This window comes from Ovis aries, chromosome 12 (assembly GCF_016772045.2).
Source record: "Ovis aries strain OAR_USU_Benz2616 breed Rambouillet chromosome 12, ARS-UI_Ramb_v3.0, whole genome shotgun sequence".
Taxonomy (NCBI): domain Eukaryota; kingdom Metazoa; phylum Chordata; class Mammalia; order Artiodactyla; family Bovidae; genus Ovis; species Ovis aries.
In genome coordinates this window covers 73,581,089-73,653,177 of record NC_056065.1, presented here as the reverse complement: position 1 = coordinate 73,653,177, position 72,089 = coordinate 73,581,089, and positions in this window count along the sequence as shown.

Genomic DNA, 72,089 nt, shown 5'->3' with positions numbered 1-72,089 from the left:
GCTGCCCTTAAATATCCCCCCTCTCTGATTAGGCACCTTCTTTCTCCTAAATGCCACACGCTCCCATAATCACACCCCAAAAGCTTTTTAATTAAAAGGGGGGAAAAAAAGATTTTCACAGTTTGTGATTCTGAGAAGTGCCCAAGATAAAGCATTTAATTATCTGATTAAAGAAATTCATACTAAGGTGAGAATATGAAGTTTAACTCTTATAAGGGTTTTGTCTTAAACAAGAAGCTCATTAACCATAAAGTAAGTTCCTAATGGATGTTCCAAATGCAGGGGAAAGAAATGGCCTCCTCTAAGCCTGGTTAGACTGCTGCTCTTTTTGGCTTGGTCTGTTGAAAGCTTACCATTTACATGTTGAACTGCGGTGGACACTGGCAACCCACCTGGCGGCTTCTTTAAAAATAGAAATCATTGCTGTATACAGCCAGTCACTCTGTAGAAAAACCTTCAATTTGAATCTGTTTGACATTTCCTCGTAATTATTTTCAGGTTATGTTTTTTTGTTTGTTTGTTTTTTGCAGATATTCCACAGCAGTGATATTGTGTCCCTCTCAATGAAACACAGCAGGAAACGTAATGTCTGTGTGTCCTATTACTGGTGATGTTAAAGTTTATCTCTTGATTCGAATGGAGCCTGCCAGGTGACTCCACTATAAAGTTAATTACTAAGTATGTTGTATTTATTAATTAATAAGCAGTTTGTGGGAGATGCTTTGACGATACATCAATTGCTTGTTCCTATTCAAACTTTTGGCAACCGCTCTACACGACTGAGTGACTTCACTTTCACGCACTGGAGAAGGAAATGGCGACCCACTCCAGTGTTCTTGCCTGAAGAATCCCAGGGACGGGGGAGCCTGGTGGGCCGCCGTCTATGGGGTTGCACAGAGTTGGACACGACTGAAACGGCTTAGCAGCAGCAGCTACATGTCTGTGGATGACATTTGCCTGAATTAATTACTATTATGATGGTGCTGAAATGGTGGTTTTCAAATGCTTGTACCACTTCTGCATTTACTAGTTGGCATCCTACCAGAAGATATAGCTTACCCTTCTCTTCCACTTATTCATTCATTTATATTAATATGGAAACATGGATTGTTACTTTATTTACTGTTACTATCTCTATTTATTTCGATACTCAAATTGCCATTTTTAACCAGTAGGAGTTCACATAAGCAGGCTCTTATATGCTGCTGTCATAACTTTTAACATTCTTTGAGCACTTTCTTACTTTCTGATGCACTGAGATGTGGCAGACTCAACTGGTATGTCCCCTGACCCATTCCAAGAATTGATTATTTCTTCAAGAAATCCTGGCAATGGTAATTAGAGAGCGAAATTAAGGTGTGCTCATTGTTCCTGACACATCACTGAGTCTACGTCCTCTCGATGGGCAAAGTTAGCAAATACATTGGTGTATATACACACAACATCCATATTTCCATGCATCCATTCATACAGGGCTTCCCAGGCAGCTCAGTAGTAAAGAATCCACCTGCCAATTGGGGAACTTCAGGAGACCCAAGGTCAGTCCCTGGGTTGGGAAGATTCCCTGGAGGGAGAAATGGCAACTTGCTCCAGTATTTTTGCCTGGGAAATCCCATGGACAAAGGACCTAGGCTAAATAAAGTCCTTGGGGTCGCAAGGAGTCAGACATGACTGAAGCTACTGAGCACGCACGTGTGTACCCCATTTATATGTGTATCAATAGGCAGGTGGCCAGGCAGATAGAGGTAGAGATAAAACCATGAGTTCACAGCAACACTCCAGTTCTAACCCAACACCACAGGCTTGGTATGGCCTCTTCTGTCTATATATTTGTAATTCACCTGGGTAACAGAAAACTGCCCCCAACACTCCTCAAAATGTTTGCTATTTGCCCCATCTCCCTGCGTTTATCCTTTCCTTGGCCATAGCCACACTCCTCCTGACCATAAAACATGGTTTATTGGCTTTCACCCCACTAGATCACTCCAAGTAAATTTCTTATCCATGGCCCCATAAGACATATTGGACAAGTGGTCAGTTCTTCACAATTCAGCCCATATTGTTAAAATTTTATGTTGATAGTCTTTAGTCCAACAGGGAAGCTTAAAGAAAACATAAAGATCTTTAGATTTACCCACAGTCCCACCCTTTGTGGCATTCTTTATGGAAAACTATGTGGTATCAGAAGGATATTGTTGTTCAGTCACTAAGTCATGTCCTACTCTTCGCATCCCCAAGGACTGCAGCACCCCAGGCTTCCCTGCCCTTCACTATTTCCTGGAGTTTGTTCCAACTTATATCCATTGTGTCAGTGAGACCATCCAACCATCTCATTCTATGTTGCTCTCTTCTCCTCTTGCCCTCAGTCTTTCCCAGCATCAGAGTCTTTACCAGTGAGTCGGCTCTTGGCATCAGGTGGCCACAGTATCGGAGCTTCAGCTTCAACATCAATCCTTCCAACGAATCTTCAGAGTTGATTTCCTTTAGGTTTAACTGGTTTGATCTCCTTCCTTGCTGTCAGTCATAGGGGTCTTCTCCAGACCACAGTTCAAAAGCATCAATTTGTCAGTGCTCAGCCTTCTTTATGGTCCAATTCTCATATCCATACACGACTACTGGAAAAACTGTAGCTTTGACTATATGGACCTTTGTCGGCAAAGTGATGTCTCTGATTTTTAATAACGATATCTAGGTTTGTCATACCTTTTGTTCCAAGGAGCAGCCATTTTTAATTTCATGGCTGCAGTGATTTTGGAGCCCAAGAAAATGAAATCTGTTTCCACTTTTTCCCCATCTATTCGCCATGAAGTGGTGGGACTAGATGCCATGACTTAGTTTTTTGAATGTTGAGTTTTAAGCCAGCTTTTTCACTCTCCTCTTTTACCTTCATCAAGAGGCTCTTTAATTCCTCTTCCGTTTCTGCCGTTAGGGTAGTGTCATCTGCATATCTGAGGTCATTGGTATTTCTCCCAGCAATCTTGATTTCAGCTTGTATCTAGCCTTTATTGCGGAGAAGGCGATGGCACCCCACTCCAGTACTCTTGCCTGGAAAAATCCCGTGGATGGAGGAGCCTGGTAGGCTGCAGTCCATGGGGTCGCGAAGAGTCGGATATGACTGAGTGACTTCCCTTTCACTTTTCACTTTCATGCATTGGAGAAGGAAATGGCAACCCACTCCAGCCTGATGGGCTGCTGTCTATGGGGTCACACAGAGTCGGATACGACTGAAGTGACTTAGCAGCTGCAGCCTTTATTGGGTCACTTGGTACTGGTATTTGATAAAGTTCTAGTGGAACTTAAAGGCATTTCTACCACTTCTACCTACACCTTGCTGGACCACTGCCTTGCCCTTAGAAAACACCCCTTGCACTCAAGGGTAATTGTCTCTGTTTTTCTGTCCCGCCCCAGCTTTCAGCATATGGTCCTGGTGTGGCAGGATGATACAGAAAACACCCATGAAATAGATCTGGTGGTTATATGCAGAATCACTTTGTGACTGGGGCTTTTCAAAATTCTGTCTTGTCATGCCAGTCCATATGTAGCCATGAAATGTTCATGAAGAGTTATGCTGGGAGACTTCCCTGCTGGTCCAGTGGCTAAGACTCCACACTTCCACTGCTGGGGCATGAGTTCAACCCCTGGCCAGGGTCCCACATGCTAGACGGTATGGGCAAAAAAAAAAAAGGGGGGGGTTAGGCTGACATCTTATTATACTTTCATGGTGGGTTCACTTTAAATTCTAATATGTCTTTAGCAATTAAAGCAGCCATGAGACTCTTTTCTCTTATAAACAACTCATCTCTTTCTGGACTTAATTCATTTAGAATTGTTCAAATCCTCAGTTCTCTGACAGGCATTTCAAAAAACACTATAATTTTATAGTTTATCCAGATTGTCTTCATTGTTAGGATGAAAACAACTCTCTCCTGCACCAGCCCTGCTTTTGATACTTTTTTTTCCCCTTAGTTTCTGCAACACTAGTCTTACTGACTTCTCTAGTTTTTTATTCTCTTTCTTTGTCTGAATCCTCTTCATATCAAGCCTTGGAAAAGCACAATTTGTGGGATCTATTCAAAATGCAACAATTTGAATCTTTCCTTATCCATTTATGCTTTTTCATTAGAAGGCATCTTTCCCAAGTCCCTGGGAAAGACACTGGGACAGTCATTCTCAGGAAATAAATACATCAAAGAATAAGTTAAGTCACAGAGTCTCAATTTGAAAATTAGAAATTCCTGGTTAAAAATTGTTAATTGGCATTTTAATCTTTATTCAAAGTTAAATTATCCTCTTTCTGCTCCTCATACTCCAAATAAGTCACAGTTGAAAGCAGAATGACTACCTTCAAGAAATGAGATGAGGTTCCATTTTTTCTCTTTTTCTTCAATGCCTCATGCTAGTTGCTATTTTTTAAACTTATCATAGCTGAACTGGGGATAGGATGAAAGAAAGAGGGCAGAGGAATGAGAAGGTTCTTTCTGGACTGGTGCTGTCTTCAGAAGGTTCCGTTGTCTCTGGGCTTGGCAGGAATGTCAAGCTGAGTCTCTCTCATGAGCAAAGGAGTAGGTATTTTGGAAGCTCCTCTACTAAAGCCTCCAGAACTAGAACACTCTCTGACATAAGGTCTCTTGGCCAAAATAACTATTTAAATGACATTCTATGGCATTGTATTGTGAGCTCCGCATCCCTTCTCCAGAAGCATCTGCCTCGGCCACATTATCAGAAGGAAGTGCAATCATCTCTGACATCACCACCATCAGAGGCTGCTTCCTCTGGCCTCTCCCTCACATTACGGCTCCTAGCCATGTGTTAGATGTCACATGATCCCCACCCCACAACCGAACACAAGGTTTACATACTAAGCTGTCCAAGTGATCTCCTTTGGGCTCTGCCTAACAGATCAGAATGAGAAACAATAGAAATCACAGAACAGATTCTTCCCAAAGAAGCCTCCAGCATAAGTTCCTCCATCCATCTCTACAGATCCTTTCATACTTTCCTTGTTGACATGAAAGTCAACAAAACATTTTCAGACACTTACTTTTAAATTTCTGCCTGATGACCTGATATATCACTTTGCAATTTTTATGCTTATTTTTTTTCTTAACTCAGTGAAAGCTTCCAGTTTAATATCCTGTTTCATCTTCCTTTCTCTACCACCCAAATATTGGTATTCCACAAATTTCTGTCCTTGAGCCAATTATTGCTTTACTCAATACATTTGCCTTCTTGAGCACTTTTTCCAATCTCATGGCAACAATTATGTGCGTGCAAATTATTTCAAATTCCTTGTGTCCAGTTCCATTCCCTCACAAGTCTCTGATTCTTAAATCCAACTTCTCATTGACTAATAACACTGTGGAAGCTTGTGGGAATTTTAAATTTAATAAATCCCAAAACAAACATTTTCTTTTCCTCATTCTGTTTCTCACTTGCATAATAGATGCCTTTAGTTCTGTTTTTCCATTTTGGGGAATGCTCTTACCTTCCGCACCATATTTCATTTCTATCTATGCATTAACAAAACTGCTAACCTGCTAGATTAGATGTCAGCTCTTCATATCCCACACCTAGAAGAGCGGATTGCTTCTCTTCTGGATTCCTCGGGTTTTTCTTCCCTCTGTTAGTGCCATTGTCTTCTGCGTAAATTCACACCTGTTCCTGTCTTCATACCCTGGGAGTTCCTCAGAGGCAAGGACCATGTTAAATTCATCTCTGGATCCTGCCATGCCCAGGGCAGTCCTGGTACAGAGTGGGTTCTTACCAAATGTTTATGTTAATTTTGCTTTACAGACATCATATCATCTGATGCTTATCCCATGTCATCAGAATAAAATTGCTACTATCACTAAATTTCAGACAAGAACACTATGATTCGAAAATGATAAATCACTGGAAATGATGTCCAACAGGAAGAAGCACTTTTAAGGCTCTATATTTCATCCACAGCCAAGGACTCTTCTTTTCTAGGGTGTATGTCTTCATTCCAGCCTTATAGAATCTGGCCTTTTAACCAACCCTAAAGAAATTTCAATCCTTAAGCTCCATACGTGGGCTCTGTCTCTATTCTTCGGCTTCCTCTCAGTTCTGCCTGAAATACAGAAATCAAGTCCGTTGGCTAACTGATATATCCGAGGCGTCCTACTTTGTTTCATCATGATGTCCATGTAAACGATGAATAAGACCATTAATAGTCCATGCCAGCTCTGTACTTCCCTGTGGTGTCTTCCCAAGAGTCCTTTGGTTTATTACAGGCAGCAGTCCTTGACTTGGCCTGACCTCACATCTCTTCCCCCAACTCTTTGTAAAACCTTCTTCTTGTGTTTGAACTTATGGTAGGACAAATAATGTCCCTCCCCACCAAAAATATCTGTACCTTAAATCCTGGCATCTGTGACTGTGCTGATATTCTATTAAAGAGCAAAAGGGACTTTGAAGATTTAATTGTTGGAGGCCTGAAGATAGATTATCCTGGATTATCCACTCAGGCACAGTCTAATCACTTGAGCCCTTAGAAGGTAAGAAGTCCCTCCAGCTTGAGTCAATCAGAAATGTGACAAAGAAAAAAGCAGGAAAGATGAAGCAAAAGAGGCAAGGACTTGATGCGTCGTTGCAGGACTTGCGTTGTTACAGGACTTGATGCGTCGTTGCAGGACTTGATGCGTCGTTGCAGGACTTGCGTTGTTGCAGGACTTGATGCGTCGTTGCAGGACTTGATGCGTCATTGCAGGACTTGACCGTGGAGGACCATGAATGAGGGGGAGGCAGGTAGCCTCTATGAGCTGAAAACAACCCCTGTCCAACAATCAGCAAAGAAATCGCCAAGACCTCAGTCCTACAACCTCATAGAACTGGATTCTGCCAACAGCCAGAGAGAACTGGACACAGATTCTTGCCCAGAGCCTCCAGTAAAGAACACAGCTCTGCAGACATCTTGATTTTAGTCTTGTGGGAGTTATTTCAGACCTCTGAGCTAAAGGTTCTGTAAAATATAAGCTTGTGTTACTGAAAGCAGCTTATTCACGCTAATTTGCTAAATGGTAATAGAAAACTAGTACGGAGCCTTAAGCGTTTACAAGATAATTATTCTGTTTGTCCCTGACAAGCAGATTGAATGTAAGGTGCTTTGGACTGGCTATCTTATCCTTCTCCAGAGAAAATGTCTTTTCAAACTTGGGAGCAATATGGAAAAAACGGAAGATTCTGAGACTGGGGTACCCATCACAAAAACCTGGGTACCCTTGCTCTCTATCAACAAACTTAAAATATTGGGATTAACGTTATCAACATGAAGGTACAGAGCAAAAATTGATGAGGGATCCCCAATCTGTATGGTTAGGATTGCCTCAACCGGTACCTATGCTTATCCCCATTGCTTGGAATCCTGAGAAATGTGCCATAAGGATGCTCCAGACAGTTGCACACCCTGCTTCCTAGAATCCTTTGCCATTCACTTGTCCCAGATCTCTGGACTGAGCAGATCCCCGCCTTTTGACCTCCTGATTCCCCCTTGCTCTGGCTGACTTTCTTCTGTTTTCTGTTTAACTTTTAGACCTTACTGGGCACTTCCCAAACAAAAGACAGGATCTGCTCCAGCTTCCATTCTTTCAGAGAAGTGGAAAAAGGAAGTCAAGAAACAATGAGAAATAGTAACACAATTTCTCCTTCTCCTATCAAAGCATTCTCTATCCAGAGAAGGAAGCAAAGGGGAGAATTATTCTGTGATGTCCCCTTTGGGTCATCTTGTTCCTGACCCCATTAGAGTCCCTCTCTGAGATGAGAAAGGAAAGAGAAGAAAAGGGAAGAAATAATGGATGTGTAAAGCAAAACAAGAACAATGACAATTAGGTTCCAATTATTCATCTCTTAATGGATATGACAAAGTAACCATCCTCCGTGAATAATTACAATATCTGCTTAAATCGACTGTTTCTCTGTTATTACAAAATCTCCTGTTAATTGATTACAATGCAGCTCTCCCAAAGCCCTTGTATAATCTTTCTCCTTGGCAAACATCTTTTCCCCTTTAGCACACCTTTCAGAGCACACAGGTGGTTCCAGTCACTCACCTTCTACCTCTATGTTCAAACTGAGTGGTTGCCTTTATTATTTTGCATGCCTTTAGGTTCTAAGTCTTGTCCAAGTTTCCTTTATTTCTCTGTTATTGTGACAGCCTCATCTTTACAATGCATGCCAGCCGCACCTTGGTTTCACCTGTACTTTTTATCTGTATTTCCAGATTACACCCTACTCTGACACATCACTTTTCCATAATGGTTCAAACTCATATATCAACCTTCTTCTGATCTCAACTGAAACTGGCCCATATTGTCACCTTGGTCCCTCAGGCAGAATGTGAAACTCTGATACCATTCCAGTTCCAGACAAGTGCACTCTATAAAACGTAAAATATACAGGAGGCAATCCGTGGATGCTAAAATTAGTGGGTAAAAGTTTATGGAGAAACAAGAAAAGTATCTTCCCCAAAATATATATTTATAAAAGGAAAATGATACCTTTTCAGGGAAAAGCCTGGTAGACACAACTTTAATCAAACGGTCAAAGTCAACATCCCCAGTTATAAGACATCTATCTTGTACTCCTTGGTATGATGCATAAGCTTACCTTGGGGACACTGTGTATTCAGCTCTGCTGCTGCTGCTACTGCTAAGTCGCTTCAGTCGTGTCCAACTCTGTGCGACCCCATAGAGGGCAGCCCACCAGGCTCCCTGGGATTCTCCAGGCAAGAATACTGGAGTGGGTTGCCATTTCCTTCTCCAATGCATGAAAGTGAAAATGAAGTTGCTCAGTCATGTCCGACTCCTAGCGACCCCATGGACTGCAGCTTACCAGGTTCCTCCATCCATGGGATTTTCCAGGCAAGAGTACTGGAGTGAGGTGCCATTGCCTTCTCCAATTCAGCTCTAGACCACCACAATAAAGCCAATATTGCAGTATTGCAGGGCACACAAATTTTTTGGTTTCCCAATGCATATGAAAGTTATGTCTGTCACAGATATAGAGAAAAAACTAGTGATTGACAATGAGCAGAGGAAAGGGCAAGACAGGGGTGGGGGATTAAGAGGTAAGCATAAAATAAATAAGCTAAGATGATCTATCATACAACACAGGGAATATAGCTAACATTAAAAATAATTATACAAGGAGCATAACCTTTGAAACCTGTGAATCTCTATGTTTTACACCTGTAACTGATGTGACACTGGTACATCAAGTATATCTCAATAAAAAATTATTTTTAAAAGTTGCTATATCTATACTATCTATTAAGTGTGCGATAGCATGTCTAGAAGAAAACACTGCATATGTATACCTTAATTACAAAATATTGCTAAAGAAATTCTAACCATCATCTGAGACTTCAGCAAGTCATAATAGCAACATCAGCGATCACGGATCACAGATCACCTTATCAAACACAATAATAATGAAAAAGTTAAAATATTGCAAGAATTACCAAAATGTGACACAGAGAGCAAAGTGAGGAAACGCTGCTGAAAAAAAATGGTTCCGATAGACTCGCTTGATGCAGGTTGCCACAAACCTTCAATTTGTAAAGCACACACTATCTGCGGAGAGCAATAGAGGGAGGCACAATAAGACAAGGTCTGCCTGTACTGAGGAAGGCATGTCATAGCGGAGGGGTTTTCACCCCGAATGTATCATCCCAATCAGTCATGAGAAAACATCAGACAAACACAAATTGAGGAAAATTGTACAAAATATCTGACCAGCACTCTTCAAAAATAGTCTGATCATAAAAGACAAGGGAAAACAGGAGCTGTCAAAGATTAGAGGAAACTAAAAAGACATGAAACTAAATGCAACATAGCATCCTGGGCTGGATCCCGGAACGCAAGAAGGAAATCTGTGGAAAAACTGGTGAATTCAGAATGCAGTTTTTGGCTTAACCAATAGTATTACGCCCAGTTGCTCAGTCATATCCGACTCTCTCGACCCCATGGACTGTAGCCCACCAGGCTCCTCTGTCCATGGGGTTTCCCAGGCAAGAAGAGTGGAGTGGGTTGCCATTTCCTACTCCAGGGGATCTTTCCCACCCAGGGATCTAACACGCACCTCTTGAGTCTCCTGGATTGGCAGGCAGATTCTTCATCACTAGCGCCACCTATGGTACCAACATGAATTTCTTAGTTTCAATCTCTGTTACATATCATGTGAAATATTAGCATTGGGGGAATTGGGGCTGAAAGAAACTCTCTGCACTGTTACTGCAATTTTTTGTACATCTAAACTTAACTTGTTACCTGTATGACCTCAAACAATTAAACTCGAGTCTCAGTTTATTCATCTTTGAAAACTTTTAGATCAATGACCCCCAAAGATTCAAACTGATGCAAAGAGAGAAGCCACTTAAATAAAACAAGAAAATGAAACTGAAATGTGCACATTTATGACAAAATCGTTCACATATATAGTAATCTTCAAAATAACCCAGGTAATCATATGTGACAAGTGAGTAAAAGTTTCAGCAAGATGATGAGTAAAAATACTTAGCACATATAGTAAGCACTCAATAAATACTGTTTATGACTCAACAAGGTGCTTTTGCCTAGAAAGTAGAAAGGCATTCATTTGGATCCAGGCCTTTTTGACTCCTGATGTAGTTCAGAGAGAAAGAAGAGCAAATTAGGAAACAGTCTGAAAAAATTAAAAAAAAAAAAAAAAAAGAACTGGCATTCTAAAGAGACAATGTAGGTCTTAGAAAGACGAAGAAAACTGGAAATTCAGCAATAATCCAAGAGAGAAAAATCTTCAGTGGAATAAAAGTCTGAGGGTGAAGAGGATGATTTGGTGTCTTTGAAATCTCATGCCTATAGGACCAAACATCCAACTGGACCACCCAAGTGAGGTCAGAACCCCTCCTCTCTCCCATGCTCTTCCCAGGATCAGAACTAGTCAAGTAGATCAGATCTCAGGAGTTGTATTCATCCCCTTCTCTGTATAAATGAATAAACAGCAGCAGAGACTAAACTGCCTGTCTAGACTTTGCTCTAAAGAATTCCGACTTTCAGTGGTTTTAAAAATAGGTTTTGAGGGCTGGTGGAAAACATATACTGACACACCCTTGAACCAAAGCTCAAACGAGTAACCAAGAGATAGTTTGAAAACATGCAGAGGACTTTGGTTTCTATTGAACAGTAATGACACACCAGGTTGTTTGAACTAATTCTCTAGCTAAGAAAAAAATGCTGGACAAGATATTTTTAAATGTTTTCTTAAAAGTGTTAAAGAGCTGGGGCAGTGACTTCACCAAGATGGCAGAGTAGGAGCCCCCAGCCTCCATCCCCCAACAAAGAAGTAGATAGCTTCTCCATGACTGAAAACAGCTCTGGGAGAGCTCACAAGTCCAGTTAAGAAACTTCTGCAAAAGAAATAAAAGAAAACAAGCTGCTGCAACACAGTGAAACAAACCAAAAACCTGAGAATACCACACACACCACGTATAGAAAGGATGGCTCCGCTTTGCCTGCACCATCCCAGGACCCCGGCCAACCCCGCTCAGTGCCAATAGGAAACTCCCAACTCAGAAACAGTTTCCTTGGCCGGCAGAGGGAGAGTGCGGTGAGCAACCACCATCTCCACCTTTCCAGGCACTACACAAAGAACCTGCTTTGATTTCATCCCATTCAGTTCAGTTCAGTCACTCAGTCGCATCTGACTCTTCACGACCCCATGGACTGCAGCACGCCAGGCCTCCCTGTCCATCACCAACTCCCATAGTTTACCCAAACTCATGTCCACTGAGTCGGTGATGCCATCCAACCATCTCATCCTCTGTTGTCCCCTTCCCCTCCTGCCCTCAATCTTTCCCAGGATCAGGGTTTTTTCAGATGAGTCAGCGCTTCCCATCAGGTGGCCAAAGCATTGGCGTTCCAGAGCTGAGATATCTAGAAAATGCTAGGAACAAGATGGGCAGGGGCCACCAGTATCAGCCACACAGTAGGAGCCACCGTGGCCTGCTCTTCCAGTCTCCGGTAGCCTCCACTGCTAAGGACCGCAGTGCACACACTCCCAACTTTCGTCACCAGGAACCTTGCTGCAGACCCCAGGAGAATGCTCTGCAGAGGATCCCGAGAGCTTCGCCTGTGAGGAAACCAACAGTCAGTATGGCCACCCTGGATATCCATTAGATTTCACTGCTGAAGTTGTCTCCTCACGGGTCTTCACCTTTGCAGATGCCGGCTGCCAAGAGTCACTCCTGACTCCCTCTCGTCTCCTTTCTCCAGAGCCCAGGATGCCCACAGGACAGTCAGCTCCAGCCTCCCTGGCTGTGGGCACATAAGGCACCCTTGTAAAAACTCACTGATGACTCCCAGCACCGTGTATTCTTGGCTATCCCCAGAAGCCCAGGAGTGCACACTGACAGCCAGCACCCTCCACCCCCGCAGATGTTTGGGAGCCTGGATGGATCCAACCAGGAGTCACTGGCGGGCACCTCTGGGTTCACTGGCAGCTAGCCCCTGCAGCTGTGTCCTTGCACACTGCCATCCAGACTCCCATCATGAGTCCCTGGGTGAGAAACTGCAGCGACATGAGTGTGCTGATAGCCAGGGCCCCCCAGCTGCTACTGAGCCTGCAGGCGGCCTGGCCCTCTGGTGACGGCCCCAGCCCTTGCCCCTGTGTGGGTCTGCACCTGGCCCTTGCCGCTACACAAGCATCTGAAGCCAGGCCCCAGTGATCAAGCGTGTGCACACCCCCCACTCCTGGCTGTCCTGGTCTCTGGCTCTTGAGGCGCTGCTATGGACCCCAGCACCTCTGACAGCCACGATGGACCCCTCCACGGCTCCCTTGAAAAGAATCACACGGTGCTCAGTGGGCGGCCCCCAGTTGCCTGAGCTGGTGAGACGCCACACCTTCCCTAGCTGGAACCCCTTCATGCCCCTGCTCTTGGTGCCCTGCACCCCCAGACTGGAGTCACAGTGCAGCCCCACCCCCAGTGAAGGCCTCTCCTTACTGAAATCAGTCCATAAACTCTGAAAGAATTCTTCAAAGGCACAGACACCCACACGAGGCTACAGGGATCAAGAAAAATCAGGAAAACTTGACACCACCAAAGGAACATGACAAACTCCCAGGGTAACTGTGTTAGGTGCTCAGTTGTGTCCGACTCTTTGCAACCTCATGGACTAGCCCACCAGTCTCCTCTGTCTGTGGAATTCTCCAGACAAGAACACTGGAGTGGGTAGCCATTTCCTTCTCCAGGGGAGCTTCCCAATCCAGGGATTGAACCTGGGTCTCCTGCATTGCAGGCAGATTCTTTACCATCTGAGCCACCAGAGAAGCCCCCTGGAAGAAATGGAGATCCATGAATTGCATGACAAAGAACACAAAATAATTGAAAAGGCAAACTCAGATAAACCCTGGATGTTGGTATCCTCATCCAGGGTCTCAGAAAGCCTAGCAGATAATTCTCAAAGGCCATGAGAGACAAAGAACAGCTTTCAGTTATGTAAGTAAAAAGGGTGACAGGAGTGGGGACCGACACAGAACAGACAACAGTGAGCAGAAACTGATCCTGAAAGCCGTCCAGTGCTGGAACCATTAGAAATCTATTTTAAACCACTGTACTTACTATTTAAAGAAAACGGAAGTTATATATCTGTTTCTAAAACTGATAGCATTTGAGGAAAACTGTTCTGAACTCAGTACATAAGGAGCTTGGAAGTCATCATTCCCATCCTCATGAAAAAAGCCGAACAAACTGAAAATCAGCAATTTAGATCCATCAGAGAATTGAGGTCACAGGGCACACAGATATTCTCAGAATTGGAGAGAGACACACAAGCAGATAAAAAGAAACACAAGTTAAACAAAAGCCTTCCCAGGACCCAGGACTAGAGCGGGAAAACCTGAACTCTAAATGATGAATTGCTGAAACCTCAGTGTGGACAGTTCCGAGAGTTAAAAACTCCAGAGAGGCTCAATATTTGAGAGCACACTCACATTTGTGAGTTTTCCCTCCAGAAGGTATATCAAGATCTCACAGTTAATATTAGAGAAAAATCCCCTCAAGAAACCATTTCTAAGTACACCAGAGCATTCTGTTCTTTTTAACAAGGCCTCCCTTTAAGAGAAACTATTTTAACAGAGTCTAACACACTGATTTATATAAAACCTTAACTGACCTGGAGGTAGGGAAATACCAAATTCCAGCTTATGCTAGCACTCCTGCCCCCATGTAAAGGCGGAGAAAAACAAGACGAAACAAAAAGCACTTGTGAAGGTCATAGCCCAGGAGTCCAGGCTCTCTGAAAGACTGACAGCTAATCGTAAGATTATAGAATACTTCTCTTCCCTCACACTTTACATCAGTAGGATTCCTATATAATAACAGAGGAAATAGAATTGAAAAACTGTATGCCTCAGATCTTAATATTTTCAGCAGAAGATATTAAGAAGAGGAGGCAAGAATACACAGAACTGTACAAAAAGAGCTTCATGACCCAGATAACCATGATGGTGTGATCACTCACCTAGAGCCAGACATCTCTGAACGTGAAGTCAAGTGGGCCTTAGGAAGCATCACTACGAACAAAGCTAGGGGAGTTGATGGAATTACAGTTGAGCTATTTCAGATCTTACAAGATGATGCTGCGAGGGTGCTGCGCTCAATAGGCCAGCAAATTTGGAAAACTCAGCAGTGGCCACAGGACTAGAAAAGGTCAGTTTTCATTCCATTCCCAAAGAAAAGCAGTGCCAAAGAATGCTCAGACTACAGCACAATTGCATTCATCTCTAATGCTCAAAATTCTCCAAGCCAGGCTTCAACAGTACATGAACTGTGAACTTCCAGATGTTCAAGCTGGATTTAGAAATGGCAGAGGAACCAGAGATCAAATTGCCAACATCCATTAGATCATCAAAAAACCAAGAGAGTTCCAGAAAAACGTCTGCCTCTGCTTTATTGAATACGCCAAAACATTTGACTGTGTGGATCACAAGAAACTGGAAAATTCTTCAAGAGATGGGAATACCAGACCACCTGACCTGCCTCCTGAGAAATCTGTATGCAGGTCAAGAAGCAACAGTTAGAACTAGACATGGAATGACAGGCTGGTACCAAATCAGGAAATAAGTACATGAAGGCTATATATTGTCACCCTGCTTATTTAACTTATCTGCAGAGTATATCATGCCAAATACTAGGCTGGATGAAACACAAACTGGAATCAAGATTTCTGTGACAAATATCAATAACTTCAGATATGCAGATGACACCACCCTTATGGTAGAAAGTGAAAAAGAAATAAAGAGCCTCTTGATTAAAGTGAAAGAGGAGAGTGAAAAAGGTGGCTTAAAATTCAACATTCAGAAAACGAAGATCATGGCATCTGGTTCCATCATTTCAAAGCAAGTAGATGCGGTAACAATGTAAACAGTGAGAGGCTTTATTTTGGGGGGCTCTAAAATCACTGCAGACGGTGACTGCAGCCATGAAACTAAAAGACGCTTGCTCCTTGGAAGAAAAACCATGATCAACCTAGATAGCATATTTAAAAGCAGAAACATTACTCTGCCAACAAAGGTCCAGTTAATCAAAGCTATGGTTTTTCCAATACTCATGTATGGATGTGAGATTTGGACTATAAAGAAAGCTGAGCACCAAAAAATTGATGCTTTTGAACTGTGGTTTTGGAGAAGACTCTTAAGTCCCTTGGACTGCAAGAAGATCCAACCAGTCCATCCTAAAGGAAATCAGTCCTGAGCATTCATTGGAAGGACTGATGCTGAAACTGAAACTCCAATACTTTGGCCACCTGATGTGAAGAGCTGACTCACTGGAAAAGACCCTGACGCTGGGAAAGATTGAAGGCAGGAGGAGAAGGGGATGACAGAGGATGAGATGGTTGGAAGGCATCACTGACGCAATGGACATGAGTTTGAACAAACTCCGGGAAATGGTGAAGAACAGGGAAGCCTGACGTGCTGCATGCTGTCCATGAGGTCGCAGAGTCAGACACGACCGAGCGATGGAACTGAGCTGAATATGTATTGCATGCTCCATCATGGCTGACCCTTTACGACCCCAGGCACTGTGACCCACCAGGCTCCTCTGTGCATGGGATTTTCTAGGCAAGAATACTGGAGGGGGTTGCCATGCCTTCTTCCAGGGGATCTTCCCAACCCAGGGACTGAACCCACATCTCTTGCATCTCGTGCATTGCAGGCCAATTCTTTACCACTTAGCCATGGGGGAAAGCCCAGAGAAGGTATAGAAACAAAAAGCACAAATATTAATAAGATGCTGTATTTAAACCCGAAAGCTCCAGGAACTACATTGTGTATAAGTAGACAAAATATTCTAGATTAAAAATTGACTTTCAAAAAGCATAGTTATATGTTATTTAGAAGAAACATATAAAAAAGTCAAGGGTATGAAAGACTTTTAAAAACTGAAAATTTTAAACAAAAGAAATCTCACATAGCTATATTAATATCAGTCAAAGTTGACTTTCAGATGAAAAGCATCGCTAGCAATAAAGGCAGCATTACAAGGAAAAAGCTAAATTTAAACTGTGCGTACAGAACTCAGTCACTTCAGCCATGTCCCACCCTTTGCAACTCCATGGACTATAACCCACTAGGCTCCTCTGTCCATGGAATTCTCCAGGCAAGAATACTGGAGTGGCTTGGCATGCCCTTCTCCAGGGGATCTTCCTGACCCAGGGATGGAACCTGGGTCTCCTGTATTAGCAAGCAGGTTCTTTACCACTAGCACCGCCTGGAAAGCCCAAATTTAAACTGTAAAGTATAACAATTTCACATTTTGCCTGTGCTTCATGATACAAAAGCAAAATATATAAAAGCAGAATATTGTATATCAAAATGCATAAAACAAAAATTATACCTGCACAGAATATATATAACAAGAAAAATCAATAAATTATAGCACATTTGAATAAGAAAATTAGCAAAGTTAGTTTCATAGACATACGTGGAAGACTCCATTCAAGACCGATAGAATATATATTTTGAAGCATACAAAACTGAACATTTTTTAATGTAATTATATACTGGGATATAAAGCCAAGTGAATAACTTAAAAAATAAGCTTGATAGAATCTGCTTTCTGACAACAACGCAGTCAAGGTAAAAAACAATAACAAAAGAAAACTTGAAAAAGTTGTTTGGTAAAGTTAAGAAATACACTTTAAAATCAGACAAAGAATAAAGCATAATAAAAGTTTTTCAGTATTTTAAACAAAAATATTACAAAATTATGTATATACCATGACCTGGGATGAAACTAATGGAATATATAAAATATATTAAAATGGAATAGAGGTTTATATATGTATATACTATACATATATTTAAGCATAGCCATAATTATTCATATTAGAAAAGGTTGAAAATCAATGAGCTAAGCATCTCTCAGAAGAAATTAGAAGTAAAAATACAAAAATGAACTCAATAGCAGAGAAGGAAAGAATTAATATAGGTAAGAGTTGAAATTTAATCTTAAAAAACATTTTAAAAGAATGAAGTTATTTGTGAACGCTTCAGTGATGGTGTCCAAGACATCTTGTGAAGAAAGAGTTAAAAATTAATGTATAAAATCTGCTACCATTTGTGTAAAAGGGATCTATTTAGAGTTTGAGATTTTCAGTGCTTATACTCTTCATAATTTCTGTTTTTGAAACAAAATGAAAGTTGCATTTTTTTAAAAAAGAAGTAAATAAAATTTTGAATTAAAAAAAAAAAAATGTTCAGCCAAAGTTGTCAAAAGGATCTAGAGGGAAGGGAGACTCACAGAGCCCTCATTCAAACATAGGGAGGATGCTGCCACCTGCTCATGTGCTGATGTGAAGGTGGTGGGGTGGTAGGGCTGCTGATGGTGAGGGGATGGGAGTGAGAGGATGAAGGCGATGGTCCTAGGGATCCCTGTGGCTGTGGAGGTGACACTGGCAATGGAGGAGGTGGTGGAGGTGAAGAGGTGGTGGTGATGTTGGTGCTGGAGATAGTGGTCAAGTTCTGGTTGGGGCTGTGATAGTCAAGTTCTTGGAGATGTTCCCACAGTCCATAGAGGTTCTGTCTGCCAAACTTCCTAGGCAACAGACAAGCCTTAGTCATCAATATGAGCCAAAAAAAATGAGAAATTTGATCACATCCCTCCACTTGAGATCACTCTGTGTTCTCTCTTCTTTTCTTTGTGCTCTGATTAGATCCCTAAAATTCAATCTTCGCATTAGTTGCCATCTGGTGCTGAACTGATTTTCAAAGGGAAGTTGGCCACATAACATATGGGCTCTGAGAAGAGGTGAGCTGTATTACTTCTGATTACTGATGGGGTCGTAGAATCCGGGAGCAGTTACCAGAAGAACAGTTGGTCATTTTATGCCTTGATAACATCTGCTGTGTGTTTGGACAAGGCCATGCACTTGGTGAGGAAGGGAAACCTGGGAATGGATCTTTAGAGGTGAAGGGGAGGTCCCTGGTGATTTACAGTGAGGACATGTGACCGGACTGCCACGGAGGGAAATAATTAGAAAAGCCGAAACCTTGCATAGACCACAGGCATTTCACAGTTGCTGCTCCCCTTCAGATTCACTGGCCCTAGGTCAGACGTGAGATGACGGCGTGAGTTTCCTGCCCCAGAGAAGAGACTGTCTCCTGGGGGACAGCATCTCTGTATCACCAGCAAGAAACTTCAGTTTCCCTCTAATCATGCCCCTTAATTGGTCCAAGCAGAGGGGGCTGATTGCTCAAAGGGATGAAAAGCAAAAACCCTAGAACATTTTATCCTCATTTAATCAATCATGTTTCACTCTGTACACCTCTCACAACCCCCACTTAGGCAACAACACAGGACCTCTCTGATTATCTCCCTGGGTTTCACTGCACACTCAAAAATTTCTCGAAATTAAATTATCTTAATTCACTTTTGTTTAGAGAGAAATTCTACATGATGGTTTTGAGAGGAAAAATATAGCCTTAAGCATTGGACAAAAAAAAAAAAGACAGGAAGAAAGAAGAAAAAAAGGAAGATAGAAAAAAAGAGAGAGAGAGAAAGAGAGAGGGAAGGAGGGAGGAATACAGAAGGAAGAGAAAGGATACAGAAGGTTAATGTCCCAAAAGTCTGGGACTTACTGCCTTGGGAAAGTCTTAGTCAAGAGAAATTTTCCCGCCCCTTAACTAATTTGGAGGCAAAATAAGAACCATGTGAACAAGCAAAACTGACCAGGTCCTATCTATCCAGCACTAAGTTCTCGGGGGAGGAAAGGTGAGTGACATTTACTGCTTTAAGACAATCTTGTTATCATTAACAGCACTATTGTTATTCCAGCTTCGTCCTGCCCTTGTCCCTTCTTTACCATTGAAACTGACTTCTGACTACTTTGGTCTTTTCAGCTTCCTTTGCATTACAATACACAGACTAACAATGCTCTAATTTTCCCCCATTGAAACGTACCCTCCTCCCAACCCCCAAAACAGATTGGTGTGATTATCGAGTAGTTCTGGGTGCTTCGCGCTTCATCTTTTCTTGCTCTAACTAGACAGCCCTTTCATATTCTTATGATAACTGAAACATTTGAACAATCATTGTCCTACAGAGGAGCTGATCTTTGAGCAATCGTGCTTTGTACCATCCCATCCCCTTTGGGAGCAAGATCAGTTTTAAAATAATGACTTCTCTAGCAGTTTATTACCAGCCTGGAGTCATTTTCACACCTCAGAAGTGAAGGCTTAATGAGCAGAGAAATTAAAGAGTAAAACTCTGCTAGTGTCTTCTTAAATGGTGGCATTTTGGCAGCTCAGGAGAAGCTTCCAAAGAGGAGCCGTGTCACAGTCACCTTGTTCTCCAAATGACCTTTAGGTAATGAACCTCAGAGTTTCCTCCCCACAGCTCCACCCCCTTCTTTTCCATCCTGGAGATGCCTCCCAGGAAGAGCAGACTGAATAATGGAGTCGTGTGAGCATAATGAATTCATCTGACACAATGCTGGGAAGACAGTATTGACTCAATAAAATCCTCCCGAGTAGTGATCACACACCCCCAGACCCTCCCCACCACAACAACTCCTTACCAATAGTTGCCAGTTCCTGGGCATCTTTTAGAAATACACTCAAATACCATTTATTCTTATAGATGTTGGAGGGGTGTGTAATTTCCTCGGTTCTATCTCATCACAACTAAAATTTGAAGCAACGGACCAGCGTCGCAGCCCTCAGAGAGACCACTGCTACAGCTCTCGGATGGACCAGCGTTTCAGCTCCTGTGACAGCTCAGTTTTATTTAAAAAGTAAAAGAAAACACATCCTCGAGGCATGAGGGCATGCGACCCAAAAGACGTGAAGACGAGAGAGAGAGAGAGAGAGAGAGAGAGAGAGAGAGAGAGAGAGAGAGAGAGAGAGAGAGAGAGAGAGAGAGAGAGAGAGAGAGAGAGAGAGAGACCTCTGACCCTTTGGCTCCTCCTTTTATGTTTTTTCTCCTCCCCCTGGCCGGCCCTGTGTAAACTGAGCCAGGCAGGAGGGCTGTTTGTTTTACCTGAGGCCCTCACTCCAATCTTCGGACCCTCCTTTGTTCTGTGTTCAAGGGCTTTTCCCTTCCTTGTCTTTTAGCCACCGCCATTCTGGACTCGTTTTCCTATTCTAACTACCTAACATAACCCCTTCATAACTCTCCCAGTTTGTCTTCCCTCTTCAGGTTTTTAGGGCAATTATGTACATATAGTATCGTAATTATTGTGTTATAACAGTCTATTAACGTATCTCACCTTCCCATGAGGGAAAGCAAGGGTAGTGACCAAGCAGTGTTAATTTTTACATCCCTAATGTCCATTACTTTAAGGACGTCCCTTGTAGCTTAGCTGGTAAAGAATCCACCTGCAATGCAGGAGACTCCAGTTCCGATTCCTGGGTCAGAAGATCCGCTGGAGAAGGGATAGGCTACCCACTCGAGTCTTGAATTTTCCTGGTGGCTCAGATGGTAAAGAATTTGCCTGAAATATGGGAGACCTGGGTTCAATCCCTGAGTTGGGAAGATCCCCTGGAGAAGGGAATGGCTACCCACTCCAGGATTCTGGCCTGGAGAATTCCATGGACTGTATGGTCCATGGGGTCACAAAGAGTCAGACACAACTGAGTGACTTTCATTGATATCCATTACAGTGCTTAGCAAAAGTAAATTAGTGAATATTTGGTAAAAAATGAATGATTGGATAATTCTGATGAGTCTTTTCAAATAAACAATAGTTTTTTTTTTACCAAGGCTGTTGCTCCAGAATCATATTCCTGTCTCACCTTTGAACAGAAACAAATTACTCTTAACTAAGTTTCAGGAGGGAGCTGCAAAGAGAGAAAAGCAACTGGTTGGAACAAACGAGGACCAAGATGGCAGGGGACTGATTTCCTGTAGACTTGAGCCTCACTATACGTTCACTGTAATTTATTAGCATGCTAAGTGACACGCACACCAGTGACATGACAGTTGACGATTGACGTGGTTGTTGCCATGACAACAACTGGAAAAGCCCCACAAAAGGAATACCAAGGAGCAGTGCATCAGTTCAGCTCCAAATCACACCCCTGTTCTCAGAAAGCTCATAAATATTCCTCCCACTCTTTCCAATTCCCTCCCTGGACCCTCCTGTATATTTGGTGGCTCTGCCCAAACTGGGTTGAGAAGTTGACTTGCCAACTGAGCTTCTGCTTCTCCACTTTTTGGCCATTGAATAAAGCTTGTGTTGTTCCATTTTAAGCATCAAAAGAACCTTCCTAGCCAGTAACAGGGCTCATATCAAAATTGACTCAAACTATAGGAATAAAAGGGCTTCCCCGTGGCTCAGATGGTAAAGAATCTGCCTGCAATGCAGGAGAACCAGGTTCCATCCCTGTGTTGAGAAGATCCCCAGGAGAAGGAAATGGCAATCCACTCCAGTATTTTTGTCTGGAGAATTCCATTGAGGAGCCTCACGGGGTCACAAAGAATCAGACAAAACTGAGTGACTAACACTTTCAGTTTCACAGGAATAAAAACCAGTAGACATAAGGATCAACTTCCCTGCACGTGAATGCCACGGTGGTGTCAGAGAAGAAACAAGATTTGCCAGTCCTCACCCGACCTCTTAACTGAGACTTTTCACATCGCTGCTAAATACAGATGCCCTGGGAAGCATTTATGCAAATCCATTAGCTTTCCCACCTGGGCCAGAAAGATCAAAGATCTCATGTTTGGATGGTCTTTCTCTCATAGCATCTGCAATCTTTGGGGATCTGTTTCTGGCTAAGGAATCTGCTGTGAGGGTGGAATCAAATTGCCTGGCTTAGCCAAGTCAAAGTAATGCAGTAGTAGAAATCAGTCTATCTCAGCGGCTGCCGAGCCAGCATCTGCCTGCCTAATTGCATAGTTTGCTTGGTTGGATTTGAGGCTCTTATTGATATTTGGAACAACTTTCCCTTTCTATTCATAGTGGTAGTTAGAGAGATAGATTTTGATTTCCAATACTTTGTGTTTATTTCCTCTTTGTGACAGAGAAAGCCACAGAGGGAGCCAATGAAGAGAAAATGGCTGTTTAGGGGTGCAAGGGCATCTTGGATGAGGAAGGGAAATAAACATAGGAATATGAGAGCCCTGTTCTCTAGAGAACTCAGGAAGGTTGAGGTCTCTTCCACATGACTGGCAGCCAATGCTATTAATAGGCATGGAAAGCATTTCTATGCAATCCTAGGTTCCACGCATTTGTCATGGAAGGCTCATTGTCATCAGAGGGAGGTCCACCCCTCCTCTGCAGTAGATATGAGAAACGGGGCTGATTGCTTTAGAAAAGCCAATGGAATTAGGCTGATGTTTACTGCTTCATAAAGGCATAGTGGACAAATTACCCAGCTAGACCATATTGGGTGGAATTGTTAGTTGAAAGAGACAACCAGGCCTGTAATTTACACTGCACTTTGAAAATTTAAGCTGGGAGGCTGGGAGCTCTCAATCGTGTATTGTAAAGCTTCTTTTGTACTTCTGGCTCATTTTGTGCTGGGAATCATTTAGCCATTGACTTTAACTGCTAATACAGTTCCATCAAACACCAAGAATAAATCAAAATTACTGGATCATTCAAAATCTGTCCTCAGAGTTGTTTATATGTATTTTTTTCCACCATGACTTCAGTGGAGTTAGCAGAGAAGCTGCTAAATGATGATATATTGTATATGCCTTGTTGCCATCTTCCTGGAGTCTCTTGCAAATAAGACATAATCCATGACAAATTCTTCTTCTAGTTATACAAAACATAAATAATGATAATAAAAAAGGAATCAAATTTATGAAAAATGAGGAAGAGATAGGAGAGAGATGTTTCAAATAAATAGCTCTTCTCTCAGTCTTGGCTCTTGTTGGGAAAGACAAAGAAGGAATTTTAAAACTAACTTCACCACACAAGGGCCTAAATTCCTGTCTGTCTAGTCTATTTGAGAGTGATAGAAGACTCTTATATATATAACTTTTTGTTCGAAGCTGTACATACTAAATTTTAGCCTTATATATAAAAATTCCAAGCATCAGATGTAAAAGTCACTCCATCCAAAGAAATATTTGGTGTATACAAATCATGAAGGTAACAGTGAGAGAGACCCAAATTGGTGATTCCAAGTTCACTAATATTCATTATGCATCAATAGATCTCAGATGGTAAAAACCACTGGAGTATTTAATCTGAGAAAACCTGCCACCCAGCTTGAATCTTTCTTTTATGGCTTTTTAAATTGCAGTTCAAAGGATAGATAGATAAATACATTAGCATTAGATTTGTTCACAAAGGAGTAAGAAATATTGTGGCAGGAAGAAATTGCTAATGTCTTAACATAGTCTCTCTGCCTCTTACCACTTTCACTCCTGAAATTTCTAGCAAATATGCCTGCAGAATTATAAAATCCATCCACAAATGTTAACAATGTCTTGCTAATTGAAAGCCCTGCTCCTGAAATCATTATTTTCTACTGAAATCATTATTTTCTCCCTTTGTGCCAGATGGAAGACATAAAGCAACAACAAGATCTCTTCTCAAGGCATCCTGGTCATTGATCTTACATTAACACAGCAAAATAAAAGGTTTGGGAGTGAGCATTTATCAGATTATACTTTCTCCTGACTGGTGGTAAGTCGTGTCTGACTCTTTACGACCCCATGGACTGCAGCCCACCAGGCTCCTCTGTCCGTGGAAAGCTAGGCAAGAATACTGGAGTGGGTTGCCATTTTCTTCTCCAGGGGATCTTCCTGACCCAAGGATAGAACCCTGGTCTCCCGTATTACAGGCAAATTCTTTATCATCTGAGCTACCAGGCTGGTATTATATAAACATATATAAACATAGAGCATGTTTATACATGTTTATATATAAATATGTTTATATATACAAACATATATAAACATAGAGCTGATGGATGAGACACTAACTGAACTCTCCAATAGTAGTATTTAAAAAGACCATTCAAATTATATCATAATAACAAGACTTTTTTTCCCCCCCCTGATTCCAGAACTCAGGAGCATCTGTTTGCAAGGAGGCTTCAGAAACTGCTATGAGGGCTTCCCTGGTGGCTCAGTGATGAAAAGTCTGTCTGCCAATGCAGGAGACACAGATACAATCCCTGACCCAGGAGGATCCCACGTGCCACGGAGCAGCTAAGCTCGTGCACCACAACTAACACACCCTGGAGACCGTGCTCTGCAACAAGAGAAGCCACTGCAATGAGAAGCCAGCCCACTGCAGCTAGAGGAAAGCCTGCACGGCAGTGAAGACCCAGCACAGCCAAAAATAATCAATAAATAAATAATCGTTAAAAGACCCATCTCAAAAACAAACTGACGACAGCAACACGAAGCTGTTAGGAGTCTTGTAAATGTGGACTGTCACTGCTCTATCCACCTAGCATCAATAATCAGCCAGCCTCACAGGGTGTTGGCGCTCCAGGGACCCAGACCAAATCAGCATAGCAGTTTAGAAATCTAAAGAGAGAGAAGAGCCTTTGCAATTAAGAGTGTTCTGCCCATTTATAGAATCAAATTTTCCAGGAACATAGCTTAGGATAAACCATGTTAGATGAACATTTCAACATAATATAACGAACGCAATCATTTCAGTGAAGCAGATAGCAGAGCAATTTGTTCTAGCAGATGGTTCGCCCTGGGATCAGAGCAATTATCTCCTTACTCTACACACAGGGGTAGCCAAAGATTCTACAGTTGACTGTTCAAAGCAACTTAGCAATACAAGGAAATTTCTGTTATGGTAAAACACAGGGTTTGCATCTGCCTTCTGCACAAGCAAGTCCTGGAGAATGTTCTGCAGAATAAAAGATGATTGCTTATCTGTGCATGCATGGTCATCTTGCTGAGTTATCTCAGAGAGCTGGACCCAGAAGAGGTGAGAACTCAGAAGAATGCTTGCCATCCTGCCACCCCTGGAAGACATAGGCTTTTTTCTTGACTATTGCCTAGGAAAATAACTCTTCTTGCTGTTATCTTTCCATTTTGTCATCTTGAATCTATAGACAGATTACATTGCCCTACCTAAAACAAATCAACAGTTACCAAAACAAAGTTTGTAAATCACATTTCAAGCAGTGAAGATATAAAAATTTGTGTTGTTTTCTGATATGCAGCTACAGAAATGGAGTCAGTGTGCAAAAACCAGCTTAAAAAAATGTTTACCAGGAAAAAAAAATGGTTGAATACAGAAAACAGATACATAATCTTTACATAGATCAAAACACTCGTTCAAATCACCTAAATTATAAATACTTCTATCAGTTCTCCCGAGTTACAATGCAGATGCTTCCAAATTGTAAACATATGCCTAACTTTGGCAGAATTATAATATAAATATGGAATTAAACATGTTCGGTATGGGCTCAGTCACTTTTGCCTCTGTGAGGAAAACTAAAGTTAGAAGTTAAGTTAAACAAACAAACAACAGTTGGTTGTAGAGGGCTGGATGTGGGAAAAAAAAAAATGGGAATCAGAAAGCTGTATAGACTGGGGAGTTACAGGGAGCCAGTTACCCAGGAAAGCTTGAAACAAAGAAATGGTCATAGAACGCGTGACTTGCAAAATCAAAAGAAGTTTAAGAAGATGCTTAGAGATGGTTATAGGGCAGGGACACTCAGAATACTGAAGACCAGATTGCTCATTGTCTTATACACACCAGCCAGACACTAGGTATGACAGCTGCCTCCATCCTCAAGGAAACAGAAAGAGGTGGCCTGTAGTTCGGAGTAGAGGTGAAAACCAAGGCAGAATTAGGAAACAAAATATAGAAGCTACTCTGAAATCCTGAGCATTGCCTTCAGCAGAGTCTTTTTGGATTCAATGACTCCTGAAGTCTATAAATTACTACCAGGTATGACCTTCTCCCCTTATATGACTAAAGTGGTTATACATGCCCCATGGTTGACTGAGCAGATGTGATCTTAAGTGTGTTCTCTATTTAGGAGGAAGGTTTCCCTTGGAGAGACCCATAAGCAAAAGTTTATATAAAGCGGGGGCCTGGCATGAGAACTGCCTTGGCCTTGGCAACTGAGTTAATTTTATTACCTGACAGGAGAGTTTGCTGAAGGAGGGCTTCACTGTCTGGCTTCTACTCATAACAATTTCAGACACTTTGAGATCTCTATGTCTACTTTGGTGCTAATGAGAAAAATAAGAAGAAGAATCATAAAAAAAATTTTAGTTTTATATTTTAAAATGGTTTAAAAACATTTAGATACCAAGCACCAAGCATAGTACTAATTGCTTTGAAGATATTTAGTTTAATCCTTATTACACTGTACGAGATAGGTCTTATTATTCCCATTTTCCAAGTAAGAAAACTGAGGCTATTACTTTATTTTTTAGATTCCAAACTAAAACTCTGACTATCCTTTAGAATATATTTTTACTATTTGAACCGAGGATCATTCTGTCTCTCTGAGATTCTTCAGAGAGAGTCTTTGTGCCTCTTTACAATTGCCTTTTATTTAAACTATATTGAAGCTTCCCTGGTGGCTCAGACTGTAAAGAATCTGCTTGCAATGCAGGAGACCCACGTTCAATCCCTGGTTCAGGAAGATCGCCTGGAGGAGGAAATGGCAATCCACTCCAGTATTCTTGCCTGAAGAATCTTCTGGACAGAGGAGCCTGGTGGGCTACAGTCCACGGGGTCACAAAGACGAACTAGCATTTTCACTTCCACTTTTAAGCTATAGTAATTTCACCCAAGATGATCAGGATGAGAAACCACATATTAAGATGGAGGTAATAGAATGGAGACAAAGAGAAGGAGAAAAGGGAAGAAGGTTGTCCAAGCACCTCTGTTGATTATATTTAACTGACAGTGTGGCGTTTAGGCCATGGGAATAAGCTTCTTTATCGTATCTGTCATAATGACAACAATAAGGAAAACAACACCAGCAACAACAAAATGTATTTGTGATAAAGGGGCTTGTTTTGTGCCATTCATTGTTCTAAGGGCTCAATGTAAGTCATTTAGTAAATTAACTCATTCACGAGAATTAATGAAGCACTTTCATACAATTATCCTTTCCATGTTCTTTCTCTATTCACAGCTGTGAAGAATCTGCCATACAATTAAATGCTAGTAATGTTTTTAAGAACAAACATATTAATGGTTGTAGAGATCTGAAATACAAGTTTCAAGCATTTCTTACACTAGAATTATGGGTTTTATTTTTTCAACCACTCCAATTTTAAAAAAAATAGTTTGCTCTTTATTTTTCTGTTGAGCAAGAGATATATAAGCCAATTTATTGTATAAGACTAGAAATCTTGAATTTGAACATGTCCTGTTTTCATCTTTTAAATTCTGTTTAAAGACATCCCTGTACCTAGTCTAAAAGGGCTCAGGCAGCCCTTATATGAGCTGAAGTAATGCCATCTTATTTAATGATTTCAAAAGCATCAGGCATTAGGTTTTCTTGCCAACTCACTAACTCTCTTCCTCATAATGATATCGGTGAAAAAGTACAACAGATGCGTAACAGCTGGCTCATGAACTTCAACGTCTCAGCCATTTCTTGGCACCACTATCAATGTTTTTCTCCAAATACCGGTTCTAATTGGTTAACGTTGTACAACTCTGTGGTTGGAAGTCTTTAAAATAGACTACCCAGTTATCGATTTCCAAATTATATAATTCTACACAATAAGAGGTAAATAGTGAGGCGCTTAGAGTCCAGCATTGCTTTATTTCCATGAGCATAACTTCTAGGTTATAGGACTTTCCCCTAATTAGTTAGCCTGCAAAGAGTCATTTCTTTCCTAAATTTTATCCGGCAGTATAATTTTTTTATGGTTGAGTTGTAAAACCTTTGAAAATAGGATTTTATAATAGGAAGCGACAAATCCTAGCTCAGTTCAACCATCTGCCTTTAATAAATACATGTTCCTTTCCCCCTGCAAACCCTGACATTTTCTTCCTGTGACCCAAGGTCAATCAATCAGAAAAAGAGAGGGGATGATAATTTTAAAAGTGCTAGTAAATAAGCATTATGAAAAATAGTTAGAAATGAAGTGCATATATCTTCGAGAAAGAGTACTGCCAGAACTTGACTTTCAAACATGCTTTTCTGATACCTACTACTGACTTCATTAATGGCTCTCCTACATCTGGTCACACTGAGCTTTTCAGGACCATGGACAGGGACACACAGGCAGCAAAATTCTCACTGCATATGGCAACATCGGGTATTGAGAGTTCTGAGTGACAATTACACACATTCATCTTAATTTTGGGGGGCCATCTGGTTTGCACGAGCCACTGGGATTTCAAAATTCAATGAAGATCGATATTGCCCAGGAGGCTAAAGCCTTCAAGCAGACCAAGGACAAATGTGCCAATCTAATAGACAATGTATTTTTCACAAATCATGATGTCACCTGATTTGCTAATAATTATGTTGAATTTAATCCAATAATTAGTATTTTAGAAGCAGAGTGCCAGGATACATCAGCATTAGGTTTCCACTTCATTCCCTCAAGAAGACTGAGAGGTGAGACCATCATTAAAGGTACTATTTCATAACTGGATTTTTTTGTTTCTTTCAGTAACGTGTCTTGAGTACTATGGAGACACATTTCAGAGTGCTGTGCTCTGAACTAGAAGTAGAAATAAAGGGGCAGGAACTGAAATGTGCTAAGTGGGCAAGTTAGAAAATAAAATGCAGACTCTTACTTATGAAAGAACTTAGCTTAGATATGCTGTTCTCAAAAAAAAAACACACTGAGAGATGGAAAGATTATAAATACAGATACAGATATATAGAGAAAATTATCTCTATGTCAAATAGAAAAACTTAATGGATGTGAGGATGAGTCAAGGAAACAGACTATACTTTCTGCTTCAAGATTTTATACCTTTATGTCTATCTATAAAATTTTGCCTTTAATCTTCTAAATTTGAGAAATGGATCACAATTTTATGCTTGTTGAATAGAGGTGAGGTATTGTGATTTTTAAGATATTTATTCAGAAATCACAGTTACTTGTCATCATAAAATTTAGATTTTTTTTTTCAGATCCAAAGAACATTCATTCAAATGTTCCTTCCTAGTTCCACCAAGCAAAGCAATTCAGCTGTATGCTCACGGCTGAATCTCTAACACATGAAGGAGTATCTGGCAGGTACTCAATACATATTTGTTAAATAAATGAACATTTCTGCCTTTCAAATGTGTATTCATACTTAAAAACACATCTTCACTCTTCTTTGAGTAAACTTCTGACCACCTCCATCTCTGCTGAAACTGGCATGTCTCTCCTACAAATGCCCACAGCTCCGTGTATGTTCCTTTTTTATGGCACTTGTATCATTTCGTCTCAGAAGTATTAATACGTTGTGTAGCTTTCTTATTCCCTTCACTCAGATACAATCTATAAGAAAGCAGAGAGTGTGTAACTTGAAACTAGTAGATGCTCAGTGACTATTTTCCCATGGAATTAATATTGCAGCCTCAATCTTCAGCAAAGACTACACACTGCAGAGAATTCCTAGTGCATAGCCCCCTACTTGCTTCACAACTCTCTTCTGGAAGAGTCCAAATCTTTGCTATTCACTTTTCTGAATAATAGTAATGATAGACAATATTGAACTTCCCTGATGGTGCAGTGGTTAAGTATCTACCTGCCAGTGCAGGGTCACTGGTTCAATCCGTGGTTTGGGAAGATTCCACATACCTGGGAGCAACTGAGTAACTGTGCCACAAATACTGAAGCTCTTGTGTGCCCTAGAGCTTGTGCTCTGCAACAAGAGAAGCCGTCAAATGAGAAGCCCATGAACCACAGCTGTAGAGTCGACCCCACTCGCCACAACTAGAGAAAGTCTACACACAACAATGATGACCCAGCACAGCCAAAAATAAAAAATTAATCTGTAAAAATAACCAACATGTACTATTGAACACTGAGTTAACATCTTTAATTTTATTATCAAGCCTCACCTTTGCACTAAGGATGCAAATAAGGATCCTTATTTGCAATAAGGTTGACATTATCACCCTTATTTTACAACAGCTAAACTGAGCCCAGGGGATTTCCTTGGTGCTCCAGTGGTTGAGAATCTGCCCTACAATGCAGGAGACACGGGGTTTGGTCCCTGGTCAGGGGACTAAGATCCGAAATGGAGAGGGGGCAACCAAGCCTGCACACTCTGGAACCCCTGCACCTCTACTAGAGACAGGCCCGCGGGCACCTCAACGAAAGACCCTGCATGCTGCAGCTGAGACCTGAGGCGGCCAAAAATGAGCCCAAGGAGAGACAAATAAGACTTGCCCCCGTCACACAACTTGTAAATAGCAAATCAGCCATTTACAGAGGCTGCAACCAATTCTATCTAATGGAACGCCATTGGGGAGCAGAGCGGGGGGAGGGAACCAAACAGATTTTGAAATCAATGTGCAATTTCAAAAATGAAATCCATGTCCTTAAATGAACATGTCAAAATGTTAAGTTCTCAAGGTTTTAAAGCAAATGTTTAGATTTACTCAATTTTCCAACTCGTATGTACTTAGGACACTTTTCAACACAGAAGTTTCTTTTTTTTAACCAATTTGCCTTATTCTGAGAATTTCATGCAAAACAAGAAGAGCTACTTGTATGTTTCTCAATTAAATATTAAGTTTTTTTCTTTACATTATTTTTCATTTTACTTATTTACCTACACACATGCAGGCGTTTCACCCGATCCAAATAATAATTTTGTCAATTGTCACCTGCTGTTTGGAACTATGACTTTTCAATGCGGGAAAGGACTGAGGGGTTATTAGAACGTCTTTACAGTCTTCTGAAATGAGATCTTTATTTACAAATTTATGTTAACAATGCTACATAACTGTTGCAGACTGATGTGTCAAAGTATTTGGAGTCTTACACGCACTTCTCACTCTGACTTTTGATCCCTTCTCTCCTAAAATGTTTGAACTTATTCTCAGTTTACTTTAGTATTTCAATTCTGCCTTGGAGATACTGTCTCGATAATCTGAGTCATTGGTCCTCTTCTCAATAAAGTATAGAAGAAGGATAGCTTTAGTGCTTTCCTTCTGTGCTTATAAATCTAATAAACAGCTTCATCCATATTGGTTCTTTTGGAATCCTTCACACTGCCTTGGTTGGGTTTTGTTACAAATAAGAAAGGGGAACGTTTGCCAACCTTGATACTGATGAGACTTAAACAGCTACTCTAATAATTCTACATCCATACAACTTAATTCTTGGGCTCAGTCACTAAGTCATGTCAGACTTTGCAACTCCATGGAAGGTAGCCTGCCAAACTCTTCTGTCCTTGGGATTTGGGCAACAACCCCCAAGTGGAAAAAAAAAAAAAAAAAAAGAATGTGCCAAAACAATAAAAAAATCAGATATTGCCAAATCATTTGTGTGAAATGAGACTAGGCCAGGCAACTCTTAGAGATGAGCTTCCAGCAAGTGCTACCAAAAATGGGCAGCAGTGATTCACTCCAGACATTCAGATAAGGAGATTAGACAAACCTGAATGTATCCAACTTCTTTGTTGAAAAACAGGAAAATTGCCTCATCAGAATGAAATTTCTTCCTACTGTATAGCACAGGGAATTATATTCAGTATCCTGTGATAAACCATACTGGGAAAGAATATAAAAAAGAATCTATATATGTTTCACTGAATCACTTTGCTGTACAGCAGAAATTATTGTAAATCAACTAAATATTTCAGCTTAAAGCATGAACTTTCTATGAATAATCAATTCTCTAAAATTAGGAGACACATTTGTTTCAACAGAAGAAAGAAATCACAAGAACCAGATCCTGAGCAAGAATTTTTTTTCTTTGCTTTACCTCATATCTCATCCATTAGCATATGCTTTGTAGAACTAATTTCTTCCTCCACTCTCCTCGCCAGGACCCTTATAGATGTAGAGATGATTTTTCAACCTATGAGATTGAGTTAGATAATTTTAGACCTAAAGTGTTGGGGGTTTGTTTGTTTTTTAAGGCAAGTGAGAGAAAAACCAAAAAATAAAAGGAAGTTACTTGCTCTTCTGCCCTGATTGGACTGTAATGATAATGCGATCGTTTACAAATTGAGTTATGCTAGAAAATGCAGTCTTGCCACGTGTTGAAGAGAATTCTCACCATTAATAAGATTGCTTTCTTGATACCCTTCTTGATCATGCTCTCTGAGATTTCCAAAGTTCTCAGAGATGTCTTACGTCCCTTATGTTTAAATAAAATGAAAACGAGTCTTACAAGTATCTTACCTGGCGCACTACCAGAGGCCACCTATTTGTGTTGTGCGCAGTGAATTATCAGATCATGTGACCCGTGTAAGGAAGCCCAGTATACTCACATTGCCCTTCGTTTCTCACTGGCAACAGTAGGGCAGGCCCAGCTGTTCCCAGCAGCTGTTCAGCATAGAACTGCCTGGGCTGAAATGCCTTGCAGCTGATGGTGGTCCCCAGGAGTACTAGAGAACAGTCGCTGCGTCTGGGGACAAGGGTCAGCCCCAAATGGAGATAAACACAAGGGAAGAGAAGGAAAGAAACCATCCCCCATCCTGCTTCTGCCTCTTATAGAAGAAAAAAAAAAAAAAAAAAAAAAGTCTGTAAACCTGTTCCTTCTCAGCCTGCCCTCCCGAGGGCTTCACCTTTATAATGAGCTAGCCTAGACAAGGAGATTCCATTCCGCTCCAAGTGAATTATCATTATAATAGGCATCTAGGCTGCTCATCAAAGACCCCAGAACTGGGGTAGCAGTAGAGTGGAGGGGGTGAGAAAGAGGAGGGCGCGAAATTTACATACAGAGACAAGCATGGACAGTCATTAACAGAACAGGCCTTCACTTCAAAAAGACATGAACTCGGCACAGGTCTCCTGCCTGTTAAATATGTACAGTGTGTGCTTATTTGATGATGAAAATCAGAGGATGGCTATTTGAATGGAAATGAATTTTAATAAGCTTTGGAGGCAGAAGAAGCAGAAGCCCTCCATTCTCCCTTCTATCGCCAGGCACCTTCTTGACCATCATTACCACAAAGGAAAGAATGTGGGCATGCTAATCGCCCAGTGGAGAATGCCCCCTCTCCTCCTCAGTCTTTGTGGGTGTTCATTAACCTTGTGGGCTCCTCGGCCAGCAGAGAACAGCTGTCCCGGGGACATTTCCATATCCTTTAAGAAAAGCAGAATGTCTACTTAGCCTCAGAGATCCTGCCTGTAGAAAGAAGTGGGAGAGAGCTCCCTGAGGAATAAAAGCAAAGGACTATTAGCATTTAGCATGGGCATTGCACTATTTAAAAACTTGCAAAAAAAAAAAAAATAAAAAATAAAAAAATAAAAACTTGCAAAATTTTGCACTTACTTTGCACTTTTGTCAAATTAAGTATAATATGGCTATTTATTACTCATTTTTTATCTTGACAGAGAGACAAAAGAAGCAATCTAGCATTGTAAATCCTAATCTCCACCTCCAGTCTGAGATGAGAACTAAAGCAAATACCCTTGGGTTATTTATCTCTTATGGGTGCATAGCCTGAGAAGGGGAGAAATATTCTGGTGACCTTATGAGGTTATGAAATCTATTCCCTTATTCCACCAAGCAAAACCGCACGAAAATCATTCTGGTAAAGAAAGCAGGATAATTTTAACACATGTCAAAGAACTTTGGTTTGAAAATGGCAGAGTTCATTTGGCCCAAACTTCTCCACACTAATTTGTATGGTGATTGGTCTTTCCTCTGTGGACTAAGTCCTAAGTTTGTAAGTACATTGACTTTAAAGGCAACACCATCTGTTGCAAAAATCATGCAACAAAATTTTTTTCCCCAGTGCCATTAAAGACAGTAGTTTGTTTCATACTAAACCACATAAACTGTGCATTTTTAGGATGGAAGGAAAATGCTCCCATTCCCTAGTAGTACAATATCTGCTAACTTCTTTTATATTATTTAATTCTAATATCTAGAAATAAATATTGTCATCAGCTAGATTTGTGGCCTCTATACATTCTACCTCAGGTATGCAGATGACACCACCCTGATGGCAGAAAGTGAGGAGGAACTAAAGAGCCTCTTGATGAAAGTGAAAGAGGAGAGTGAAAAAGTTGGCTTAAAGTTCAACGTTCAGAAAACAAAGATCATGGCATCCGGTCCCATCACTTCATGGCAAATAGATGGGGAAACAGTGGAAACAGCGGCAGACTTTATTTTGGGGGGCTCCAAAATCACTGCAGATGGTGACTGCAGCCATGAAATTAAAAGATTTTTACTCCTTGGAAGGAAAGTTATGGCCAACGTAGACAGCATATTAAAAAGCAGAGACATTGCTTTGTCAACAAAGGTCCGTCTAGTCAAGGCTGTGGTTTCTCCAGTGTTCATGTATGGATGTGAGAGTTGGACTATAAAGAAAGTTGAGCACTGAAGAATTGATGCTTTTGAACTGTGGTGTTGGAGAAGACTTTTGAGAGTCCCTTGGACTGCAAGGAGATCCAACCAGTCCATCCTAACATAAATCAGTCCTGAATATTCATGGGAAGGACTGATGCTGAAACTGAAACTCCAATACTTTGGCCACCTGATGCGAAGAGCTGACTCATTTGAAAAGACTCTGATGCTGGGAAAGATTGAGGGCAGGAGAAGGGGATGACAGAGGATGAGATGGTTGGATGGCATCACCAACTCAACGGACATGAGTTTGGGTAAACTCCAGGAGTTGATGTTAGACAGGGAGGCCTGGCGTGCTACAGCTCATGGGGTCGCAAAGAGTCAACACGACTGAGCGACTGAACTGAACTGAACTGAACTGAACTGATAAATTCTACATGTCAGGGAGTTAGAGATACTGTCACAAACCCCACTTGGCAACAAAACCCTCGGGAAAGAAGAAAATAGAGGATGTTCTAGCAACTGTTTCCCTCTCTAAAGCAAGTACTGCATTGTATTTATTTATTTTGCGTTGCCCCATGGTGTGTGGGATCTTAGTTCCCTGACCAGGACCAAACCTGAGACCTTTGCATAGAAGCACAAAATCTTAACCACTAGACCGCCAGGGAAGTCCTGGTATCTCATTCTTAAAAACATTCACAAATGATCGTTCACTGGCCTGTGTGTCAACCATATTATTTTATATAAAACTTACTCACTGAGATTTCACCATGCAGCCCCTAATATCCTATCTTTTTTTTCCCACTAAACCTCAATATTTGATGAAGTGAGAGAAAGCAAGCACAAAGAGATCCCCACCGAAAATAAATAAATAAATTGCCCCTCCCAACTCCAGGAAACTAAAATTAACCTTTGTTTTCTCTTTTGCTAGAGAGGTGCATTTTTAAAAAGTCAACAATAAGTTTAATGATATTGCTCTCTCTCCCCCTCCTTTTCTCTGGAGCTACTCTAACCAGCCCCACCTGGGGGTCCCAAGAGTGACTGGGTAGAATAGCAAGGAGCTGGGGCTGAGCCCCTAAAGTTCCTGGCCATTTCCTCCCCATTATCACCCTGTTAAGCTGCTCGGGGCTCTGACAGCCTAGCAAGGTGCTAATGGGCCATGCGTTCTAGCCCGGTTCACAGCAGGTTGTTTCAAATGGGTTGAGGAAGTTGATTTGCATTCAAAATCTTCTGTCTCTCTCACTTGCTTTTTTGTTTGGCCCCTTGATTTCTCCTCCCCAGACACTCTTCCAGGCTGACTTAGAATGGAACAAAATCGCATCCGCTCAGTATTTGAATTGCCTGAGTTTGGATTTTAAATGTGCCCCATTATTTCATCAAATTGTAGTGAGGGGGGAAGGAGCAAAGGGGAAGAAAAGAGAGCAAAGAGATTTTAAAATGAAAAGGGAGAGCTGATGACAGACGGATGCAAATATTCCTTTTAAGTGGCGAGGAGCAGCTGATGTCGGGGCATGAAATTAAATTAGTACATCTGTGGCTGGATGCCTGTCATTCAGTTTCATGTTTTCTACTCCAGAGGCATCGGTTACCTCATGATTAGCCGGCTTACTTTCACGGGACTATGAATACTTCCCGCAAACAAGATGGAGGGCATTGTCATAAAAGAGGGCTGCAGAAAGAAAACCATTCTCACAGCATGATGAGCTCCCACCCTGGAAGGAAGAGGCGGTTTAGTTGTAACTCCAACTCCAGTTCTTGAAGTGAAAAGGAGATGGAGGTGAGGTAGAATGAAAAGAAGTCAGCACATTTTCCAAGGAGACAGTGTTTACGAGCAGCCAGAAGTATGCTCAGCAAGTGGACGGTCTGCTTTTGAAAAGCCTGCCCACTGCATCCTGGAAATACTCAGGATTCATAAATGTTTACAGCCATTTCTACAGACTGACAGCCCAGGCTGTTTCTCCAAGACCAGGCCCCAGGGGTGCTCACCATAAATAATGGTGCTCAAGCCTCTGTGTCCCTGTTGAAAGCCGAGCAGTCCTGCAGCATCAAGGCCACTGCCAGGAAGGTTTATGGCTCAGCTCCGCTCCTCGCTGTCTAGATTTCTGTCCTTCCTCTTGCATCTTAATTTCCATTCTCCTTCACCCAAGAGCCAAAGGTCTCACCTAGTTATCTCCCAACCAGTAAGGCCTAAGTCGCTGGCCTTATTGACACAGGGCTGCTATGTAAAAACCAAATGAACAAGGCAGCCCTATGGCTCAAAACCAGTTCCCTGAAACTTAAAAAAAAAAATTTAAGCATAAGTGAATTCCTTGATATTTACAGACCCTGAATCACCCTTGCTCGCTTGTTATGGCAATACTCCAACAGTGGTTCCCAAAATGTCTCACGAATTTATGGGTAGGAATCACAGAGTTGTTTGCTTGCTTTCAAAGACGTTATCCAAAGTCAGTTTGAATCTATTTTTAAAAGTAAGAAAGGCGATGAGCTTAAAAGCGCCATCATGATAATGATCCAGGTACAAGAGCGATTGAAGTCTCTTCACCCACCAAACTATCTCATTGACTTAAAAATAAAGTTTGAAACCCTCACTATTTCACTGTTCTTCTCTCTGCAATGACAAGGTTCAGAACACGTTACCCCAAAATACAACACCTTGGCATGTTGAATATTTTAAGCTAAAGGGATTTAAGAAACCATAGATACTGGAAGGACTTCCTGAATTTCTCCAAATGCAGTTCATAAGACCCTCACGGGAGAGGCGCTCGCCCTACACCTAGAGGAGAGGAGCATCCTAGCTCCAAGTCAGAACTGCAAGAGGAGCCAGAATGAACGGACCTTGCCAAGTTCTCCCAGTTTATTCCTTTGAGCTTGTTTTCCTTTGTCTTGTCACAATTTCCCACTACTGTCCACTCTTCATCAAACCCTGTATAAAAAACTCCCAGTTTTAACTATTTCGCTAGATCTTCATTTCCTTATGAAGGCACCCATAGCATATAAAATTTAAAACTTTTTCTTAAAGAGACTTTTGTTTTGTTGGCCACACCACATGGCATGTGGGATCTTTCCACAACTAAGGCTCAAACCTACACCTCCTGAATTGGAATCACAGAATCTAAACCCTTGGATGGCCAGGGAAGTCCCTAAAATTGATATGAAATACACAGGAGAATAGATGCTACGCTCTTGTTAGTCCATCTTCTGTTACAGATCCCCTGATGAAAGCCTAGAAGGGTAGAAAGAATTTTATTTTCCTCCCCTCCAGCAAACAAAATGGAAATGGGAAAAAAAAGAGAAGAAGATGACTGCCTCAGCATTTTATGAAGAAGACGTGCTCCAAAGGGTGTCCACCTATCAAGGTGCATAAATGTGGGAGGAGATCCAGGTGTTGCTACTCACATCATCTGCTCCGTGGAGCATGCACCATGCGGTCTTTCTTCAGGCAATTTTCAAGTTGTCTTTTCACATTTCTTTACATTGGAGATGCACACGCAACAGAGTTGAGGAATGCATCAGGTCAGGGGAAGAAAAAGAAGCGGAGAGAGCACCCTGTAAAGCCACCGGTGCAGGGCGTTCTTCCCGGGTACTTCTTCCTGGGTACTCCTTCCCCGTACATTGGCTGCATCTTATGCCTCCTGCAGTGCAGGAGCCCCGGGTTCGATCCCTGGGTTGGGAAGATCCCCTGAAGAAGGAAATGGCAGTCCACTCCAATATTCTTGCCTGGAAAATCCCATGGACCACGGAGCCTGGTAGGCTACCGTCCACGGGGTCGCAAAGAGTCGGACACAACTGAGAGACTTCACTTCCTTTTCACTTTCATGCCTACAGCCCAGGCAAATTCCCCATAGCATTTTGCCCACAAGATCATCACCATAACTGCTTGGTTCCCCTTCAGAGGTGATGAGCCAGCCGGTCCATATTTAGCTCTTGTTGTTATTCCTTTCCCAGCCAACTCCGTGATTCCCTGAAGCCCTTCTAATGTGGTTCTTGGAACTGTCTCCAGTGTGCTAGGACTGATCTGCCTCGAGCAAAATGCTCTGCCCATCTGTGCCAGGAAGATGTTTGTATTGTTTCCCATCAATCTTTCTCTCTCCAAAAGAATTGGATAAGAAAGCATGTCTCATTCCATTGTTGCCACTGTCCTGTAACAAGAATCCTAAGGGAATCACTAAGGGAAAATCAAGCCTGAGTTAGAAAATCAAATAGCTTTGCTTCAGTAGCCAAGCCTACACGGATATAGGACTGTGATGTGTGTGAGCTGTACCTTGAGTGCTTTCTCTCCCCTATAGACTGCCCCTTTCTGCTCTAGCAACCCTAGTTCCTGGCACTCTTCCCACAGATCCTTACAAGCAACCCCTACTTTTTTTTTTTTTTTTTTTTTTTACTATTTCTGCCTTTTAGAACTGTTTTCCTCCCCCACCAGAATTGAACTTTCAGCTATTATTCAATGTCCATTTTTCTTAATTATGCTAAAGTAATTCACATTAACAGTTTATCTCATTGGAATTCGATTCCAAAAGAGTGACTATGACACAATTTTGAAGTCCCTGTGGGCCACTACTATCTCACATAAGGTGATAAGCCTGGCACGGGCTGTGAGCCCCTAATCTCTTGGTAAAGAAGTGCTCCGAGTCCAACCCTTTCTTTTGCAGCCACGTAGGGACCAAAAGACCACCCACATGAGGCTGTTTTTCCTAACAGGAAGCAAATATCCAAGAAAATTGAAAACATATGCTCATGGAAATACTTGTACACAAATTTTCATAGTAGCATGATTCATACTAGCCAAAAACCAGAAACAACCCAAAGCTCATCATGTGATGAATGAATAAACAAAAAAGTATATCTACAACCAAACATTATTCAGCCATAAAAGGGAAAGAAGTACTAACAGAGGCTACAACTTGGATGAACGCTTATATAGTAAAGAATTCATTTTTACCCAAACAGAGATCTGGCCTTTTCCCTTGGCTCCTGAGAATCTGGGCCCTTGGAATGTACTGACTGTTAAAAGTGGTTTTGTTTGATTTGGAGCCTTGGACCAACCAGAGTCTAACAGTGGAATTTAGGATGGGGCTTTGGGACACATATTATTGGTTGACCTCTGAGGACTGGAGACTAAAGTCAGCCACTTGGGCAGTCAAACAGGTTTACATAATCAAGCCCGAATATAGACTTTGTACACCACGGCTCTGCATACCAAGGTTCCACAGCTGGTACTTTGGTGGACTCTGCCTATGTACCTCTTCCTTTGGCTGACTTTAATGCTCTTCTTTAGCTGTAATGAACAGCAATCATGAGTATAACAGCTTTCAGTGAGTTTTGTGAGTCCTTCTAGCCAACTTTTAAATCGTTGGGTCTCCAAACTTGCAATTGATGTCAGAAGTGAGACTGATCTTGCAGACTGCTCCCTTTAACCTCTCAACTTTGAATGTATTATGCTAAGTGAATATAGCCAGACACAAAATGCCATCCATCATATTATTCCATTTTTACAAAATGCCCAGAAGAGGCAAATCCATAGAAACAGGCAGATTAGCGGCTTCCAGGGGCCGAAGACAAGAAGAATGGGGAATGAGTGCTAATGGGGATGAGCTTCTTTTTGGAGTGGTGAACATGTTACAAAATTAGACCATGGTGATGGTTGCACAATTTTGTTAATGTACAAAACTGTATACCTTAAATAGGTGAATTTTAGGGTGTATGAATTTTGTCTTTTGCAAAAAAAAAAGGTAGCTTGGCCTTGGCACCCAGTCGGTTACTCTTGACCAGGCCCAGAGATGAAGGAGAAAAGGGGGACTGACTGGAGCTGGTAATCTAGCTATCTCAAATGCAGTCATGAGCTTGAAGCCTTCCCAGGGAGTAATTCTTCAGCATCTCTCTTTGTGACTTCTCCCGAGAGGTTCCAGTGGGAGAGACTGAGAAAGCTGCGGAAACAAACAGAAGTCAACAGCCCTAGGCTCTGCTCGCCCGTCCCACCAGTACCCTTTGGATAGGCAGTCGAATTCAGTCCCAATTTCCCCATTAAAACCGCCTGTTTTAAAAAAAGCAACACCTTTTCTGCTTTCATTTCTCATTAAAATGCCGCTCTTGAGTCATTTAGAAAGGGTCAAGCTGGATGTTGGCTCTAAAACCTTTGACAGCTACTGTAATTGCCTAGAGGTCCAATAACAGTGATGTCTTTCACAAGTTTAATTTTGAAGTTTCTGCCAAGCCATTAACATGTAACCATAGCATAGAAATCAAGGGAAATTAGAGATGAGTTGAAAACCAGTCCCATCTGTCTCTGCACTGTCACCTGTTCCCTAGGCCAGGACAAGTCCTCTTGAGTCTCCTGGTGGAGGAGAGAGGAGCCCTGGGGTCTGATCTTTAGTTCTGGCTCTAATTAGTCACATGGGCTCAGAAGTTATTAAAGGTTTTTGGTATTCTTAAAAATGGGACACTGTTACCTCTCCATTTCTACTCTCTACCTGAGTGTCATCTTGACAAGACTCTTCTGTAAAAATTTTTGTGAATGAGAGACAATGAAGAGAGATGTGTACACAGAGAGATCCCAGGAACACCCTGAAAGGGCATTTAGCTTAGTGTTGAATGAGGAGGATTTCCTGCCCAGAGATTGAACTGGGTTAAAACAGAACATCGGATCACATGGAGTTGGTCACTTTTAGATAATACAAAAGAATGCATCTTAATTTTTTTTTAAATTCCTAATAGATTGTGTCTCAAGCACCATGGTGGAAATTCCACTTTTCTTGATCATTTAATCACATTTAATCCTTTCCTTAAATCCTTACAACAAACATTCCAGGGATCATTATGCTCCCTATCCTACAGATGTGAATACTGAGCCCACAGAGTTTCCATAACTTGGTTAAGCTTTACTTTACTGACTTGTGACAGAGATTGACCTCGAACCGTAGTTTTCTGGGGACAGCATCCAAGTCTGTCTCCTAGACTTGTGGTTCTCGGGTCTTTGTTTTTGTTGTTATTGTTGTTTGTTTGCTTATTTTGTTTTTTACTCAACTATGTAATGGAAATAATGCTCCTGCAAAGGATTATTGCAAAGATTAGATGGGTTAGTGGTGTAAAATGGTCAGCAAAGGGGTAGACATAGAGTTAAGTATGCGATACATTCCACCTGTATCCCACCTTCTTTAGGTAAGGAGGAAAAGAAGGGAAAAGTGCCAAAATCCAAAATGTGTAAGCAGTCTGTCCCTGGGAAGAATATGAGTCAGTGACAACTCTTCTTGTGTGACTGTCCATCTAGGACTTGAATGTTGCCTCTCAGATCCAGTTTCTTCCTGTAAATTTGTTTTTCAAATCAACTTAGAAAGTTCATGCAACGTCAAAATTAGAAATACAGGTGCTAATGAAAATTCTTATTTAATCGCTATTTAATGATTATCTACAATGTGCTAGGCAGTGGGAGATAAAGAGAGATAAGAAAGACAGAGTCCTTGCCCTTGAAGAACTCACGGTTCATTAGAGAGAGTTATACAAGACCGTAAACAACCGTAAACAAGGTGCAATAGGAGACGCCCCATAGAGAGAGAAGTGCCCTAAGCATTTCAGAGAGGGAGATGCTACTTCCATTTTGATAAAGATCTCCTGAAGGAGAGGAATTCTCCCAACTTTGAAAGGTGGGTAGAGCTTCAAGAACATTCCAGGTGGAGGGGTTAACATCAACCAAGGCAGGAGTGTGGAGAAGTGAAGTCTCAACTGGACAACATCAAGGAGTCAACTTCCCAGCAGGAAACCAAAGGTACAGTTATAAGTTGTGGGGGAAAAAATCCAGAGAGGTGGATGGTAGTCACGTCCTGGAAACTGAATTCTGGAGGTAGAGAAAGGGCAGAGCTTAACTCCATTTAAATATGAAGAGCCAATGAAGTATTTTGGTTGAGGGTGCAATCTAATTGGAGTCTTTATCAGAGCCCACTGATCCCATGGTAAGTAATAATAGGCACCTCTCCAGAGGTGATGGAGAGTCAATGAGCCCCAACACAGCGAAGCATCTAACAAATTTAATAAATACAAAATCAATCCTATTTCTCTTCTTGCGTCAATAGCACCCTGAAAATCCACTGTTTCTGAATCTTGAGGGTCTGCCCTACGTCTCTGGGATCTCGAAAGTCCCGAGGTGGAGGACAGAGGAGGCGCTGGTATGACCTTTGACTATTCATTTCTGCCTGAGGAATTTAGAATTCCACAGCTTAAACCCAGCCACCCTCGCCCTCTGTGCAAAAAGCCTGCCTATGGGAAGGCTGGCCCCGCTCATCTTTTTTAATCTCTCTCTTCAGAGGCTCGGTTTGACTGACCAGCTAACATCACTTGCATTCAGGAAGCGTGCCTCCCTTATTCTCTCCACTGCTCCTCGACGATGATTTGGGGGTTGCTAGCCTTTCATTTTTCTCCCTCCCTCTCCTTCTCCTGCTGCTTGGAAGAGTCTTTACGCCCTGATAAGAACCTTCTAGCAGCTTCATCAGAGCCATTGTTAAGAGAAGGTGCAATTCGTCCACAATGGATACCTGATGACTTCTCCTTTCTGCAGACAAATCGGTCCCTGGAGAAAGGTCTCATTATTACTCTGGTGCCGTTATTCTGAGTGTGCTGGCTCTGGGGCACCTCATTCTGTCCCAACAGGGAGGGAGGGCAGAGGGAGAGAAAATTCTGTGTCTTGCCTTTCAGCTTTTTAAAAGGTGGCTGTGAAAATACTTTCTTTCTCCGCTAATGGGATTTGCACTTCCTACCCTCCCTGCCAAGCCTTTCATAGACTTCGAGGTTAACCGCGCTTTTCTGGGGTTCCTCGTCTCTTGTCCGACTCAGGGTGTTTCATCTCCCCAGAGATCAAAATGCACTGACCTCTGCCCTCTCAAGCATTTCACAGGTTCTTAAAATCGAAAAACCATTCTTTCTGCCCTCTGCCCCTCCTATGTAATTTCCCTTGTCGTTTGTTCTCACACCTGCAGGCGAGCCTCCATCAGCGCATTCAAAAATCAGAAATTCAGTGTCCCTCATGGGTAAGCACTGTGATGGGCACAGGGGGAATAAACTGCCTCTGAACCTTCGCTGTTTCACATTCCTACATGCCAGAGAGCAAGGACAGGCACTTTCGTTGTAAAAGGCCAAATTCTTCATAAGGCCAGTGAGGCTTTTAACCTACCTGACTGGCTTGTGATGTCCCCCAAGTAACACGCTTTCATCAAGAATAAGCGTTCTTTAGTCACAGCTAGTCATCAAGGAATATTTAAATCTAGATTTCCTAACTTAGTTCCCCCCCTTTTTTTTCAAGACTAAATATCAATTAATTAGTTTCTCACTAAATCTTTGGCTGCCTTTTTGAAAAGAGTAAACTATTTTTAAGCCAGACTGAGAAGTGAACGTACTCACCAATAAAGGGGGAAAATGCCAGAAAAAGTAAAGGTAGAGGTCCTCATTAATAGACAAGAGAGGAGCGAGAGAGAGGAGAAGAGAGAGTTTTGAGATTTGGTGTCATAACTGAATCATTTTTTGCAAGGAAAGCAAGCTCTGTGAGTTTTGCTCTTGAAACCAAGCAGGACCTTGTGGGGGTCCTGGTCACAGAAACCTTTCAGTGGCTAATAAGGGAAGAAAGTGATGAAGAGATAAGGGAGGGGCAGTCAAGAAAGAGTAGTGCCTTCTTAGGGAAGAGGCCTGGGCAGAACACATAAAAATATCTCTGAGTTTTTCTGCAGAACTGAAACTCCCAACAAATGGAAGATGCTAGCTACTTGATGAAGCATTCTTCAGAGACGATCAGGAGACCACCTGAGACCCTGCACACATGCTGATCCTCAAGCAGCCCTGCCCTGAACCACCGCTATAAAACTCATCAAATCCTCTTCCATTGGGACACACAGTTTTTCAGGGTACAAATCTGCTGTGTCCCCTTTGTCTGACAGAGCAATTAAACTATTCTTTTCTACTTAACCCAAAACTCTATCTCTGTGATTTGATTTAGCACTGGTGCACAGAGACTGAGCTTTTGGCATCACTGCTATTGACTTCTACAGCAGAAGATTTTAAACAGACAGTCAAAGGCATTGAGTTTGGTAAAAGAGCATGGAAAACCAACCTGGTTTTGACAGCAGGGCTACAATCCTCTCCCTGCTTCCTTTCATCCCTGTGACCTTCAAGAAGTGGAAGGCGCCAACTCTCAACTGCCCAAGGCCAGGGAAAGTCCTCTACACCTTCTTGAGACTCCAGTGCCTCCTGTGTAGGAAGTAGTGCTTTGCCTGCATAACCTCTCGCATGAGATTAAATTCATATTTTATGGCAAGTCAGGGGATGCAAGAGATGCAGGTTTGAGCCTTGCATTGGGAAGAACCCTTGGAGTAGGAAATGGCAATCTACTCCAGTATTCTTGCCAGGAAAATTTCATGGGCAAAGGAGCCTGGCAGGCTACAGTACATGGGGCCGCAAAGAGTGGGGCATGACTGAGGGACTAAGCACGCACAGCACACACACACAGCATACACACACAGCACACACACACAGCACACACACACAGCACACACACAGCACACACACAGCACCACACACAGCACACACACACAGCACACACACACAGCACACACACACAGCACCACACACAGCACACACACACAGCACACACACACAGCACACACACAGCACCACACACAGCACACACACACAGCACACACACACAGCACACACACAGCACACACACACAGTACACACACAGCACCACACACAGCACACACACACAGCACACACACACAGCACACACACAGCACCACACACAGCACACACACACAGTACACACACAGCACACACACACAGCACACACACAGCACCACACACAGCACACACACACAGCACACACACACAGCACACACACACAGCACACACAGCACACACACACAGCACACACACACAGCACACACACACAGCACCACACACAGCACACACACAGCACACACACAGCACCACACACACAGTACACACACAGCACCACACACAGCACACACACACAGCACACACACACAGCACACACACAGCACACACACACAGCACACACACAGCACCACACACAGCACACACACACAGCACACACACACAGCACACACACACAGCACACACACACAGTACACACACACAGCACACACACAGCACACACACACAGCACACACACAGCACCACACACAGCACACACACAGCACACACACACAGCACCACACACAGCACACACACACAGCACACACACACAGCACACACACACAGCACACACACAGCACACACACAGCACCACACACAGCACCACACACAGCACACACACACAGCACACACACAGCACACACACACAGTACACACACACAGCACACACACAGCACACACACACAGCACACACACAGCACACACACACAGCACACACACACAGCACACACACAGCACACACACAGCACACACACACAGCACACACACAGCACACACACACAGCACACACACACAGCACACACACACAGCACACACACACAGCACACACACACAGCACACACACAGCACCACACACAGCACACACACACAGCACACACACACACAGCACACACACACAGCACACACACACAGCACACACACAGCACACACACACAGCACACACACAGCACCACACACAGCACACACACAGCACACACACACAGCACACACACACAGCACACACACACAGCACACACACACAGTACACACACAGCACCACACACAGCACACACACAGCACACACACAGCACACACACACACAGCACACACACACAGCACACACACACAGCACACACACACACAGCACACACACAGCACACACACACAGCACACACACAGCACACACACAGCACACACACACAGTACACACACACAGTACACACACAGCACACACACACAGCACCACACACAGCACACACACAGCACACACACAGCACACACACACAGCACACACGCAGCACCACAGGCAGAAATACCTGCTCAGTCATAAAGGGCAACATTCTCAGCACCAACAAGACAGCATTTTAAAGATAACATTCATTCTTGATAAGGGGTCACGTGGTACTTAGATCTTGATTGTGTAAACTGTCAATAATACTTCAGTTAATGTTCAGCCCCATCTCAAAAAATGAATATAACTGCTTTGATTTCAAATGGGCAGAACCTTTCTCAGAGTTTTCTGAGATGTTCTTCTTGAGCTATAATCCTCAAATTTGGCTTAAATAAAATTCCCTATTTCTTTCTTAGGTTAACTGGTTAATTTTTCATTGACTCTCCTTTCTGACTATTGAATTTAGATAGTGGCAGCTTTTTCAAACTGATTAAGTGATAAGTGTTAGTCACTCAGTCATGTCTGACCCTTTGTGATCCCATGGACTATAGCCCGCTAGTCCTCTGTCCTCTCTCCATGGGATTCTTCAGGCAAGAATACTGGAGCGGGTTGCCATTCTCTTCTCCAGAGGATCTTCGCAACCCAGTGATCAAACCCGGGTCTCCTACATTGCAGGCAGATCCTTTACCATTTGAGCCACTCAAACTGAGAACCTCTTTTATCTGCTTCCTTATTCTGGGCTATAATTCAGAACTGGGGTTATTGAATGATGCTCTACTTTAGTCCCATTAAAGATTAATGCCAAAAACAAAACAAAAGCAAAAGTAGATTAATTTCAGAATAGCATTGACCTATGCATACTGCCATGTGTAAGATAGCTAGCTAGTGGGAAGCTGCTGTACCGGGAGCTCACTTCGCTGCTCTGTGATGACTCAGAGGGATGGGATAGGGGAGCAAGAGGGAGGCTCAAGAGAGAAGGATGATGTGTATACATACCGCTGATTCACTTTATTGCACGGCAGAAACCGAACAACTCTGTAAAGCAATTATACTCCAATAAAAAATGAAAAAAAACCAAGACCAAAGCAAATCAAAAGATTAATGTCCAGTGCTAAGGGAATAACTACAGGCAGGGTTTCCTTTAACCAAGTTGGTCATTTCACAGGAAGTTCGCATAAATTCACACTGAAGTTCCCGGAGGTTCACTAGACATAAGTAAAGTGCAAACAAGCCTTAATGCTACCCCTCTCTACCCCTAGCCCAAGTGGAGAGAAGAGTGAACAATCTCTGCCCCAGGGCTATAGTTCTCATCAGCCCAAACAGGATGAAGACAGAGCTGATGGATGGATGTTGGCCCGGTAGTCTGTGAACACTGAAAAATCTCTGAGTTCTCTTTTGGTCAGAGAGGGTCATCCGTTTTATTGCAGGCTCTAGAATGAGCAGGTATGTCAGGATGCCAGAGAGGGAAGTGGTGACTAGTTAGATACTCATGTGCTGGAGACCCATGGTAAGAGTTAAACTAACTCTTTCAAATTATATGCATCAAAGTCAGCCACCTCTTTCCAAATCAAATATAGCGGTTGCACCGATATCAAACCAATGAAGTCGAATCTCCTTGCAACTCAGTTTCATTTCAAATGTTGTCAAGAATAGTGCCCGGAGAATGGCCAAAGATGGCAGAGTAGGAAGACTCGGAACTCACCTCCTCCCGTGACTCACCAAACTTACAACATTTGCAGAGCAACTACAGATGAGAAACTTTAGAGAAGCTAGCAGAAAAGACTCCTATAACTAAGCAGGAGAAGGAGACTCCTAAAGTCATAAAGAACTAATCACAATAAGACAGGCAGGAAGGGCAGAGATGTGATACAGTCAGGACTCACACCTGCACACGAGGGGGCAACCTGCAAATGAGAGGATAATTACAAGCGCAGGGGATTTTCCCAAAGAACAAGTGGTCCGAGTCCCACATTGGAATCTGCAGCCTGGGGATCCTACAGTTGGAAGACAGACCCCCAGAATATTTGATTTTGAAAGCCAGCGGGGCTTATTTTCAGGAGAGCCAGAGGACTCTGAGAAATAGACCCTCCACTCTTAAAGGGCACTCACAAAATCTCACAGGCTCTGGTACCCAAGGCAGTAGTAGTCATTTGAAAGGATCCTGGATCTGACTCACCTGCTGTTCTTGGAGAGCCGCTCAGAGAGGCAGGAAACAACTGGAGCTCATTCTGGGGATACAGACACTGGCAGCGGCTGTTTGAGGGGCTCCAACTACCATGTGGGTTCTAGTGCTGGCAAGTGTCAATTTGAAATCCTCTTTTTAGCTTATTAGCACTGGGACCCTGCGCCGCCCACCAGCCTGCTGGTGCCAGCACTTGGATGCCTCTGGTCAAGCAGCTAGCAAGGTGGAGACACAGCCCTCTACCAGCAAGCCCACTGCCTTAAGACACCCTGAGCCCAGAGCTGCCCCTGTCCACATGGATGCCTACACCTGACTCTGTATAGCAGTGCCCTGGCACTAACCCCGGGACACCCAGAGCACTGCATACAGAGACACTGAGATCTGGCTCTGCCCACCAGCAGATAGACAACAACCCTTAGGCTCCCTGGGCCACGGTTCTATCCATCAGCAGGGCTATGCAAGCTATAAGGCAACTTGAACCCCTCAGCCAGCTGCCCTGGGATCCAGCCCCACTCATCAGCAGGGCAACACCAGACTTGAAGGAATTAACAGTAGAATAGATGATACAGAGGGATAGATCAGTGAGTTGGAAGACAGAATAGTGGAAAATGCTTAGTAGAACAGAAAAAAAAAAAAGAAAGAACAGAGATGAGGACAATTTAAGAGATGTCTTGGCCAGCATCAAGTGTTCTAATGTTCTCCTTATAGAGATCCCAGAAGGAGCAAGAGATAGAAAAAGAGGCAGAAAATATATCTGAAGAGATGACAGCTGAAAATTTCCCTAACCTGGGAAAGAAAATAGGCATCCAGTTCCAGGAAGCATAGAGAGTCCCAAACAGGATGAATCCAAAGAACACAACACCAAAGTGAAAGAAAAGTGAAAGTGAAAGTCAGTCGGCTTGACTCTTTGTGACCGCGGGGACTGTAACAGTCCATGGAATTCTCCAGGCCAGAATACTGGAGTGGGTTAGCCTTTCCCTTCTCCACAGGATCTTCCCAACTCAGGAATTGAACCCAGGTCTCCCTCATTGCAGGCAGATTCTTTACCAGCTGAGCCACAAGAGAAGCATACAACACCAAGACACATTGTAATCAAAATGGCAAAAATGGTGGATAAATAGAGAGTATTAAAGGGGGCATGGGAAAAGCTACAGGAAAATAGCCAGTTTACATACAAGGGAACTCCCATAGGGCTATCAGGTGACTTATCAGCAGAAACTCTGCAGGCCAGAAAGCAGTGGTAGAATTTATTTAAAGTGATGGAAGGGAAAAAAATGCAACCAAGAATACTCCACCCAGCAAGCTTTTCATTCAGATTTGAAGGAGAGATTAAAAGTTTTAGAGTGGGTAGCCTATTCCTTCTCCACAGGATCTTCTCAACCCAGGAATTGAACCAGGGTCTATTTGCATTTCAGGCAGATTCATTACCAGCTGAGCTACCAGGGAATCTCTTTTATAGACAAGAAAAAGCTAAATGAGTTCAGCACCACCAAACCACTTTTACAAGAAATGTTTAAGGGACTTCTTTAACCCAAAAAGAAAAGGCCACAAGTAGAAACATGAAATTACAAAAGGAAAATTCTCATTGGTAAGGAAAAATATATAGAACAAATCATAAATTACCCATGTATAAAGCTGGTAGGAAGGTTAAAAGACAAAAGTAGTTAAATTATCTATATATATCCAGTAAGTAGTTAAGGGAAGCAGAAAACAGAAATGTAAAATATGAGGTCAAAAGCAGTCAGTGTGGTAGGAGGGGAGTAAAAATGCAGAGTTGTTAAAATGCATTTGAACTTAAGAGATCAGCAACTAAAAATTACCAAATAGATAAATAGATGATAGATAGCTATGCACAGCATGGGGAAAAACTAATCAATAACTTGTAATACCTTTATATGGTGACATATTCAGTTCAGTTCAGTCGCTCAGTCATGTCCGACTCTTTGTAACCCCATGAACTGTAGCACGCCAGGCCTCCCTGGCCATCACCAACTCCCGGAGTTCACTCAGACTCACGTCCATCGAGTCAGTGATGCCATCCAGCCACCTCATCCTCTGTCGTCCCCTTCTCCTCCTGCCCCCAATCCCTCCCAGCGTCAGGGTCTTTTCAAATGAGTCAATTCTTCACATGAGGTGGCCAAAGTACTGGAGTTTCAGCTTTAGCATCATTCCCTCCAAAGAAATCCCAGGGTTAATCTCCTTCAGAATGGACTGGTTGGATCTCCTTGCAGTCCAAGGGACTCTCAAGAGTCTTCTCCAACACCACAGTTCAAAAGCATCAATTCTTCAGCGCTCAGCGTTCTTCACAGTCCAACTCTCGCATCCATACATGACTACTGGAAAAACCATAGCCTTGACTGGACGGACCTTTGTTGGCAAAGTAATGTCTCTGCTTTTGAATATGCTATCTAGGTTGGTCATAACTTTTCTTCCAAGGAGTAAGCGTCTTTTAATTTCATGACTGCAATCACCATCTGCAGTGATTTTGGAGCCAAGAAAAATAAAGTCTGACACTGTTTCCACTGTTTCCCATCTATTTCCCATGAAGTGATGGGACCAGATGCCATGATCTTTGTTTCCTGAATGTTGAGCTTTAAGCCAATGTTTTCACTCTCCTCTTTCACTTACCTAGACTTATTGTGGTGACCGTTTTGACCATCAAATCACCATGTTGCATGACAGAAACTAACCTAGTGTTGTAGGTCAGTGATACTTCAAAAACAAACAACCTCAGAAAAAAATAAAAAAGATCAGATTTGTGGTGACCAAAAGTGGGAGTAGGGGGACAGGGAATTGGGAGAAAATAGTCAAAAGGTAAAAATTCCAGTTATAAGATAAACAATTACTATGGGTCTAATGTACAACATGATAAATATAATGAACACTGCTGTACACTGTATATCAAAGTTGTTAAAAAAGTAAATCCTAAGAGTTCTCAACACAAGAAAAAAGATTTTTTTCTATTTTTGAAGTTTCTTATCTATAGAAGATGACAGTGGTCACAAAACTTATAGTGATAACCATTTCATCATATATAAGTCAAGTCATTATTCTATACAGCTTAAACTTATATACTCAGTTATACCTCAATACAACTAGAAGAACAATTTAAAAATAAAAATGAAGTTTTAAAAAAAATTTTAAAAATTTATGACTATTCAAAAAATACCCCAAGACAATGTACAAAGTATTATTTAAGTTACTTCTACCTATTACTGTTTTGCTAAAATTTGGACTTTTATGAAAAATAAAGTCCATGAAAGACTAGGTCAAATAAAGAAGTAATGCTTGCTTCTTATACTTCCTAAAGTTGCTGTGGTTGTTCAGTTGCTAAGTCGTGTCCAACTATTTGCAATCCCATGGACCTCAGCATGCCAGGCTTCCCTGTCCTTCACTATCTCCTGGAACTTGCTCAAACTCATGTCCATTGAGTCAGTGATGCCATCCAACCATCTCATCCTCTGTCATCCCCTTCTTTTCCCTTCAATTTTTCCCAGCATCAGGGTCTTTTCCAATGAGTCGACTTTTCGCATCACATGGCCAAAGTATTGGACCTTCAGCTTCAGCATCTGTCCTTCCAGTGAATATTCAGGGTTGATTTCCCTTAGGATTGACCGGTTTAATCTCTTTTCAGTCCAAGGAACTCTCAAGAGTCTTCTCCAGCACCACAGTCCAGAAGCATCAGTTCTTTCATACTCAGCCTTCTTTATGGTCCAACTCTCACATCCATACATGACTACTGGAAAAACTATAGCTTTGACCATACAGACCTTTGTCAGCAAACTCATCTCTCTGTTATTTATTAATAATATGCTGTCTAGGTTTGTCATAGCCTTTCTTCCAAGGAGCAAGCATCATTTAATCCCGTGACTGCAGTCACCATCCTCAGTGATTTTGGAGCCCAAGAAAATAAAATCCATCACCGTTTTTCAATTTTTCCCCTTCTATTTCTATTGAGGGGCAGGGAAATAGGTTAATGCCATGAAGATCTAACTACATATTGTTTCCTGTATTGGACTTCTTGAATAAGAGAACACCCTCAATGTTACTGCAAGATGAAGCCCTAGATTCCCTATACTTCAGTGCATATACCCAAGAATTCAGGGCACTCAAGAGCCTCATAACCCTCCTCATTTATTTACCAGTCAAGTTCAGAGCACACGCATGCAATAGACATTCTAGAAAGTATTCTATACGCACAGATGTCCAGTGCAGAGAGGTAAACTAGATGCTCAGAGCAACTGTGGCAGAAACTGGCTATAACTCACCAGCCCTGTTTCTTCTCCCTGAGTCTATGGCTGGGCTGTTTTTGCCTGCCAGCCTTGCAACTGGGTTTGGCCACTGACCGAGTTCTGGCTCATATAATGTATGGAGAAAAAATAAAGCCCACTCTCAGGCCCACACAAACTCCTACTCTTTGTCTTCCCTTTCTTTTTTTTTTTTTTTCCTTATATGCTAGCTCAATGGAAAAGATTTTATACTATGGACCATCATCCAGAGAAGAACGTGGACATTGGACCATAACATGAGTGAGAAGTTAACATTTATTGTTTTAAGCCACTGAGATTTTTGATGTATTACTGCAGCAAATATTACTTGGTCTGCCTCATAAGGGGACCCTTGTTGTTCTATTTTCAACATAGCATGCTAATAAGAGAAACAATGATGTATATATAAAAAAGAAGACCATAAAGAGGAAAAACTCATACATCTTTTTCATGAAAAAAAATTTATCTTTGCTTAATGGTATAAAAAGCTTCCAGTAAGTTGATCACACCAGAAATGATTACTAAGAGAATCATATTTCTATTACAGAACACGTTATATGTTTTTCTGTAGAAAAAAATAGTTCCCATGTGATGAAATTATACTTTAGGACATAACAAATACTTTATGAATCAAATTTTGATTTGATTTAATCAAATCAAAAGAAAACTTGGATAACATATCACAAAGATAAACTACCATAAGTGTTGAAACAATAGGCCTAGGGAATCCCCTGGAGGTCCAGGGGTTAAGACTCAATGCTTCCACTTCAGGGGATATTAGTTCCATCCCTGATGGGGAACTAAAATCTCTCATGATACAGCACTTTCAAATTAAAAAAAAAAAAAAATCTAACCTGATTGCAGTTTCAGCTTCTCCCAGGAGTGGAATTTTAAACCCACCAGTCTGGAATTTCCTGATAAACACTAGTGAGGTAGTCTGCTTAATAAGACCCCTTGCCTTCCCCTTCAGGAAGATGACCTTGCCTGAAATAATCCATTCTTTAACTTCCTTGTCCCATCCTGATTCTGCCTATGAAAACCATCCATTTTGGTTTGTATAGCTCCTGGGATTTATTAGACGGGATGCTTCCTGATTCGTGAATCATGGAATAAAGCCAATTAGTTTTTTAATTTTACTCGGTTCATTTTTTCTTTTTTTAACATGAAAAATTATCAATAACATTTTGCATCATTCCAATAAAAGAATATCTGAAATATATTAATTGGTGAATATTATTCAGCTGACAGAGTTTCACTGTTAACAACCTCATCAAGGAGATTCTGCCCTTTTGTCCAGTGGTGGCAACAAGGAAAAGCTGGCTGACCATCTGGCAGGGATGCTCCAGTGAACTGTCCGGCCCTGGGTGAATGTGGGCTGGAAGACATCTGAGGCCACTTTAAACTGAGAGTTTCTGTCCTAGGAAAGAAGCCAAATAATTTTGCACACCTCTAGATTACTGAAGTTTTACAGATGGTATTTTGGGGCTTTCTAGAATGATTCTGTGACTTATTTTGTGAAAATTCCCAATTCTAAAATCTAAATAAATAAAGCAAAAACAAAACAAAACAAAAAAGCCAAATATATTTGCATGTAATGAGGTCTTCCTGTTTCCCTGATGCTCTTTTGGAAAATAAAATTATACTGACTTTTATTACTGGAGCTTTTACTAATTCAGGGATAAAGCGAGTGTGGGTGGAATGGCAATTCTTTCATCCTAAAGAGCTATCAGCATTTCAAAAGCAGGAAGGTCATTCTGTAACTTCCGCATAAAACTAGGAGGGGGAAATGAATTTGAAATAAAGTAAATGGTTAAGAACTAGTGTTAATTGAAGATCAATCAGAAGTTAACCTACTTTACATCTGAGATGACTGTGCTAATTGATGGAAAGCTAGGATTCAATTTAAAAGCAGATGGTTCACATGCAAATTTGCACAACTCAAGTAATATAAAGGACTAGATACCCCAGCCATAATTGTTTACCCCTTCAACATACAGGAATGGACTCCTTCAAAGACACACAGGTGAGGGAAGGAGACTCCCTCTTTCATTTTAGTTTTATGGGTCTAGTGTCAGTGGGCAACTACTCTGGGGATGGAGCAGGGTAAGGACAGGGTCTGGACAGTAAGCAGATGACATACATATTACGGAACACAAATTGCCAGTAAGCTTTCTGCTTAACTGCTGTTGCACACGGAATCTCTGTTCCCAGCAAGGAGAAATTTGCAGGCTTGTCACATTCATCACCAGGAAAAGCCCTGGATTTTATGCCGCTGTTGTGTTTGGTGGCTTGTTTTAATTAGGGACCAGGAAATTGATCAGTTTTAGCCTCCCAAGCACGGATTCTGGCTTAGGTGCTTACTCCTTTTGCCTCCATTTTCAGAATGAATTTTTTTTACAATTCCTCAGCTGCATCAGCACTTTGACCCTGAGTTCACATAAATCCCAAACAGCTGGCTGAGTTGGTCCGTGCAAACCAGGAAATGCATGAAATAAAGTCAAGAAAAATCACCATCACAGTCAAACAGTTGATCTAAATGCAGGATGAAGAGCTTGAAGTCCCCCTCTTTAATGACAAGCAAACAGCTGCAATAGAATTTACTTGGAGCCATCTTAGCTAAAGGCAAAATTTAAGATAAGACAAATGTTTTTAAAATGCCACTGTCTTAACAACCTAAAGAGCCTTTAGCACAGTTTCCACGGGTGTCCTTTTAACAGTGGATGAATTTAGCATTCTGTAACCATCTCCCTGTAGTTTGGCTCTACACCCCAATACACAGACACAAAACAAGACAAAGCCACTAGTTTCAGATGCAAAGATTGCACTCGAGCCTTAACAGATACATTCCTTGTTTCACAGAACTCATTATTTTGGAAGCAAATAAATCCTTTAGTTCCTAAGATGGTATCAAGTACAACACGGTCTCACATTTCAGAAAACACTGGTACATACATGGTCTGGAATGGAAAATAAAAAAATAGGAGAAGAAGGCTTTAAAAGGAAAAGGTGATGAAAGGAATGTTCTATAAGGATTGGAGAATAAGTAATTAAACCCATATCACACATAAAGTACAATCAGACACTGCTTCGTTCTCTGCGAGGTCTCTGACTGCCAAAACACGTGAGGACACGTGAAATCAGCATGGCCTCAGTTGCCCGTGGCACGTTGGAGAGACCAGTGCGTGCGTGCATGCCTGCTAAGTCACTTCAGTCATGTCCGACTCTGTGGAAACCCATGGACTATAGCCCGCCAGGCTCCTCCGTCCATGGAGTTCTCCAGGCAAGAATACTGGAGTGGGTTGCCATGCCCTCCTCTAGGGAATCTTCCCAACCCAGGGATCGAACCCACGTCTCTTATGTCTCCTGCACTGCAGGTAGGTTCTTTACCACCGGGCCTTCTCTGGTGGCTCAGACAGTAAAGAATCTGCCTGTAGTGCAGGAGATCCAGGTTCCATCTCTGGGTCAGGAAGATCCCCTGGAGAAGGGAATGGCTACTCACTCCAGGATTCTTGCCTAGAGAATCCCACGGACAGAGGAGCCTGGCGGGCTACAGTCCACAGGGTCGCAAACGAGTCAACAGACACGACTGAGCAACTAATGCTTACACTTTTACTTTCTTTACCACGAGCACCTCCTGGGAAGCCCCAGAGAGCCGTGCTGTCCTGAAAAAGTGTCAGAACTCTAGTTCCAGAGGTGGTAGTATAAGGTGAAAAAGTGAAAATACAGAATTAAATTCAATGAAATGATTCTATAGTCAAAACACATTAGGGATTGAACACAGTCACACAGGTGTCATGGGCCAGCGCCTCCCTCCCCTGGCACTCCCCGTCACCCCTGTGGCACCGTGCCTCCCTTCTTGGCTCATTACTGACGCCTGTTTGTTTAAGCCTCACCCACTCACCTCCTCCAGTTGCAAGTCAGCTCCAGGGGGGCTCGGGGCCCTTTGTGTGACAGGCCGCGGGCTGTTGCCCCGGGCCAGCCCCGGGGGTGTGTGGCCTGTGCAGCCCGGCAGGGCCCTGCGCTCAGATGGATCTCAGCTTGTTTCCGTGCTCTGTTGTTGCTGCACTGAAATTCATCCGTTTTCAACAAAGGACCCCAGATTTTCATTTGTCAGTTGGCTCCACCAGTTAATGACCTCGTCCTGGTTTTAACTGAAAGCTCAGACTCTAGAGACAGGTTTTCAAGCCCAGTGACTTCCATGGTGGCTCAGATGGTAAAGAATCTGCCTACGATGCGGGAGACTCGGGTCGGATGCAGGATCGATTCAGGATCTTCCTCTGGTCAGGAAGATCCCCTGGAGAAGGGAGTGGCTGCCCATGCCAGTTTTCTTGCCTGGAGAATCCCATGTACAGAGAAGCCTGGCGATCTACAGTACATGGGGCCACAGAGAGTCAGACAGGACTGAGCAACTAACCCGCTGACTTTTCATGTTGCGCCACTTACTACCTGCTTGGTTTTGGACAAGTCTGCTCACCCTCTGTGAGCTTCAGTTTCCTCATCTGTGAAGTAGGACACTCTGAACTGGGTCTGGCCCAATGGAAGTATCATACAGGCCTTAAATATCACAGCCTATCCCAACACCAATATGAGTACTGACTAAAAGCAACACTAAATATTTATTAAATTAATGAGTACATATGACGTGACGTTCATGCAAATCTTTCCGAAAGGAAAATACAATACGTATTTGACCGTTGTGTCATTTGACTTCAGAATCTGTGCTCTTGCAAAATCCAAAGAGTATACAATGAAGGTTCCCTTTTTTTTCCCCTCAACACTTCCTGCTAGCCCACATCTCTCCTTGGGGACAACCAATGCCACCAGCTTCTTAAGTATATTCAGATAGCCCATGCAGAAGTGAGCAAGCTTAATTTTTTAAATTTCTCCACAAATGGTAACATATGTAGCAAAACACATGTTTATATATATATATATATATATATATATATACATACACACACCTAAAACATATCTGTTTTGTTATACATATTTGCTATCTAAATGTGTAAATGTAAATATACACCTTGATTTTTTTTTGCTTAATTTTTCAAATCTTGGAGGCAGCTCTAAGGTCCTTGACAATCTATTTGTGGATACACTGTATTATGCTGTTCAGATACACCACAATGTACTTAATGAGTCATGCACTAAAGGATATTCAGATTGTCTCCAACCTCTTGATGTGAACAGCCGTGCCTTATAGACTTATCATTGTGTGACTACAGCTTCAGAATACATTCCTAGAACAGAACTGCAGAGTCAAGGATACACATGTTTATGTTTATAATTTTGATTTTTTTACCAAATTCCTTATCAACACTGTCTGTTGGATACCTTGCCCCACTCTTATGGATACTGCATGCGAAACCTTTAGAACCTTTACTAACTACTCTTTGAAACAAGTGTCAGTTTAATTTTAACTTGAATTTTTCTTACTGTGAATAAAGCTGGGCATCTTTTCCTGCTTTTCAAGGAAACAATTTGCTTTCTTATCTCCTTCCTCTCTCCCTGTGAGTGTGCTTGCACATGTGTGTGTATCTGTGTATGTGAATTTTCTGGTCGTACCCTCTGTGTGGTTCTCTACTGAGATGAACAATTTAAAAATAAACTGTGATTTTATTATTAAGTAGTAGGCATTCTTGATATACTCGGGAAACAAGTGTTTTATGATCTGAATTGAAAACAATTTTTTTTCACTTTTTTGTAAGTTTATTATGTACACAAATTTTCATTTTCAAGTCAAATTATGAGTCCTTATTCATAATCACTTTATTATACTGCTTATCTGAGCTTATCCTTTCGGATGTAAAGAGATTTCATATAATTTCATCTTACTCTCAAGAAGATGCCTTTCTTATCGCCAGTTTCCAGGAGAGGAAAATGAGGTTCAGGGTGGATACTTAACTGGTCAGATGATAGAGCCAAAGTTTAAACCTAGGTCCTTCTATAAGAATCCATCCTTCCAGTCACCTCGCTGGTTGCCCTCTCAGATACCTGTCAGAACCATGAAAGCTGTGCCAGCCTTTATTTTCTGTCTTTTCATGGCACTAACACAGGGCCAGGCACATAGATGTTCACGAAATGTGCAGCTGTTTGCCTTTACTTCTCTCTCTCTTTTTTTTCTCTTTTAATGTGGCTCTTCTGAGTAGCTAGTGCTGACTTCCTTTCAGCCTCTTATATTGATTTTTAGGAAATCCACAAAGTCCCCAGATAAGAGAGAAAACACAGGAAAACAAACATCAGACACAAAATAGCTAAAGGACATTTGCTTTTAGAATAGTCTAGGGTGCCTTCATTTGGCCAGATAAATGTTTTCACTTTAATGGGAAGCAAAGACTCTAACGGCACACAGACATCCAAGTCCTCAAATAATTACAAGGTCACCTCCACAAAGTCATCCACCTGCAATGCCAGAGACCTGGGTTCAATTCCTGGGTCAGGAAGATCCCTGGAGAAGGGAACGGCAACCCACTCCAGTATCCTTGCCTGGAGAATCCCATGGACAGAGGAGTCTGGCAGGCTGCAGTCCACAGGGTCACAGAGAGACAGTACTGAGCGACTAACACTATCCACAAAGTCAAAGGTCAAGTGGGGAGCGAGCAACATTTCCCAGGCACAGGGAGGTGTGATCTGGGAATCACAGGGCTTCAGTTACCGCACACATGCCACAAGAGTTAGCAACTCTCAGCCAGAAGGCGCCCCATCCCTGGTAGCCCACTCTGGGGTAGCAAGCTTGTAGGCTCCAGTCTGCACTTCTCAGAGCCATGCCCAAGATGGACATTTCCCACAGATACCTGTATTTGTCTAACACTTTCTGAGCCTTTGAGAGGCAGCAGCAATTCACCATGGAGAAGGGAATGGCAACCCACTCCAGTATTCTTTGTCCCTTGGAGAATCCCAGGGAGAGAGAAGCCTGGTGGGCTACAGTCCGTGGGGTCGCAAAGAGTTGGCCACGACTGAAGTGACTTAGCAGCAGCAGCAGCAGCAATTCACCCAAGTGCCTGAAGACCAGCCTGGAAGTAAAGGGCTCCATGGTTGCAGCTGCCCCCTACCATCAATTAAAAGTGGAAGCACAGAAATCTGATCAGTTAAGGTTTGATATAACTTTGGCCTGAACAACAAACCTCTTTGCTTAGGCAGCATGTGGGAGAGAAGGGAGACACTGGCTCCTCAAGAATTTCTGTTTGATTTCTTGCTAAAAAAAAAAAAACCTGCTAATGTTCTGCATTTAAAATAAATAAATAAATGGACTTGACTGTTTCTGAAAGTCAGCCTCTGGTACAGCCTTGTGATCACTAACCTTTCCTCCTGCAAGCCTCCAGGCAATTCAAGCCAACTCTCCAGTTCTCCTGCCCCAAGCCCTTTCTTACTCCTCCCTGCTCCAGAGCAGAACACAAGTTTCCAGCCTGCTTGGGCTGGTGAAACCCTTGGGAAGCTTTTAATATGAATCTGCAGACCTCAGTGCAAAGCCTCGGAATAAGAATGTAGGGGAGGAGGCTGGTGACTGGGGAGTGACAAAGAGCTGGAAAAGTGAAGGCGAAGGTTGCTCAGTCATGCCTGACTCTTTGTCAGACTCTTTGAGACCCCGTGGACTATACAATCCATGGAACTCTCCAGGCCAGAGTACTGGAGAGGGTTGCCTTTCCCTTCACCAGGGGAGCTTCCCAACCCAGGGATCGAACCCAGGTCTCCCGCATTGCGGGCAGATTCCTTACCAGCTGAGCCACAAGGGAAACCCAAGAATCCTGGAGTGGGGAGGTGATTTCAGGAACTTGATGATTTGCTTTGGTTTGCGTTGCCTTTTTAGTGATTTTAATACAACAGGTCAAAAACTGCAAGAGTCTGGAAATCACTGCTACAGATGAAACTTCTGTCTTGAGGTGAGTGATTGAATTCGGTGAATTTTAAAGTGGTTTTCTACAGTCAGGATCTGACTGGTGATCGGGGGCGTGATAATCAAAGTCCATTCCTTGATTGTGATGATGAGTGGGCAAATAGGATTTTGGTTCCATGACTTACTATCCAACCTTCACCAAACTACTTCACTTCTCTAATCCTCATCTGGATTAAACATTCATCTAATCTAATCTGTAAACTGGGAGTCATGACTGTACTGACCTTATACCAACATGGTACAATTTACCTGGCATTGTATACAAAGAAGGCCTTGTGCAGTAATAGTAAACTGATCAACTCAACACACGTTAGTTCTTATCAGTGACTTCAATTTAATTAAACAATCACTTAAATTCTTAATTTGATTTTTTTTTTAATGTAAGCAAGTGCTATATCATTGACTTCCAGACTGGATCGTTGGTATCCAGGCTCTTCTTTGGAAGCTCAAAGCTGCTTGCTGCGTCTGCCACAAAGGAAAAGAAGGCCATGCCTGGCCAGAGGTGGCTGACAGCTCAGGGAACTCTGAGGTCGCATGTTTGCCTGGGTAAACTTAGAGGCTGCTGAAAGGTGTTTTCCAGAGGCAGAGCTGTAATTCCACAGTCTCTCTTGGAGCAAGGAGTTAACAGAGGGAGGATTTTATCTTCTGCCTGCAGCCTCCTGGGCAGCCTCCATCCCCACCCCTCACCGCCCCCTTCAGTCTGTATGTTTACTAATCAGAGCCCAGAAAGGAACAGTGGAAGCAATCTGGTCATACGATTCTAATTGTTTATGCTGCTTAATATTACCATCATCATCTCGATCATTTCTGTTGTTATTCTTACTTACTGTCTAAAGGGCCCACAGGGCTCTCAAGGTTTACACAATGGAGATGCTAGTTAAAGCTGCGGCAGCGCCCGAGGTCAGGCCCCAGGGCTCGCGGAGGCAGCGGTGACAGTCCCTCTCTCATTCACTGCGCCATCAGCTTCCACCGACAGCTCCTTCTTCATCTTCCAGCCCCTTTCAGAGACAATCTGTAAGGCATTTCTCCGGGACATGAGGAAATTGCAAATTTATTCTCCTGCCACTAGGTGGCAGGCAACACGATGTGCCTTTTCCAAGTAAGATATTAACCGCAGTCATAAAGGATCCCCCTCTGTCTCCAAGAATTTATTCCTTATAATACAATCAGTAAATCTCAAGCTCATTTCTGATTTCAAGCTCAACTTGCTCCATGTCTGAGAGCACCCTGGGTCTGCCTGCTGTAATGTTCTGCCCTTCAGGGATTCCTAATCACCCCTCTGATGGGAGCAAGCCTGTGTGTCTGCAGCGTTGTACAGTTTACCAAGCCCTGCAGGGTTGGTGAGGCTCTTTTGCATGCAGGATCTTATTTGAAATCTTATTATGGGGCCTGGCCATAATGCAACTTCATTATATTGATCAACAATGCCCGCGCAGTGTCCTGCAGATCTATTTGCATCTGCTTTATATGAAAACAATTGCTACATCAGCTCTAGGGATGCATGGCCGGATTTGAAGGCATTTGACAAGGAATAGGCATCATTTTGGCTCATTCTCTCTGGGACTTGAAGAGCTCTGCCCTGGGGTAGAGGGTGGGGGCGCAGCTGAAAGGTCAGGTTTTCCGGGCTGGGCACCCTGGGTTGGCATTTCCCAGCTTGGCTGGGTAAAGTCATATTATGGGGGATGGTCAATTCTCTCCACACAAAAAGGAACCAGCCACAGATTGTCGTTTACATACAACCAGCGTGAGTTAAGTCACTCCTGTACTTCCGGAATAAATTAGTTCATTCAGGAGAAAAACAGTTCTAGCCTGCACACACACGGGTGTGTGTGTGTGTACGTGTGTGTGTGTGTGTGTGTGTGTGTGTGTATTTATTGAGCGGGATTATTTGGGGGGGGATTGAGGGTGGGTAAAACAACTGAAATCCACTTGTCTGAAATTATATAACTGTGAAGATCCGATTCCTTTTATTAACACTTAAAGGTTTTCCCCCCAAGTCTGAAGTTCAGAGTCACACTGACTCCGCACAGGCAGGTAATAATATACTGGAGGTCTCATTGTTTTCTGCTGTGAACTACAAATGACACACATTTGTTTCATAAAATCAGCATAAAAGCCAAAAACATATTGGCTTAGGGAGTGAGTTGGTCCATCAGTGTAATATTCCTATTAGTATAGCTATTCAGCTGTGGGGGAAAAAATAATCATTGCATTCCAATAATTAAACAGAGCAGGTGAGTATTATGGTTTTTGCATTAGAAACTCTGCTATTTACATATTGCATATATTTTCTTATAGGTCTGGAGGGAAATGAATTTTGCATAATTAGAAAAAATTTCTAGTTGCAGGTACAGGATATAGAAAACGAGGGCTGCTGCCCAAGAATGATGTATAATCAAGGCTCTTCCTCCCAAAGCAGCCAATAAGCTGACCCTGCTAAATCTCCCCGGGTCACCCACTGTCCTAGGTCTCCCAGCGCTGGCCTCCAGCATCTTTTGCAATGTGGATTTTCTACTTCTGAATGCAAGTTGCATAGCAGGTGCGGATTCTGTAATGGAATTGGCAGAATGGACAGCACAAAAATCTCACCAGTTTCATTTCATCTCTGCCCCAAGCAGACTCTATAAAGCAATAAAGACTGAATGTCTAAGGACTTAAAAGAAATGTGCTGTGTTATCATCATCAATTTATGAAACTCCCATAAGGAAGCAGACATGATACAAAACATACAAATTGTACGGCTACTGCCTCCGGAAGTCTCGATGGCAAAGAACAAAATGTTGAAATTGGATATTACTTTCTCTCTCACCTCCTCTCTCCTTCTTCTCCCTTTTTTTCTTTTCCTTTTCTCTTTCTCTTCTGAGTTGGAGGATTCCCTCTGGCGATTCAAGTTTGGAGAAGGTGCTGAATGGAACAGCTTGGAAGATACTGAGATGTGAGCCATTTGTAAACACTGGGTGGGAGACTTCCCTGGCGGTCCAGTGACTGGGACTCCACGCTTCCAATGCCATGGGAGTAGGTTCGATCCCTGGTTGGGGTATTAAGATCCCACATGCTGCACTGAGGCCAAAAAAAAAAAAAAAAAAAAGGCAAAGAAAACAACAACACTGGGTGGGGGCCAGGGCAAAAAAGAGAAAGTCACAAGTGGTGTGTGTGGTGTGGAAGAATGGAGTGAGAATTAAATGGGATTGAGAAAAAAGGGAAAGAGACAGAGATATTCACTGTGCTCCTGTGCTCTCCTGATCTGCGCTACATACCAGCTTTTCTCAGTCCCGTGCTTCGGAAATCACTGGCTGGAAGGAGCTTTTCAGGACCCACCTTGCTGCTTGTGGACAAGACTGCCAGCCCCATACTGTAGTCACTGTATGAACACTCCTCTGTGTTTACATGTTAGGCATTGTGGAATCGGACTTGATAGGGCGTGTCCCTGCTCTTGCCCTTCAGGAGGCCATAGTCCTGTGTGTGCGTGTGTGCATGTGCGTGCTCAGTCATGTCCAACTCTTTGCAACCCTATGCACTATAACCCGCCAGGCTCCTCTGCCCTTGGGATTCCGCAGGCAAGAATACTGGAGTGGGTTCCCATGCCCTGCTCCAGGGGATCTTCCCGACCCAGGGATCGAACCCACGCCTCTTATGACTCCTGCATTAGGTTCTTTACCACTAGCGCCACCTGGTACAGGAGACGATTCTGTAATCCTGGGACCGGAGAGCACGCGCTAAGAAAGTTTTGCCAAGTGCTATGGGAACAAACAAATTCCCCTGGCTGTTCAGCACTGCTTCAGAGGAGACAGGACGTCTTCTAAGAGGCTGAAGGAGATGCTGGAATGCTGCAGAGCTCTGGGCAGAAAGAAGGATGAGGAACGGAAGGCCACACAGTCTGTTTCCAGTGACAATTGGTTCTGATGGAGCGCATTGGAAGTTGAAGTGAAGTTGGTTGGGGTCTCTAAATATGACGCAATTGGCCAAGCCCTTCTGATTGGTAGTGATCATAATCTAACAGAACTGGGGTGTGGGGTGGAGGAGGGCCTTTTTGTTTTGTTTTAAGGGAAATAATTATTTTAGAAGTACCGAGGAGTCTCAGGGAGCTCAAGCACTAGGATCCGTGAGGCCTCGGAAGCAACTGGAAGCAGAGACTTGCATATTGTCGGTAATCGGCTTAGCTCCCCATCTCATATTTCTGCCCCTCTCTCTCTGTTTCTTCTATGTCTGTCTCCCTCTTTCTCTGCGTGATGTGTATATATGTTGTGTACAGGTCTTTCTCTGTGTGATGTGCACACACTGTGTACAAGTCTCCCTCTCTTTCTCTGTGTGATGTGTATATATGTTGTGTACGGTCTCTCTTTCTCTGTCTGATGTGCGCACGTGTTGTGTGCAGGGCTCCCTCTCTTTCTCTGTGTGATGTGTGCACACACTGTGTACAAGTCTCCCTCTCTTTCTCTGTGTGATGTGTGCACACACTGTGTACAAGTCTCCCTCTCTTTCTCTGTGTGATGTGTATATATGTTGTGTACAGGTCTCTCTTTCTCTGTGTGATGTGTGCACACACTGTGTACAAGTCTCCCTCTCTTTCTCTGTGTGATGTGTGCACGCGTTGTGTGCAGGGCTCCCTCTCTTTCTCTGTGTGATGTGTGCACACACTGTGTACAAGTCTCCCTCTCTTTCTTTGTGTGATGTGTATATATGTTGTGTACAGGTCTCTCTTTCTCTGTGTGATGTGTGCACACACTGTGTACAAGTCTCCCTCTCTTTCTCTGTGTGATGTGTATATATGTTGTGCACAGGTATTCTCCTCTGCTTTTCTTACCCATCAGAAAATACGGTGCCAAGAGCACCCTGACTTTCCATCTTACTATCTGGGAACCTGATGAGAGACTGACTTCTTTTTCTCAATTTCAGTGTCAGAATGCCCACAGAAGGACTGGAACTGGCCCAGGTTAAACCAGATGTCCAGGCTTCCCAGGTGGCCCAGTGGTAAAGAATCTGCGCACCAATGCAGGAGATGCAGGAGACACGGGTTCAGTCTCTGGGTCAAGAAGATCCCCTGGAGGAGGAAATGGCACCCCTACTTGAGTATTCTTGCCTGGAGAATCCCATGGACAGAGCAGTCTGGAGGGCTACAGTCAGTCCATGCGGTCACAAAGAATCGGACACGACTGAGCAACTGAGCACGCACGCTGAGCACACCAGGTGTCCACAGTGGAGCACTCTGCTAAGGATGGGGGCATTGCGGTGTTTGCACCAGCTTGGGTGGAACACCCGTGCATAAGGCAATATAGTGTAACTGGGGCAGATGGGAGAGTCGGACACAACTCAGTGACTTCACGTTCACTTTTCACTTTCATGCATTGGAGACGAAAATGGCAACCCACTCCAGTGTTCTTGCCTGGAGAATCCCAGGGACGGGGGAGCCTGGTGGGCTGCTGTCTATGGGGTCGCACAGAGTCGGACACGACTGAAGTGACTTAGCAGCAGCAGCAGCAGCAGCAGGGCATATGGGAAGAGGTTAATGGCGCTGCCTCTCCTGGAGCCCGTGGATGGAGGAAGGGGTACATCCTGGGGTCAAAGCCGTCCTGAGTGGTCAGTTTTGTAGGCCCCCACTTCACCATGGACTCAGCTCTCAACTGACAGGGACATGTGACCAGCTACAGGGAGGGATGACATGGTTTGACCTCATCTGCTCCCAAGAGATAGGTAACAACTCAGTTTGGGATTCATAGGACTTCCCTGGTGGCTCAGATGGTAAAGCGTCTATCTACAATGCGGGAGACCCGGGTTTGATCCCTGGGTCAGGAAGATCCGCTGGAGAAGGAAATGGCAATCCACTCCAGTACTATTGCCTGAAAAATCCTATGGACAGAGGAGCCTGGTAGGCTACAGTCCATGGGGTCGCAAAGAGTCGGACACGACTGAGCAACGTCACTTACTTACTTACAACTTTATTACTGGGAAGTCCTTCTTTACATCTCACCTGCTGTTGACCGAATTTTCTTTTGAGAAGATGAAATATTCACCTCCTGACCATAGACTCAAAGACAGCTCCTAAGTGAGCCTATAATTTGTCCTCTATAATCAGATGACTGTTGGTAGCAAGCATCCTGCTTAGTGATAGGGTTTTAGCTGAGAAGGAGATCCAGCCTGAGCTGACCAAGAGTGTGAAGTCTGGTCTCTGGGATGACAATAAGGAAAAATCAACACAGACCCCCTGCCCCCTGGGCCAGTTAGCATGAGGGCATCTGGGTACTCCTCTCTGTCCCCTTCTGGAGACCCCACTTTGTGGGAAGAACTCACACACACCCCACTCCCATTTCCACCCCACCCTCCAGCAGCTGACGTGCAGGTCCAGGGATTGAACCACATGTGGCCAGCTGGACGAGGACCCTCTCTGCTTGCTGCTGCTCAGGACAATGCCCAGGGAAGCCCTCTTTAGCTCCAAGCTTCCTGGTCCTGGAAGCAGGAGCAGATGACACAGAGTCCAGCAGGCTCCATGCAAGACCCTCTGCCCAGCAAGAGACTGAGTCTGCATTGCCCTTGACTGACCCTCAGCACTTCCTGAAAGGGTGCGCAGCCTGAAAACCAGGACACTGTGGGCCCCAGTCACGGCAAGGGAAAGAGGCAGACAGACACGCCTGGTAATCAGAGGATCAGGTTTAGAAGGTCCTAAGCCAAACCTTAGGGCCATCAGCAGTTCGGCTCCATCAGAAGCCAGACCAGCAGAGCTATGTAGCAGCAGCAACTGTTGAAAACCAGGACCAAGAAAGAAAAGTCTTGAGCATCTGGAGGGACCAGGGCGCATATGGGTGCCCCAAGCTTGAGGACTTGATGCCCTACTGTGACCCAATGACTCTGCCACCCCCGGCAGTGATGCAGGTCCAGAGACTTAGTTCCTAGCACCTAACTTCAACCCTAAACTCTCAGCTGGGTTGAAAACAAAATCTTTACTTTCTGGTGGGATGAGGAATGGAGGTGGGAGTTGGTTTTTTTTTTTTTTTTTTCTCTTTCCTTGGAGTCTGAAACCCTCTCCTGGTAGTTCAGGTGGTAATGAATCTGCCTGCAATGCAGGAGACCTGGGTTTGATTCCTGGATTGGAAAGATCCCCTGGAGAAGGGAATGGTAACCCCCTCCAGTATTCTTGCCTGGATAATTCCATGGATACAGGTGCCTGAAGTGCTACAGTCCCTGGGGTCACAAAGAATCAGACAACTAGGTTTTCAGTTCAGTTCAGCTGCTCAGTTGTGTCCGACTCTTTGTGATCCCATGGACTGCAGCACACCAGGTTTCCCTGTCCATCACCAACTCCCAGAGTTTACTCAAATTAATGTCCATTGAGTCAGTGATGCCATCCAACTATCTCATCCTCTGTCATTCCCTTCTCCCGCCTTCAATCTTTCCCAGCATCAGGGTCTTTTCCAATGAGTCAGTTTTGGCATCAAGTGGCCAAAGTATTGGAGCTTCAGCTTCAGCATCAGTCCTTCCAAAGAATATTCAGGACTGATTTCCTTTAGGATGGACTAGTTGGATATCCTTGCAGTCAAGAGGCTCTCAAGAGTCTTCTCCAACACCACAGTTCAAAAGCATCAATTCTTCAGCGCTCAGCCTTCTTTCCTATCCAACTCTCACATCCATACATGAACACTGGAAAAACCATAACTTTAACTGGATGGACCTTTGTGGCAAAGAAATGTCTCTGCTTTTTAATATATTGTCTAGGTTGGTCATAACTTTTCTTCCAAGGAGCAAGTGACTTTTAATTTCATGGCTGCAGTCACCATCTGCAGTGATTTGGGAGCCCAAAAAATAAAGTCTGACACTGTTTCCATTCTTTCCCCACCTATTTGCCAGGAAGTGATGGGACCGGATGTCACGATCTTAGTTTCTGCATGTTGAGTTTTAAGCCAGCTTTTTCATTGTCCTGTTTCACTTTCATCAAGAGCCTCTTTGGTTCCTCTTCGCTTTCTGCCATAGGGGTGGCGTCGTCTGCATATCTGAGGCTACTTTAGCGGGGACCGATCCTCAGGATCGCGCGGCTGGGTTGGGGGCCGCGCCTGGGCCTCGCTCACAGTGAGCTCGGCGCGCCCTCTGGCGGCCGCCGCGCTCACCGCGGCCCCGGGAAGCCGCTGGCCACTACATACAAATGGACTCGGCGTAGTTAAGCTGTCAGGCCTAATGTATTTATTTGACTCTGCTGTTAAAATGATTTCTCTACAGCACCGCGGTTATTTACGACTATTGTCAGTACAAGGCGATGAGAAGGCAGCCGCGGAGCAAAACAGCAACGGCTGAAGGAAAGGTTCTGTCTGGGAGGGCGAGGGGGCTCGGTCTCAGCCTTCCTGCGGCTGCAGCGGCTGTGTGTTTCCTTAATCTGCCGCGGGGGCTTCGAGGGGCTCATTCACTCACCATGCAGGAAACACTGCCCACAGCCCGCAGCAGTCCCCCGTGAGCGCTGGCGGAGGGGCTCTGACCCATCAAGGGCGGCCCCACGCGGTCGTAGAGGCCGGCTGAATGGGGGCCAGACCGTCCCAGATTTTCTAAGCTCCTTGTTCAGGCGAGGGTGAGTTTTGCGAGGGCTGCCGCGGGGACCTGGATTCCTTGGCGTTTAGCGTTTCCCACTGTCCAGGACCGTGTTTCTCCAGATGCGGTCACCAAATCAGGGGTGTCCATGTCACCTGGAAACTTATGAGAGATGCCAGGCCTCAGCTCCCGCCCTTGATCCGCAGAATGGAAACTGGAGGAGGAGGCAGCCCTCTGCGACCATGGGCTCCCGGGTGGCGCTGATGGTGTTCAAGGCTGACCGCCACAGCCCTGGACACCTCCCCCCGAGATAACCCTTGCAGCACATCCACAGAGGCACATGGCCAGTGCGCCCCACCCCAGGGCCTCCTCCTCGCCGCCTTTTAAAGGCAGTGGCACCCCACTCCAGTACTCTTGCCTGGGAAATCCCATGGACGGAGGAGCCTGGAAGGCTGGGGTCCCTGGGGTCGCTGAGGGTCAGATACGACTGAGCGACTTCACTTTGACTTTTCACTTTCATGCATTGGAGAAGGAAATGGCAACCCACTCCAGTGTTCTTGCCTGGAGAATCCCAGGGACGGGGGAGCCTGGTGGGCTGTCGTCTATGGGGTTGCACAGAGTGGGACACAACTGAAGCGACTTAGCAGCAGCAGCAGCAGCAGCAGCCAGTTGGCTATTTCCCTAGCGGCTCAGATGGTAAATCATCTTCCTACAATGCGGGAGACCCGGGTTCAATCCGTGGGTCGGGAAGATCCCCTGGAGAAGGGCATGACAACCTACTCCAGTGTCCTTGCCTGGAAAATCCCATGCACAGAGGAGCCTGGTGAGCTACAGTCCATGGGGTCACAAAGAGTTGGACACGACTGAGTGACTTCACTCACTAACTCACTCACAGCCAGTTGGGGCCCCTCCTCTTCTGGAGCTGATTTGGAAAAATGTCTGCTCTGACCTGCACTAACCAACCCTCCAATGCGTGTGGTCCTAGAATGTCAGGGGAGGGTGCTGGAGTAGTCTGCGCTCAGATTCAGCTTTGTGATTTTAAAGAAATGAATTATGTATGATAAAATGAACATAATAATAATAGTCTTATGGGGTTACTCTAAGGTTTGAATGACTTAAGACAGTAAAATTCTTAGAGTAGCTGGCCCATAGAAAGTGTTCATAAATGCTAACTATTAATAAATATTTTTAATATCAGCCTTCAGGTCCATCCATCCAAGCCTCAGACATCATTCAGAGCTAGCTGTAGTTCACAGATAGATCACTTGTTGTCAGAAGACCTGTGTTTATATATGGCCTTTGCTGTTTATAAGCTGCAGCGCTTGGAGCAAACCACTTAGGTTCTCTGTGCCTCAAATTTCTCATCTAAAAATCAATACCTACCTCAAGTTTTCATATAAATTATCCTATTTATTTCTCGCACAAGGCTTTGCTCTAGAAAGAACAAATCTGTTACCATGCCAATTGTACAGATGAAACTGACCAGGACTCAGAGAGGTCAAGCCACGTGCCCAAGGTCACACAGGAAGTAGAAGATGGAATCAAGACAGGAATCCATTTTCTCTGACTCTGAATTTTTATGAGGTAATGCACGTGAGAGTACTATACGCATAAAAGTTATTATTATTGTTTGGGGGAAGAGCAGTCAGAAGAAAAGCATCCCATTTTCTGAATATGAATTCAGGAAATTAAAATAACAAACCATAAAGTCCTTCTGGGAAAAAAAAATCAATAATACCAAGAAGAAATAAAACTGAAATAACAAAAACAAAAAACGGAGCACAACATTCTGAGATCAAGACTGAGAGTAAACAGCAGATATAGATGGAGAAGCGGCACCGACATATTTCCCTTCTTGGGGAGATATGTCTGTGTTCATGAAAGGAGAGGGATTGACAGCGGGAGCTGAAGGTCTATTTATCCTGGGGACAGGCGGCCGTCTGTTTAGCATTTTTATGGCACATGTCTCTCAGCAGCATCTGGAACGTGGGAGAATGGGTCATTGCTGGGAAGAGCAGCAAGGATGCTGACGATGCCGATGCCGGAGCAGGAGGGTCTTAGCGCCACCCCTCCTCGGGAGTCCTCAGATGCCCCTGCCCTGTGCTCTTAGCAGCGGACTCACACAGCTGGGGCCCTGGAGAAGACAGCCCTCTGAGCTCTCCTGCTGGGAGGAAAGAGCGCGCCCTGGGTGGTGATGGAAAGAGACCTGGGGCAGCCCACTCTCAGGCGGACCACCTTGCACACTCCGTCTCTCCATCCCTCCCTCCTCTCCTGCCCCGGACCTCCCACCAACTCCTTCTTATCCCCCATCCTTTCTCAGTTTCTCAGCCTGGTTTCCAGCCCTTCTCCTCCTCTCCAGTCTTGTTTCCCTGGGTTATCAACCACAGTCTCACTTCAGGTGTCCTGGGAGCAGGTAGTAAGCCCAGGAGACGTTCAGCCCTGGCCTTGGATGCTAGCTCTATGCCAGCTCTGAACTTGCAAAGAGTGTCTGACTCTTTGCAACCCCGTGGACT